We start from the raw sequence: 72,089 nt of genomic DNA on the forward strand, positions 1-72,089 counted from the left end.
ATTATTACCCAGCTGTCCTCTGCTATTTTAAATGTATCAAGATTAAATTTATAAGAATCTGAACTCCCTTGCTGTGGGGTTCAGGGTGAACCCCCATCCTCCCTCTGAACAGCCTCTGTGGATTATTATTCAGACTGATGGGCTTTGAGCTGAAATTTGGGCCAGTGCTGTCACAAGCTCTCAGATCAGAACCTTAGATTAATGCCCAGGGCTCAGCGTTCTGCCAAAGTTCCCCCAATGTACCCCCAAAGCTCCTGCCTGTTCAGTCACACTGACTATAGTGACTATAGTGGACACGGTCCCTGTTGTGTAGTTGCCGAGATGGCTTCTACAGTTTACATATATACACAATACTGTGATTGTACATGTTTCCTTGGTCTTTAAAACTACACTATATAACTTTTAGCCCTCTAGTGATTAAAAAAATAAAACTGCATGCGTCTTGTGGAAGGACATTGTTTTGGTTGTGGTTCAACTCTGCTCCTCTGCGTGGATGAATGTGGTTCGAGGCACCGGTGTACACATGATTACAGGACATCTTATCAGAGCAAATGGACAAATAAATAATGAAAGAAAGGAAAAGATGAATATCTGAAAATATTTAATCTGAGCAGGTAAGTGCCATATCTTATGCTGTTGTTTTGACTTATTGGAAACATTGACGTTTTGCGCTAAGTTAGGCAACGTTCGTTAACATTAGACACAATGATTGATAGTTGGATAAGGTCAAACATTGTAAAGTTTTTATAACTGCAGGATATTCTGGCCAAATAGACCATGGTAGTAACAAATTTATAGATTGTCATTGTTACCAACCAGTGGTCAACATCAAGACTCACATGTCCTTGGCAAGCCTAGGACTAAAGCATTTATTTATATAAATTATTGCCGTTATAAAGCAAGTGAAAAGTTCTGCACCAATTACAGTATAATTATTGTATTTCACTACACACACACACACAGACATAAACCATATAAATAAAATTCAGTATCTTACTGAGTAAGAAAAAAGCCATCTCTGGGTCGCTTTTAAATCATTTCAGATCTCGGAGTTGTCGCCACCTCTGAAAAGCCAAACCGGAGCTGGTATGCAACCACTCATTCAGATTTTCTCTTCGGAGCCGAGCGGTTGTATTCAGTGCACTGAATTCAATTCCCTCCAAAGATGCACCTCAAAACTGCTGGATTTACAGTGCATTTCAGCGGCTTCTCCCCCTCTGCACCCGTGGAGTGCAGAGAATGCCCCTGGGCGCTTCAGCAGAGCGAAAATAAGAGAGTATATTCTAAAAGAGAATATTTTCATTCACAAAAAGAGCGGCACACACGGAACATCTTTTTAAAGATGTCTTTCCGTTTGTGTGTTATTCATGGTTGTGGTCATTATCTCTCCGCTTCTGACAGCCACGATCGCTGTCTTACGTGTCTGGGCACTGCCCACGCGGAGACATTGTTCGTGGATGAGTCATGTCCTCATTGCGAGAACATGACCATGGCAACGTTGCGATCGCAGCTCCCCCAGCGGCTCTCTGCACCGGTCCTTCTACCTATGGGTTTGAAGCCACGTTGGTTAGCACTGGGGGCAATTTGGGGACATCAATGGGACCACCTCCACCGGGTATCCCCTCACGGACCTTCCATTCCCCAGCACGCTCACTTGCCCCGATCGGGCTCTCGCACGAGACCGCCAGCTCGTCTCAGCACGAGTTTGACTTGTCGTTCGAAGCTCGGGAAGACGATGAGTTATCGAGCACAGCATCGGAGAGCGGGCTCATCCAGTCTGATGCATAGGCTTTGGCTGGGCTTCCTCCTTTGGGAACGGTCGCCCAGTCTCACGCCGACGCGGAAATGAAGGACATGCTTTCCCGAGTGGCCGGGAACCCTCCACTCTCCCCTGGCTTGATGATTGGTTCCTGGGCTCAGGGCTCCACCCACGGCGACACCCCGCCCCCGTTCCTTTCTTCCCAGAAGTGCATGAGGAGCTGACAAGATCATGGGAGGCACCTTTTACTGCCCGGTCCTGGTCTTTCTGCTCCCCCGCTCTCACTACCCTCGATGGTGGAGCGGCCAGGGGGTATTCGGTGATCCCCCAGGTGGATAAGGCGCTCGCAGTGCACTTCTGTCCGCAGAGCGCCACCACCTGGCGCGGGCGCCCAAAGCTCCCGTCCAGGGCCTGTTGGTTTACGTCATCCCTGATGACTGTGGCCTGTGGTGACAATAGACAATCCACCTCCACGCTGCACGCCATGGCTCTCCTGCAAGTACACCAAGCCAAGGCGCTAAAAGAAATGCACGAGGGTAGTTCTGACCCGGGATTGATGCAGGAACTGCGCTCGGTGACCGACCTCGCTCTCTGGGTGATGAAGGTCACGGCGCCGTCTCTCGGGCAGGCGATATCCACCCTAGTGGTCCAGGAGCGCCACCTTTGGCTCAACTTGGTCGAGATAAGAGAGACGGACAAGGCACGGTTCCTTGACGCCCCCATTTCTCAGGTTGGCCTGTTTGGCGACGCTGTCAAGGACTTTGCCCAGCAGTTCTCGGGGGTGAAGAAGTAGACGGAGGCCTTACAATATATCCTGCCCCGGCACGGCTTAAGACCCCGCACCCTGTCTGCTCGTCGCCAAGGGTGTCCTCCTGCAGCAACAACACCGGCTCCGCCGCAGCCCACCCCTGTGGCCCGGCTCCGACATGGAGCCCTCTGCAGGAAGCAGACACCACCCGTCTCGCGGCCGGCCGCTAAGAACCCGAGGAAGGCTTCGAAGCACCCCCGAGACAGGTGACCCAGGGGCGAGGAGACCCACTTCTCTGGGGCTGGTCGACAGACCACTCCATCCACCGGTGGAGGGAATGGGAGGAGAATCTTTTGTCGCCGCATGCCCAGGAAGCTGTGGCACCCAAAAGCCTGATAAAAGAACGGTTCCCTCATCTCCTGGGTCACATATCCAGTGTGCACGGCTGTTGTCACGACCACCGTCCCATTTTTGACGGTATGGCGTGCCAGCGGCGGACCCCCCGCCCCTGTGCGCCCAGCTGTGGCACAAACACGCCCACACGGGATTGGTTCCAGTGGACTACGGGGACGAGATTCCTCCTCCCCACTCCTTGGCCAATCTTATGGTGGGCGGCAGGAGCCAGGTAAGTGCTTCGATGTCCCTGGAATCAGCACGGCCATGGGGCTCGAGTCCCTTTGACATGGCACCTCGAGCTCCACCCCGCCGCGAGGCCCCACCCGCCGGTACGTCCAACGTGATCATTCCCTTGGTCCCCCTCGCCCGGAGTTTGGGCGCATGGCTCGCGCTTTCCAACCCGTCGCGATGGCTGACCCAGTCCGTCCGACTCGGCTACGCGATTCAGTTCACCAGGCACCCGACCAGGTTCAGCAGCGTCCACTCCACCTCGGTGAAGGGCGAGAAAGCCGCTACCTTGCGTGCGGAGATCGCTACCCTTCTGCGCAAGGGCACGATAAAGCCTGTCCCTCCAGCCGAGATGAAGAAAGAGTTCTACAGCCCTTACTTCACCGTACCGAAGAAAGGCGGTGGGTTGCGACCAATCCTGGACCTGCGAGTACTGAACCGGGCTTTGCACAGACTCCTGTCCAAGATGCTGATGCAAAAACGCATTCTAACGAGCGTCCGGCATCAAGATTGGTTCGTGGCGGAAGACCTGAAGGACGCGTACTGCCACGTCTTGGTCTTACCTTGACACAGACCCTTCCTGCGGTTTGCCTTCGAAGGCCAGGCATACTAGTACAAGGTCCTCCCCTTTGGCCTGTTCTTGTCCTCTTGCGTCTTCACGAAGGTCGCAGAGGCAGCCCTTTCCCCACTAATGGAAGTGGGCATCCGCATCTTCAACTATCTCGACGACCGGCTAATCCTAGCTCACTCTCGAGAGTTGCTGTGCGCACACAGGGACCTCGTGCTCCGGCACCTCAGCCGACTGGGGCTTCGGGTCAACTGGGAAAACAGCAAGCTCTCCCCGGTTCAGAGCATCTCTTTTCTCGGTTTGGAGTTGGACTCAGTCTCGATGACAGCATGCCTCATGAAGGAGAGTGCACAGTCGGTGCTGAACTGTCTGAAGGCGTTCAGATGGAGGACGGCGGTTCCACTGAAACTTTGTCAGAGGCTCCAGGGGCATATGGCATCCTCAGCGGCAGCCACAACGCTCGGATTGATGCATATGAGACCGCTTCAGCACTGGCTTCAGACTCAAGTTCCGAGATGGGCATGGCGCCGCGGGACACATCATGTGACCATCAAGTCGATCTGTCACCGCCTCTTCAGCCCTTGGACCGACCTTGCATTTCTATAGGCAGGGGTTCCCCTAGAGCAGGTCTCCAGGTGTGTCGTGATTACAACAGATGCCTCCAAGACAGGCTGGGGCACCAGATGCAACGAGAACACAGTCGTCGGCTCCTGGACTGGCCCGTGGCTGCGTTGGCACATCAACTGCCTAGAGTTGTTGGCAGTACTGCTAACAGGTTCCGGCCATTGATCCAGGGCAAGCACGTGTTGGTCTGGATGGACAACACAGCGACAGTAGCATACATCAACCATCAAGGTGGTCTAAGCTCCTGTTGCATGTCACAACTCGCCTGCCGTCTCCTCCTCTGGAGTCAGAAGCGCCTCAAGTCGCTACGAGCCACTCACATCCCGGGTGACCTCAACACCGCAGTGGACACACTGTCACTTTTAGGTTACCCTCAGGGTAGAGTGAAGACTCCACCCTCAGGTGGTCCAGCTGATTTGGAGTCGATTCGGTCGAGCACAGGTAGACCTGTTTGCTTCCCAGAATCCTCCCACTGTCTGCTTTGGTACGCCCTGACCGAGGCACCCCTTGGTATAGATGCACTGGCACACAGCTGGCCCCCTGGACTATGCAAATATGTGTTTCCCCCAGGGAGCCTACTTGCACAGACCCTGTGCAAGGTCAGGGAGGACAAGGAGCAGGTCATCCTAGTAGCAACCTACTGGCCCACCCAGACGTGGTTCTCGGATCTCACGCTCCTCGCGACAGCCCCCACCTGATGAATTCCCCTGAGGAAGGACCTTCTTTCTCAGGGACGGGGCACCATCTAGCACCTGCGACCAGACCTCTGGAATCTCCACATCTGGCCCCTGGAAGGGACGCGGAAGACCTAAGTGGCCTACCACCCGCGGTGGTAGACACAATCTCTCGGGCTAGGGCTCCCTCTACGAGGCACCTGTATGCCTTGAAGTGGCGTCTGTTCGCTAAGTGGTGTTCTTCCCAACGTGAAGACCCCCAGAGATGCACAGTTGGATTGGTGCTTTCCTTCCTGCAGGAGAGGTGGGAAGGGTGGCTGTCCCCTTCCACCTTGAAGGTGTATGTAACCGCTATAGCGGCACACCACGACACAGTGGATGGTAAGTCCTTAGGGAAGCATGACCTGATCATCAGGTTCCTGAGAGGCTCCATGAGGCAGAATCCCTCCAGACCGCACCTCGTTCCCTCATGGGACCTCTCTGTAGTTCTTCAGGGTCTACAGAGAGCCCTCTTTGAGCCTTTGCAGTCAGCTGAGCTTAAGGAACTCTCATTGAAGACTTCCCTTCTGACTGCGCTCACTTCCATCAAGAGGGTACGAGAACTGCAAGTGTTCTCTGTCAGCAAAACATGCCTGGAGTTCAGTCCGGGCTACTCTCACGTCATCTTGAGACCCCGACCGGGCTATGTGCCCAAGATTCCCATGACCCCATTTAGTGACCAGGTGGTGGACCTGTAAGCGCTGCCCCAGGAGGAGGTAGACCCAGCCCTGTCATTGCTGTGTCCAATGCGCACTTTACGCATCTATTTGGATCGCACGCAGAGTTTTAGAATCTCTGAGCAGCTCTTTGTCTGCTTTGGTGCACAGCGGAAAGGAAGCGCTGTCTCCAAGCAGAGGATCACCCACTGGCTCATTGACGCCATAGCTATGGCCAGGACGTGCTGCCCCAGGTAGGGCTACGAGCCCATTCTACCAGGGGTGTAGCAGCCTCCTGTGCCCTGGCTATGGGTGCCTCTCTAACAGACATTTGCAGAGCAGCGGGCTGGGTAACACCCAACACCTTTGCGAGGTTCCACAACCTCCGGGTGGAACTGGTTTCGTCCTGTGTAGTGGCACGCAATACAAGCAGATAAGTCTGGGATAACCGGATGGGTGTATCGCTTGCACATGGTGCCTTTCACCTCCCCTGAGCTGAAGACGTGCCCCATTAACTCCCAGTTGTGTTCACAAACTATGTTCCCTGGTTGACTTCCTCCGAGGAAGTCGAGTTTTCGGAGAGACTCGCTGCCGGCCCAGTACACATGCTAACTAAAAGCCCTGTTCTGGGGTAGGTGCTCCGCATGTGGTGGTTCACTGTAGGTAACCCCAAGCGATGTATATCTTCCGCTAATTCATTTCCCTGTTGGCAAACTGTGTCTTCCTTGGGCAGAGACCCCTCTGCCACAGTCTCCATGTTTGTAGTAACTCCTCCTCTGTTGGGTAGAACCTACCATGAGACTTCCCCACATGACATACTTCTGACATAGCTCGACAAGACCATGTGATGTATTCCCACTTAAATATCCCCCCTCTCTCTGGGCGAGGTTTGGTCTCCGCTGTGTCCTCCCCTTGGGAGGGACACCCCCCAACTAGACCTGGTCGGCCCAGTCAGATAATCCCCCTTTTTTTAGGGAGTGGAAAAAAAAGAAGGGGAAAAGAGGCCATGACTTGGCTAGCCTGTCTCTAACTTTTGGGTAGTTGACTTATACCCAAAGGGCCGTTCGACATTCATAACTATGTTGGGGGAGGTTACGTGTCGGCCTGGTGCGCTGCCTACGAGGCACACAGTTGTCTGCCCATTACACACAACACAGTTCAGCCAGTTGCGGCAATTCATATAGGGACCCCTAGTGTCACTACATCGACACAACGTCGAGTGAGTGACAGATAGGGAACATCATGGTAACTTGTGTAACCTCCGTTCCCTGATGGAGGGAATGAGACATTGTGTCCCTCCTGCCACAATGCTGAACTACCCACTGAAATGGCCGGGACCTTGTCTCGGCTCCTCAGCATAAAACCTGAATGAGTGGTTGCATACCAGCTCCTTTTATACCCGTATGTTCGGGGGAGTGGCATGCAAATACCACTCGCCAATTTTCATTGGCCTTTTATCAAAGACCAGAGGTGTCTCAGGCTCCCAAGAGTGACCCTTAGTGTCACTATATCGACACAACATCTTGTTCCCTCCATCAGGGAACGGAGGTTACACAAGTAACCATGACGTCACGAAAGTAACCGTGATGTTTGGAAGATGGATTTTTGTTGCACTCTCTCATTAATAACATTTTGTTATTTTTTAACAAAAAAAGTTGCATAGTGTAGCTTTAACTTGCCGCTGCAATTACAATCTATGTGGATGAGGCTAAATAAATAAGCATGTTTGTCAAAAATATTTAGAACTTCTTACATATAGGTTTAATCTAATTGTAGACCAAATCGTTTTATCAAAGATACAGCCCAACATCTCAGCATGTGCCCTAAAGGTATACCACTCTGTGTAACTATTCTCCTTTACAATGCCCCACTGTGAGAAAATCCTGGTCTTACAATACTATACTTAATACATGTGGCTCATGAAGGATTTGGTAATCTGGGATACATGTTTGAAAAGGCCTTGCAGTAAATACTGTATGATCTAAAGATTTAGGTCTGGTTATTATATCCTGGCACTCCAGGTAAAAACTTGATTTGGACAGCTCAGCATGGGGTCGAGAATACCTGCATCTTACAACACCTCACTACATACTCAAGTAGAACCACTTGGCATGCAATAGCTATAGCATTATGTCATAGCCTTGACGAGAGGGTAATTTGACTTGGTAATCATGGTACTCTTTCACAAAATCTTTGGCCCTAAACACACCTCCAAACACAACAGTTTCTAATCATATATAACAATCATACATTGTGCTTAGATCTGTTATTAAATTTATATGTTTGAAAGTTGTCTGTGGGTGTTTTATTTTTCTGGTGGTGTTGTCTCCCATGTTCATGGCTGGGAATTGGAGAATAATGGTACTAAGATGGTTTTTCTGCTGACATAATTTTAATAGTACTGATAAAGTTTTACCATTGGACTTGTGGATGACCTTTGCTTTACCTTTGCTATTTGTAATTTCAGCTGCACCAAGTAATGATGATTTTGCATGGTCATGTGTTATAAAGAATGGCAACAATGATTTCAAACTCAAAGATGAGTTACAGAGCTACTGCTCAATGATGATGTTCTCTGAAAGAACTGATGACTTCGATTATTATCAAAATGTATACATAATACACAAAAGTTATACCAGATCATACATTTACTTTGAGCCCACATCTCAATATGCTTTGCCCTTGTTGCATCAGACATGACCCCACTATTTGTGCACTACTGCATCCTAACCTGTCATAAACTTTTTGATTCTTGGGATCACCCCCAAATGTCCAGTAATCTCATGTTTTTATTTATTTATTTATTATTAAACATAAAACCATAAAAGAATTATAGATTTTCGTGGCAATAACTTGATGCTGTAAGCAATTTCAGCCATTTTGCTAACTTCTACCATTCAACCATGCACCCTCTTTCCAAAACTATTGTATTCCTTACAGCCTCAATTTAATTTGTGTCAAATGAAATATGGTGGCGACTCTAACTAAGGTCCATCCTCGTTGCCAACAGCACATTTTATACACTATAGTATTTTTATTTATCAACAAACAAACAGGAATATCTGCTGTAGATACACTATATTGCCAAAAGTATTCGCTCACCCATCCAAATAATTGAATTCAGGTGTTCCAATCACTTCCATGGCCACAGGTGTATAAAATGAAGTACCTAGGCATGCAGACTGCTTCTACAAACATTTGTGAAAGAATGGGCCGCTCTCAGGAGCTCAGTGAATTCCAGCGTGGTACTGTGATAGGATGCCACCTGTGCAACAAGTCCAGTCGTGAAATTTTCTCTCTACTAAATATTCCACAGTCAACTGTCAGTGGTATTATAACAAAGTGGAAGCGACTGGGAATGACAGCAACTCAGCCACGAAGTGGTAGGCCACGTAAAATGACAGAGCGGGGTCAGCGGATGCTGAGGCGCATAGTGCCAACTTTCTGTAGTGTCAATCCTACAGACCTCCAAAGTTCATGTGGCCTTCAGATTAGCTCAAGAACAGTGCGTAGGGAGCTTCATGGAATGGGTTTCCATGGCCGAGCAGCTGCATCCAAGCCATACATCACCAAGTGCAATGCAAAGCGTCGGATGCAGTGGTGTAAAGCACGCCGCCACTGGACTCTAGAGCAATGGAGACGCGTTCTCTGGAGTGACAAATCACGCTTCTCCATCTGGCAATCTGATGGATGAGTCTGAGTTTGGCGGTTGCCAGGAGAACGGTACTTGTCTGACTGCATTGTGCCAACTGTGAAGTTTGGTGGAGGGGGGATTATGGTGTGGGGTTGTTTTTCAGGAGCTGGGCCTGGCCCCTTAGTTCCAGTGAAAGGAACTCTGAATGCTTCAGCATACCAAGAGATTTTGGACAATTCCATGCTCCCAACTTTGTGGGAACAGTTTGGGGATGGCCCCTTCCTGTTCCAACATGACTGCGCACCAGTGCACAAAGCAAGGTCCATAAAGACATGGATGAGCGAGTTTGGTGTGGAAGAACTTGACTGGCCTGCACAGAGTCCTGACCTCAACCCGATAGAGCACCTTTGGGATGAATTAGAGCGAAGACTGCAAGCCAGGCCTTCTCGTCCAACATCAGTGTCTAACCTCACAAATGCGCTTCTGGAAGAATGGTCAAAAATTCCCATAAACACACTCCTAAACCTTGTGGAAAGCCTTCCCAGAAGAGTTGAAGCTGTTATAGCTGCAAAGGGTGGGCCGACGTCATATTAAACCCTATGGATTAAGAATGGGATGTCACTTAAGTTCATATGCGTCTAAAGGCAGATGAGCGAATACTTTTGGCAATATAGTGTATTTTATAATGTAGAATACTATGTGGTTGGACAAAGAAAGTTTGAAGATTTATTATTGTAGCTAAGACTGTTTACTGATTGTGTTGATTTAATTTGTTTGAGTAGTGAATGTAAACTGAAAGGGAGACTCAGTGTGTCAACAACTCTTTCTTAGTGCCAAGAAAATTTAGTGTCTAGTACCACATAGGATTATTGTCTGGTGTCTGATGGTAGTCTGCTGGTCTGGAGATGATGCACAAATGTTTGTTGACTGAGTGATGTGTTCAAGTCTGTTCTGTCCACCTTTCATGCTGATAACACTGTGATGCTGGCTCTCCCATGGCTATACTTTATTGTCCCATGGGTTCGGGGAACACACAGTGTTTGTATGTGTGGACTGGTCAGTCCATGTGGTGTGGTTTTTGGTGAGTTTGTATACCAAAATCACTCTTGGGTTTTTTAAGTCACATGATATGGATGTCTTGATACAGAGTAAGCAATATATATATATACATATATATATATATATATATATATATATATATATATATATATATATATATATAGGGAGGAGGGGTGAATCAAAGAGAAAAGGATACACAACCGTACAAGCAGAAGACCTACTCTAGTTCCATCTTTCCCAGGTGTTGTAATACACAATGGTAAGCAGAGTCAGATACTGGTAAACCGTTTACCAGTATCTGACTCTGCTAATCATTTCCTGCATGGTTATACTAGTCAGTGGTCCATTACAACCCAAGTACAACATAATGATTGTTTAATGTGGGACCTCAACCCAACTCTCTTCTCATGTTGATTTATCCTCATCTGATCCCACTTTTGTACAGGCAACTTTCACTATGGTCAGTTTTACTCAGTCCTACCATGTACATATAATACAAAAAAAAAAAATGTAACCAAGGGAAATTTAATTAACTGAGTAGGTTCAACTAAAATAGTGTATTGTAAGCTTTACTTAATCCATTTGTGTTGGGAAAACGTAAATATTTTTTGTTTGGTTAACTGAAAGTAGGCAGAGGATTTCTAGTTCCCAGCATGCTTTAGCCTAAATGGGACTCAACAGGGAGAGTAAATGTTAAAATTAAGTGTTATTTTATGTGTATTTGTGTAATATGAATATAAAGGGGGAGACCTTTTTAAAGTTTAATGATTTGTTTTGTTTTTATGTTGATATTTAGAAGAATTTCTGTTAAGCTGTATTTTTTGGGGTTACCATTGTGGTGGAGAGTGAAACTGGAGCCTGGGTGAAGGACACATTTTCTTCATATTGTATTATCTATTGTGCAATTGCTGTGCTAACAATAAGATAGTGACAAAGTTGAATTTCGTAGTGCTTCTGCTTCTTTCCAGCATGTATTTAGCATCCTAACATTTCCTGTCCCTAGCTAGCATGTCACCTAAAGAGTTTAATTTGAGTAATTTTATATGTTAAATTTTGTTGGGTTAACTTGATTCAGTTAGGTTCCCTCTATTTGAATTATTCAAGTTGAAATTATGTGTTATACAGTATATATATACAGGAGATTATTAGGAAGCCATTAGGAAGCCAATGGGCAAATTTAGCCAGGACACTGGGGTTACATCCCTACTCTTTACAAGAAGTGATTTATAATGACCACAGAGTCAGGACCTCAGTTTAACATCTAATCCAAAAGACGGTGCCTTTTTACAGTATAGTGTCCCCATCAATACTGGGGCGTTAGGACCCACACAGACCACAGGGTGAGCACCCCCTTCTGGCCTCACTAACACCTCTTCCACCAGCAACCATAGTTTTTGTTTAGAGGTCTCCCATTCATGTACTAGCCAGGCTCAACCCTGTTTAGCTTTAGTGGGTAACCACCAGGCGAGAGCTGCAGGGTGATATGATGCTGTATTGTATTTCAATGGAAATTTATTTTATTATTAATGCTGACTGTTACATGAGACAAAAAAGGCTTGCACATCAACCAAAATAATATAACACTGAAATTCATGGCTTTTCAACACACTGTACAAATTTGTAGGCTGGTTATTGATAAAGGTAAATGTTATATTATGCAACTGCACATTGCTTTACAGAGAGCTTAGGACCTAATAGCTAAGTCTTGCTTAGACAACACGATCACACGGAAAGTTGGCATGTTGTTTCTGAGAGTTCCTGTACCATAGGATAAGCAACATTATGCTGACTCACTGACAAGCGCCATCCCCAATGAGATATTTTTGCATCAGCCCAAGCATGTTTACCTTCCCTTACCTTCAACCTACTCTTTACGATTTCACTGTGAGATCGGTCTGGTTAAGAACAGGTGGTGCAACCAAAGTCCTTAGTTTGAACTTTACGTCCCAACCTAAGTGAAACCTTATGCACAGCAGGTGCAACCCTTCCCTGTTGAACAGCAAGGCTATGAGTTAAAGAGCAGTACTGATAAGCATAAACCAGCCTGGATACATGCTGGTATAAGCTGGACTTTTTTAGTGAGATAATGTACTTGTATTTGTTGTATAAAAACATAGAACTGGAAAAAGTTACATCCAAGTGTGCATCAACATTGAATGCCATACACATAGCAATTGCCAAGCAAATATTTCATTGAAGTTTCAAGATACACTTAAACATGCATCATAAAAGAAAGTGCTGCTTCAGCCTTAAGTAAACTAAATCACTGAAGTGTGACACATACACAAACACATCAGTGCAAGATCATCTGAGACAGAGGAGGAGCAATATTTCAAGACACCTCACATAATCAAGTATGATGCTACACGTGTGATCTGGATTGCATCACTGCATGGTAACATTTCTGAATAGACATTTTCTGTCTAAAAAAACAAACAAACATGACATTTGATGATCTTTAGAGCAGAACACTGACAATGCATTTAGAGCACTTTAAAGGATTGTTCTGGATTCAGTACATTTTCAGCTCAATTGAAAGCATTTATAGCATTATGTTGATTACCACAAAAAAAATAAAAAAATAAAATAATAATAATTTTGTCTTGTCCCTCGTTTATTCTAAAAAGCAAACATGTGGTTACACTTATAATGGAAGTATATGGGGTCAGTCCATATACACTGTTTCAAAAATGTAGCCACTAGACGTAAAACTTTTTGGTGTTAACATGATTTCAGTGTGATAAAATCAGGGATTTACTAGTTGTTTACCAGATTGGTTTAATTGTGTTACGTCACCAGGAGAGTGGAGTTGCATTATAGAATATAACTTTACACAGAAAGGGTTAGTAAGTGGTTTTATCACACTAAAATCATGTTTACACGCATATTGTTTTTGTCTTGTGGCTATACTTTTGAAACAGTATATATTTTATTGTTTATTATGGACTGGCCCCATTCACTTCCATTGTAAGTGCCTCACTGTAACTGCAATTCTTTTATTATAATTTTTTTTTTAAACGAGGGACGAGTTGAAATTATTTTTCTGTGGCAATCAACATAATGCCACAAATGCTGTCAGTTCAGCTTAAATTGTTTTGACTCATTTACCTGGAGTATTCTATTTTATAGAATAAAAGTATTCTACTTTATAGGCTCATCTGCTTCAGTTATTAATTTTCAGATAGTCATTGAAAGAATATTGATTCTAAACACATCTCATTATTTAAATATGATTAACTGCCGTGTTTATAATATGTTCTGTACATGTCTATTGTTTGAATGTGTATGTGTGGGTGTGTTATTTTCTTTTTTCTTTTCTTTTTTTCTTCTCTTGTAGACACTGCCATTTGATGCCAATACTCCTTTCTATGGCTGAAGGTATTTGAGTTCCTGGCGCAGTCTTTCTCTTGCATTACATTTACCTTATGAAAAGTAACCTTGGTTACCATCATTCCTTGTCAGTGTTTAATAGTTCTGTCTGGCAGCTAACGTGTGATTATTTTGAGTCTGTACGCGTGTGCACGTGTGTATGTGTGCGTGTGTGAATGTAAGTGACTTTGTGGCAGCTGACGTGATTATGGTGAGTTTGTTTGAGTGTTTTACTTTGTTGCCTTTTGCATCAGAAAAGCGAACCGGCAGCAATCACGGTTGTGTATTTTTGATTGATGGTGCAATCACATGCCATAAAAGACTTCATTACCATCAGACACACAATTACTAACAAGCAATCATGAATACACACAGGTTAGTGACTTGGCTAGAGTCTCATAGGCTGTTTTACACAGGACGCTGGTTATCACAAAGTCACCAGAAATTAGGGAGGTGCTTTATCAGGGAGCCACGGCTATATGAAGGTTATATGGGTCAGCTTTAGTTTATACTGTTCACTTCTAAGAAGCGCAACAATCTGGGAGCCAGATATGTCGGGGGGTTTTTCTCTTCTATTTCTGGCCCTCGCTTCTCCATATGGAAGGGAAAAATACATATAAATTCATAATTAGATGTTCAAAGTTTTCATTTGAGTTTACTATAACTGCGGTATATGGGTCAACTGCTGCCAATTCCATGAACTTCAAAGGCAATATCAGTGCGTCCCAAGACTATTGCTTTTTATTGTTATTTTCCCCTCTGATTTTCCTCCGGTATAGCACAAAAAACAAACAAAAAAAATATATATAAATAAACAACCATTTGAATTTTCTGTTCTTTACCCATTTAGCTCCCGTATGAGGTAACTTCTATGAATAGATGCCTGAAGAGCATGCTGGATTGGTTAGAAACCTGAGACAGATATAGGTTGATGCATGTTCTCATTAGGTTGATGGCTCCATGTTATTTGGAGTGTCACTGTTATCATTATTAATTATAATAATCTGACTTATGAGTCATCATATTATTAGCATCCCTGAGCAGCGCTTCTTGTTATCGCAGAGCAGAGAAATAATTAATGTGCTCCTATTTCTATAGCCTGGGGCTCAGGGCTTTGGGGGAGCTGGGAGGCTGGAACTGTGTGTGTGTGTGTGTGTGTGTGTGTGTGTGTGTGTACATGTTAATGCTACATAGTAAAACCTGAGATCGCCTACCTTGTGGGGCCCAGCCAGCAGTCCCCATGAGGGAAATGGCTTATTAAACATACTAAACGATGTTTTTTTGAAAATGTAAAAATGCAAAAAGGTTTCCGTGAGGGTTAGGTTTAAGGTTAGTGTTAGATCTGTATAAAATCCATAAAATGCATGGAAGTCTATGGTGAGTCCCCACAATGATATAAAAACAAGTTTTGTGTGTGTGTGTGTATGTGTGTGTGTGTGTGTGTGTGTGTGTGTGTGTGTGTGTGTGTGTGTGTGTGTGTGTGTGTGTGTTTAGGTGGCTCAGATAGGAATCTAGATTAGGGGTGGGAGAGGCAGCGTGGATGGCACAAATTCAGGTGCACGTACTTATACAGTACAGTCATTTCATCTGGACAAGGTGTCATTATACAGAACAGTTAACCAGTATTTGACTCTGCCAAACTTTTCCCTGCATGGTGATTGGTCAATGTTCCACTACAACCCAGTTACAACATTGTGGTTGGTTAATGTGGGACATGGGGAACATGGGGATGGTATACTGCTATAATGCAACTCAATATTCAGTATTTTCATCTCATTTCCCAGTAAAACATCTTTAAAAAGATGAATGTACTTAAAAAGCAAAATGTCGTAAGATATTAAGTCTACTTGGCAATAGAGTAAAAAATAAATGTTAACACCACAATAAGGTTGTATTTGTTAACATTAGTTAATATGAATGAACAATGAACACGTTTAAAATTAAATGTTGTATATGTTAACATAATGCATTATAAACTAAAATGAACTAACAATGAAATATTTATTTTCATAAATTAACCTCAATATGAGCTAAGATTAATGAATGCAATAAAAAGAAATTGTACATTGTAAGTTCATGATAACAAAAACTTTTACTGATCTTAACAAATATAACTTTTTTAGTAAAGTGTTACCAAATAAACGTAATTCTTAGGAATTGATGGGATTGTGTGAATAATTGTAAGTGTTCGTGGGTGTGTGTGTGTGTGTGTGTGTGTGTGTGTTGTGTGTGTGTGTGTGTGTGTTTAGGAGTCTCAAAAAGGAATCTAGACTACTAGGGGGTGGGAGAGGCAGCGCGGATGGCACAAAACAGGTGCACGCAACCTTCCTTTTCATGCATTCCAGCCAAGGCAACAAAGAGAATAAGTCTACGTGATGAGAATTGCATAGCATCAGTGTTGAAACCCATGGAAAATACATACACACACTCACACTCAAAGAGAACTACACACACAGCTGCATGCACTCTCTCACACACACACACACACACACACACACACACACACACACACACACACACACACACACACACAAACACACACATACACACACACACACACACCAAGCTACTTGTATATGCACACACACTCTTTACATGGCCCCTCTAAAACCCCTCACGCACACACACACACTCTGCCCGTCAGTGATGGTGTAGGCACTATGGACGTGATAATTGTAAAAAAGGCTGCCAGTAATGGGTTGTGAGGCGCGCGGCTGCACTGGCCAGGCACTCTCTCTCTTTTGTTATGCTAATTTATAGTGATTAGAGGCCTTCTGCAGAGCTGCGCTGCCTAATCTGACTGCTCCCTCAAGGGTGAGGGGGGGGTCGACACACACTGGGTATACTACACACAGGCCATGGGGTCAGCAGCCACCAACGACATATTACCTTCCATTTATATTCCTCTTTAATGAACACTGCACTGCCAGATATGTGAAAACAGACAGATTTTGTATTCATTTGTTTTGAAGATCAGCAATATTTAGTACATATACTGTATGTACTGCATGCATTGAAATCATGTTTAGTGCTGGCATGCAGGTAAAAGCACATTCACTCTTTATTTATTATTTATTTATTTACTGTAGGCTATATGCAGTTTCTAACATGTTCTCATAGAATTGCATTACTATACCTAATTTTTTTTTAAAGGATTTTTGTGTGGCTCATTGTTTGAATTATGGCACTTTCCTGGTGAAACGAACACTAGAGGTGCTAAAACAACAATTACTTTTATTTGATGTCACACAAATCATGAGTAAAATGCACATTATCAGTTCATAATCATATACTTTTCACCCTGTTCCTCACACAGTGTTATCTTATGAAATTTTTACAATTATTTTACTATAGTGCATCACTTGGAAGTCAATACATTTTAATGTTTGCATTACATAACTAACCACATTTACAAGCTTGTTCAAGTGCGATCAAATCAAAAAAAGATATATTTATTTATTTATTTATTTTTATTTTATTTTATTTTATTTTTTTTGCCACAGTCACAAATTTTTAGAGATCAGGTTTGCAGTTTTATTTGATTCCAAATTCTAACAGGATTGTCTCAGCACAATGTAAATGCAGATTAAAAAAAAAAAAAAAATGTATTCTCACATATAAATATATATATATATAGTTTGCTAATATCAATCACACAGCCTCTCTCAAAAAACTTTGCGATGGGAGAAAGGTGCCATACATTGTTCCTGGCAGGCTATTCAGCCTTACAGGCTCCACATGATTATGGTTAGGCAGAGGTGGGTAGTAACGCACTACATTTACTTCGTTACATTTTGTACTTTTTTTTTTACTTCAAAATTTACTTTTAGAGTAGGTTTAAAAGTGGGTACTTTTTACTCTAACTCAAGTAAATTTCTAATACAATTTTTTTTTTAACTTTTACTTCTTTACAATGGGCGGCGTTCCTGTTGTTACATTACTGGGTTTAATTTTAATTAATGTGTAATTTATTGAGAGATTATTGTATTGGACTTGTACGAGAGCGGAAGTTCACAGCTGCACACGTTGAGCCGCTGTCACAGACTGTCAATCAATCACTGCTGCAGCATCAAGCTCTTCAAAGTGAAGCACTCTCTTCGCTCCTCACAGTGAAAAAAAAGAATAGTTTCGTCATGCAATGCCTTCATTTAACACCAAGACAAGCTGATATTTCAAGATTAAAATCACAGCTCCAATTTAAGGCAGCACACTGAGGTAAGTTTTGGCTCTAATGCTAACACGGGCTTTTCTGTGTAATGTGATGGTCATTTTCAAGGTGATAATGTAACTGGGCTCTTATGACATCAGTTTTTAAGTGTACATTTTGAAATCAGTGCAGCAATATATCAGTGCGCTTTGTCCCGCATGTCATGAGCAGTATTTACGCATTTACCCCGTGCCCTTATGGGGGTACTGGAAACTATTGCAGCTACTTCAAGTGGATTAACTGTATAAATCCACGTAAACATCCAAGTTAAGTGTAAATAAATGTCTTTTGCTCTGCCATTCGTGTGATCAACAACTGGAGCGTGAACAGACAGCATTTCTGCGTGTGCACAGCGAGGTGCGCGGGGCATGCGCGTGTGAGATGTGCAGGCGCGAGGCGATCGTATGGCGAAGAGAGTGGCTGTGTCCGAAATCGTTCACTCATTCACTATTTCCTATATATTGAATGGCAGTTAGTGCACTATATATCTCAGCAGTAAGTGAAAGAAATGAGTGAGTGAATTCGGACGCTGATGTATACACCGAGTGTCGGAGCTCTGGGACTGTCGCAGAAACAACATCACATGAAATTTTAAAATACTTCGGCCTTACTTGTTATTCTTATTAAATAATATATTAATAAAATAAATCTTCATTCTGTTTGTCATTTTTAATATATACTGTGTGTTAATATAAAGAATAAACACATTTTATCAAATAAAGAGTACATTTTAAAATTTATCTGTAGGTTTTGCCTCTCTATATGTTGTTATTTTAATCAAGTAATGATTTGTCAAAAAGTAATTTAATACATTCAGCATGAAATAAAACATTGCAGGAGCAAAGGAAGCAGTAAACTCCCAGCTCATACGTCTTCCCCATGGTGGATTGTGGACAATTAACCGTCGTCGAGTGTACATCAAATGTACACTCGAAATGAGTGCATTGTGGGTAATAATGAGTGAACAAATGTAGGGAACGAATGGCTCACTCAGAATTCAGACACTCCTACAAAATGGCAGACACCCGAAATAGTGCACTATATAGTGAATTGGGGGCGGTTTCAGATACAGCGAATGTTCCATGACCAGGGTTGGTGCCCTACCCAATCTGTGTACACTGCATTTAGAGAGTGATGGTAATGCTGTACAGAACTAATAATCTAAATACTTATGACACTGAAAACTGTAACTTCACTGAAATAAGAATTCACACAGTACTTTAAAAGCTATGAAATAGCTAAAGTAGGCATTAATAAAACATGATCTTGCTTTGGTTTATATTTCCAAAACTCTCTTATTGAGAAATTCATCCAGATCTGTCAAGAGCCCATAAAGGGATAGTTCACTCAAAAACGTCCTGGTTACTTTCGTAACCTCCATTCCCTGATGGAGGGAACGAGATGTTGTGTCGATGTAGTGACACTGGGGGTCGCCCTTGGGAGATTCCAGACACCTCTGATCTTTGAGAGAAGGCCAATGGGAATTGGCGAGTGGAATTTGCATGACACTCCCCTGGACATATGGGTATAAAAGGAGCTGGCTCGCAACCACTTATTCATGTTTTGTGCTGAGGAGCCGAGACAGGGTCCCGGCCATTTCACCGGGTAGTTCAGAGTTGTGGCAGGAGGGAATGGAGGTTACGAAAGTAAATAGGACGTTCCCTAGCAGTCACTCACTCGATGTTGTGTCGATGTAGTGACACTAGGGGTCCCTATACGAAATGCCACAACTATCTGAACCGTGTTACGTGGACTGGCGGTGCGAGACGGGCAAACCATTGCGTGCCTCATAGCCAGCGCACCTGGCTGTCACGTAACCTCCCCCAACGCTCCTATGAGCATCGTACGGTCCCCCGCACCTTGGGGACAAGTTGACTGCCCAAAATGGGGACAGGCCACCCCAGCCTTCTCTTTTCTTCTTTTTATCTCCCTAAAAAAGAATGGAAATCATTCAGCATGTCTGTGTCGGGGGTGTGTCCATTCCCAAGGGGAAGACACCGTGGAGACTACATCCTGCCCAAAGGGGAGGCAATTGTGTGGAAATATGTCACATGGTCTTACCGAGTCTTGTCGGCAGTGTCGCATGTGGAGAAGTCCCCGTGGTAGGTCCTACCCAGAGGGGACGGAGCTCTACAAACACGGCGACCGGTGGTGGAGGGAAACTCTGCCCAAGGAAGACGTGGGTTTACCAACAGGGAAACCGTCTCGTGGAAGATACATCACACAGGGTTACAAACAGGCAGCCAGTGCATGTGGAGCACCTACCCCAGTACAGAGCCTAATAGCACACATACTGGGCCGGCATCGAGTTTCTCTGCGAACTTGCCTGCCATAGGGCTAAGGAGGTAGGACATCCAGGGTCCATGACCTCGTGAACACGGCTGGGGGGTAACAAGCACACGTCTCCCTCTCCAGGAGGGGAAAGGTTCTATACGCAAGTGGTACACATGCCCAGTTGTTCCGCCAACTTACCTGTTCATACCTGGGCATGGATGCCAGATGGTGCCCCATCCCTGAGAGAGGAGAACCCTCCTCAGGGGAATTTGCCAGGGAGGGGCTGTCACGAGGAGTGTGAGGGCTGAGACCCAAGTCTAAGTGGGCCAGTAGGGTGCCACTAGGATGACCTGCTCCTCGTCCTCCCTAACCTTGCACAGGGTCTGTGCAAGTAGGCTCACTGGGGGGAACACATACTAGCATGGCCCCCGGGGCCAGCTGTGTGCCAGTGCATCTGTGCCAAGGGAAGCCTCAGTCAGGGCGTACCAGAGCGGGCAGTGGGAGGATTCCCAGGAAACGCACAGGCTTACCTGCGCTTGACCGAATCGACTCCAAACCAGCTGGACCACCTGGGGGTGGAGTCTCCACTCTCCCCTGAGCGTGACCTGTCACCGCGCTGTCGAGGTCGCGTGGGATGTGAGTGGCTCGCAACGACTTGAGTCGCTGCTGACTCCAGAGGAGGAGGTGGCAGGCAAGTTGCGAAATGCGACGCGAGCACAAGCCACCTTGGCAGCTACTGTATGCTACCATCGCCGTGTTGTCCATCTGGACCAACACGTGCATGCCCTGGATCAATGGCCGAAGCCTCCGCAGGGTGAGCAACATTGCGAGCAACTCAAGGCAGTTGATATGCCAACACAGTCGCGGCCCTGTCCCGGAGCCCGCGGCTGTGTGCCCGTTGCACACGGTGCCCCAGCAATGCTCGTAGGCGTCTGTTGTAACCACAATGCACCTGGGGTACTTGCACTAAGGGGACTCCTGCCAGCAGGAATGCAAGGCCCCTCCAAGGGCTGAACAGGTAGCAGCAGATCGGCGTGATGACCACGCGATGTGTGCCAAGGCGCCATGCTGACCTTGTGACTCGAGTCTGATGCCAGTGCTGAAGCAGTCTCATATGCATCGACCCGAGTGGCATGACAGCCGTCGAGGACGCCATATGCCCCAGGAGCCTCTGAAAATGCTTCAGTGGGACCGCTGTGCTCTGCCTGAACAACTTCAGGCAGTTCAGCACTGACTGCGTGCGCTCGCTCGTGAGGCGTGCCATCATAGAGACTGAGTCTAACTCCAACCTGAGAAAAGAGATACTCTGTACCGGGGAGAGCTGCTCTTTCCCCAGCTGACCTGAAGCCCCAACCGGCTGAGGTGCCTGAGCACCAGGTCCCTGTGTGCACACAACAAGTCTCGAGAGTGAGCTAGAGAAAGCCAATCGTCGAGACAGTTGAGGATGCGGATGCCCACTTCCATTAGTGGGGCAAGGGCTGCCTCTGTGACTTCCGTGAAGATGGGAGGCGACAGGAACCAACCGAAGGGGAGGACCTTGTACTGGTGCACCCAGCCCTCGAAGGTAAACTGAAGAAAGGGCCTGTGCCGAGGAGAAACCGAGACGTTGAAGTACGCGTCCTTCAGCTCTACCACTGCGAACCAATCCTGATGCTGGACGCTCGCTAAAATGCATTTCCGCGTCAGCATCTTGAATGGGAGTCTGTGCAAGGCCCGGTTCAGAACTCACAGGTCCGGGATTTTTCCGCAACCCATCGTCTTTCCTTGGTATGATGAAGTAGGGGTTGTAGAACCCCTTCATTCTCAGCTGGAGGGACAGGCTCTACCACATCCTTCCGCAGAAGGGACACAATCCCCGTGGGGGGGAGTGGCGTTCTTGCCCTGCACTTGAGGTAAAACGGATGCCACTGAACCCAGAAGGGTACCTGGCGAACTGAATCGCATAGCCGAGTCGGACGGTCCCAGTCAGCCATCGCGACGGGTTGGGAAGCACAAGCCATGCCCCCAAGCTCTGGGCGAGGGGGACCAAGGAGACAATCACATCGGACGTACCGGTAGGGCCTTGCGGCGGGGAGGAGCCGGAGGCACCACGTTGAGGGGGCTCGGACCCCGAACTCATGGCCGTGCTGCGTCTGGGGACATCGAAGCACTTACCTGGTTCCGGGTACCCACCATAGGACCGGTCAGCGACAGGGGAGGAGGGAACCGTCCTCGTAATCCGTCACAACCACCCTCCTCCGCAGCGTCATGCCTGCCATAAATGTGCGGTGTCCAGCGATCACAATAACAGCGGCCGTAAACACCGGGTGTGTGACCCAGGAAATGAGAAAACCGCTCCTTTTCTGAATGTGTGGGTACCGCAGCCTTTCGGGCATGCGACGAATCAAAGAAAAGGCAACAAAGTATTCTCCTCCCGGCCCTCCACCGGGGGATGGAGTGGTCTGCTTACCATTTCTAGGCCTGCAGCAGGTCTCCATGTGCCTGGGTTGCCCGTCTCAGGGGTGGCTAGAAGCCTTCATCGGGTTCTTGGCGGCGGGCCGTGAGACAGGGGCATCTGCTTCCTGCGGGTGGTTCTACGCCGGGGCTGGGCCGCTGGGGCAAGATATGCTGAATAGCCTCCATCTACTTCTTAACCGCCGAGAACTGCTGGGCAAAGTCCTCGACGGCGTCGCCGAATAGGCCGACCTGGGAGACGGGGCGTCAAGGAACCGTACCTTGTCAGCCTCCCTCATCTCGACCAAGTTGAACCATAGGTGGCGCTCCTGGACCACCAGGGTGGACATCACCTGTCTGAGAGTCTGTGCCATGACCTTTGTCGCCCGGAGGGCGAGATCAGTCAACGAGCGCAGCTCCTGCATCAATCCCAGGTCAGAACTACCCTTGTGCAGTTCTTAGTGCCTTGGCTTGGTGCACCTGCAGGAGAGCCATGGCGTGCAGGGCGGAGGCGGCCTGTCCAGCGGCACTGTAGGCCCTAGTCACCAGAGATGACGTAAACCCACAGGCGCTGGATGGGAGTCTCGGGTGGTTCCGCCAGGTGGCGGCATTTTGTGGGCACAGGTGCATTCTTCTGTGGATGAGAAACAGAGAAACAGATCACTTTCACATTCTTCTTCTTATGTTTTTGGTGATTCACATTCTTCTCTGCATATCGCCCTTGCTGTCTAGCAACAAATGACAAATATTGTTTCTCATCCACACCTACCATATCACTTCTGAAGATATGGATTTAACCACTGGAGTCTTATGGATTACTTTTATGCTGCCTTTATATGCTTTTTGGAGCATCATTTTGGCCTACAGAGCTAAAATATTCTTCTAAAAATCTTAATTTGTGTTCTGCAGAAGAAAGGAAGTCATACACATCTGGGATGGCATGAGGGTGAGTAAATGATGAGATAACTTTCATTTTTGGGTAAACTATCTCTTTAAAGTGTTAGCTCAGCCATAATTTAATATTCTGTCATAATTTTCCTACCTTCATGTTGTTCCAAACCAGTGTGATGCTTTGTATTATGTGGAACACAAAATATGTTAGACAGAATGTTAGGGACTGACAGTATCGGTCAGCATTCACTTTCAAAATATGGAGAGAAAAAAAGCACATTCACTGAAAGGCTAACATTCTGTCTAATATCTCCTTATTGTGTTGCATGGAAGAAAGAAAGTCATACAGGTTTGGAACAACATGATGGTGATGAAGACAGAATTTCCATTAAAATAATAATAATAATAATAATAATAATAATAATATAATAATAATAATAATAAGGGCCACTCCCCTGACTCTTTTTTGCTGTTTACGTAGTCTAGCGTTGTCACAGACAAGTGTGATTTCTCAAGACACCAATTTCACTGATATCTGTATTGTAGTTTGGACACTGAATGTGTGGTATTTAAAAAACGGCATCCCATCTGGATTTAATTTTCAAATAAATTAACCATTAAGTAAGCCTTTCTCCATGATTTACAGTTGGATAAATGAAAGCCCAGCAATGAGGTTGTTGAGTCTGTCTGAGTGTTGAATACCGACACCTGTGCTTGCATCTCTTGCAAAAGTTCAAACTATTGTGACTTATACAGAAATCATACAGAACAGAATGGAACAGTTTTAATGTCAAACTGTGTTAAGTTTATTTAACACTATTAACACATTAACAACATTAAACATATTTAATTAATCTCATAAAACAATGCAGTTACTTTGTCAGCCCTTTATTTATTACTACAGTAAGGCACTCTTTGACTCCAGCATTACTCACAGTCCCGGACTGGTGGAGTTTGTCTCCTGACAACCTCAGTGATTACATTTTCCATCAGTCCCTGAGGCACGGTGTCCCTTAGTTCCTATCAGAACTCTCCCCAACACATGCTGGACAGCTGTGGGGATTTAAGTCCTAGAGCTGGGGGGCTGGAGACCAGTCCAAGCCAAACACACACCGTTATTGTTGGAGCAGCTGGCTCGGTGAGGCTGGCTCACCCTGCCTGGACTCCCTGCATTCTGCCAAGAGCAACCAGCTTCAAGCTGCGCTCTGCCCGGCCATTGAGGTCAGCTCAGGAAGAGCGGACATGAGGGTGTGTGTGTTTGTCCGTGAATTATTTTACATTGTTTATGCAGTTTGTGTGGCTGTGTATTGATGTGCTAATGTAATTGTTTGTGTACTGCAAGTAAGCTTTTGGAAATGGATGTTCTGTCATGTTTTTGTATGCAGAAGCATCATATCCATTCAAACTCGCATGCACCTTTACATTATGTATATACAGTACATAACCAAGAAGATTTCCAAAACACAAACATGCACACAAACGTGTTGAGGCACCGTATATAAATTTGATAGCTAGCCTTTTATGATCATGTAAGACTAACACGTCCCAAATTTTAGAAATATATATATATATATATATATATATATATATATATATATATATTTATTTATTTTTTCATTGTTAGTTTTTTGGTCATGTCTTATCTTCCCAGACAGAGCCTGGATTGCCACTGGTGCCCCCTCAAAAATGTGGGTGCAAGATGCCCCTGTCTATTGAGATTGTGACTTTTGTAGTTTAAGTCTGTCAAGTCAGTTGAGTATTGGATGTGATTGATCTAAAATAGAAATTTGCACTCATTCTCTCTAGAGCATCAAAGACTGACCTCTACAACCTGGTCAGAAAGTCATTCAGACTCATCACAATAATGGAAGTCCTCTTCAGACAGAACACCTATACCTTCAGAGAGCATTTCTGGATCAGCAATAACCCTTTGCCCCTAAATCTGACCCCAGCCATACTCAGCTGTCAAAATCACTCAGACTTTTCAGTAACAATCCTTGTGTATCCCTGGGATACGAGGTAGCACTTTGTCCATCCGCATGGCCTACAGATCTGAGTCCTTTCATAGATTGTGTCTATTCGAATTTTGTCTCCATCTCATACACTCTCAATGGGGGTCGAGAGAAGTGGAGTTAAACAAAAAAAAACAAAAAAAAAAAACACTATTTTGCCAGACGGTCCCTTTGGCAAACATGCATTAAGTTGATTTCAATGGACCAGATGCTCCCTTCCTCTCAAAGCTATTTGGATGCATACAGCTTTCCTGGCCTTGCTGGAGACTAGACTCTCTGCTTTTGATTTGTAAGTGGCTCAAATTGAGGCTCGCATTCAAATTTGTGCACATGGAGTGGCCTTGTATTGCAGCCTGTGAGTTTTGTACTGCAGGCTCCTTATTTTTCCCCAGACAAAACCCCGTGGAGCTTTTTTACAGAGCCAAATTTGCTCTAAAGTGGAGGGGCATTGGCTTAGTTTTTACACGTATCACATGCTTATTTTTTCTTGTTTTTTGTTTGGTTTGTTTTTGTGTGTGTGTGTGTGAGTGTAATATTATTTGTGAAATGTTTTTTTTTTTTTTTTTTTTGTCGGACATGGTTCCTTGCCTTTGTGTTTGCAGCAAAATATCCTAATATTTTCTCTTAAACTATCAAAGTCTATTCAAATAAAACTTTATTGCTAGCTTGATATGCTTGGTTTAGCTTCACAATTGGCTTTAATACCTCAGTATTGGTATTAGGTAATATACTTTAGATTGAAGTCATGTCTCTTTTCTGTTAAACAGAAAGCTAGAATAAGGTGTCAAGAATAAGGTGCGTTAAAGCATAAATGGACTGTTTGGGTGCATACACGTCCCTAATGGTGGATGGTAATTTGCATTCACTACAATACTCTATGCTTTCCTGAAAACGTTGGTTATAAACAGATTTACCAGTGTTTAGCATGCTCAAGGGTGCAGTAAGAAATTTCTACACCATTAGTGGCATGGTTTCGTTTAAGTGTATCTTACTTTTTAAAACACACATTTCAAAAATCAGATGCATTCACACTTCCAGGGTTCCTACTGTAAAGTCATTGCTAAACATTGTAATCAATCACCAGTGATCAGTTTTCTTCTGTGATATTTACCTGTGATTTTACTTGTTTCTGCTGTTTATGTGTTGGTTTGTGTGCAAGGTTGCTGGAACCAGAGTCCAGACTTGGTGTCTGCTGGGAATTCGGTGTGCTGAGAAATGCAGACTCACGGGGATTCAATGGAAAGCCCATTCCCCATTCAACTGGGACAGGGATTCCTATTAATCTGCTACATATTTCCCTCTGGAATATGGCATTTCCTGTCTGTATGTGTTTAAGCCAAGTCACATTTACTTTATATCCCTCTAATTAATTGTCTTTATTTTTGCTAATTTCAGTGGTCTTTCAACTAATGCTATGCAGAACAGGTCTGAATATTGAATTATTAACCTTTATGTTGAGATCAACTTCACTGTCTTTACATTTGGGGTCCTAGAGACCCCAATGATGTACATTTAAAGTTTGCTAGATTTAGCTGCTAAATTAGGGCAGAAATGTGTTATCACAGTCCGTTAAAATGGTCCATTAAAACAGTCAAAACAATACATGTGGTAGACGTATGCATTTTAACAGCATGCATTTAAAGCTTCATTCACACTCTGTTAAACTCTGAGAGGCAGGCGTGTGAAATGCCGACTATCCTTCTGCTCGGGGTAATTATGAAGGGGTAGAACACAACAGGTTTAGAGACGAGGTCAGACCTGTGTGAGAAGATAAATGCAAGGCTCTCACTCTGAGAGACAGAAGAAAGCATCAGCTGACAGCAGCATATGTCAAATGATCAAATTACGGGCTTTCACACAGAGCGGTCGCACATGACCGAGGACAGGAAAAATAAATTCTAAAGAGGTCATTGAAGATGATGGCATGCCAAAATTGTACTTTGCATATGTGTGCAGCAGGTGTTTACAGCTTTTATAGACCTGACATTCACATCAGAGTCCTGTGAAATCAAAGATAATTCCCATCTTTAGTACTCAGTGATGTTCTTAGGCACAATAGATCCATGAATCATTGTTTAGCTAGTATCTTAGGCTACACTTGCGAGCTCTGTTCCAAAAGCTAGTAAGCTACCTTGCTGCCTAATGCCTACATAGACAGTTGCCTTCTAATCATCATGGAACCTTACGAGTGACTGTATTTAGAGTGTTGTACATAGACACAAATAGCACTCCTCAGGTGAAACACACATAAAGAATTGATTCACAATTTATTTCAATAGAGGTTGAAATTAGCCTGTTTCTAAGCTAATCACCAGTAATGGGGAGAAACTAACTGAAAGTATCGACGCTAACTTAACAAAATATTTAGTAGCGTGACAGAAGCTCAGCTATTTTCAAAATACCGTAGCTTTTCTAGTAGCAAGCTTCATTATTCAATGAGTAGCATTGTAGAGTCACAAAGCGCTGTATTTGTCACATTGTATTGTGAACCAATGGAGCCAAGAGAATAATCAAACATGCTCATCTAAACTGTCGTATCTCTCTTATATGTAGTGCTGGGAAAAACAAATCACTTAAGTTAATCTTTTGGACAGTCCGTGTATATGAACTGCTTAAAATAAACTATTCACTTATTAAACTTTGGGATATCCAGTTCATTTCTGAAGCAAAATATTTAGTTAATTGCTACAGTTTATTATTACATTTCAACTCTGTTATATAAAATTGGGTGCTTTTCTAGTTTTATTTGTATATATTTAGTAAAACATTTATGTTCAATTCAATGTTGTCACCCTAATTTTTTAATATCTTCCTAATTAAATAATATAACTATCGGGTGGTACTATTTGATTAAACAAATAATAATAACTGAGAGCTGGTTGTTGTACTATTTTTAAACTACTTTTCTGAAAGTGCAGCTTGACTGTAGTTTAACAACTTAAAGTTATGAGTAGCTTCCAGCTTGTGAACCTACAGTTTTAGTACAAGTATCTTCCCTGACCCTGCTAATGATGTGATATTCCAGTAAACATAAAAATATATAGCAGACTCAAATATTTATTTAAATGACAATAAAATAATTTTAAAAGATATTTTGTATACTGAATGACATATAAATATATTTACAATCGGCATTTTTCTTAATGGATGAACTTTGCTGCCAACCTTTTGGAGCAGCCAGTTGAAACCACGCTATCGTGCCTTAAAATGCTGCCTAGGTTGACAGCTCACTATTTTTTGGAACAGAGCTTATAACTCTTAAACACACCCATTTGAAACACACCCAACCTCGAATGCTCTCTCTCTCTCTCTCTCTTTCTCTGGGATTATGGCATCAGTAAGTTAACGTCTGGCCAACAGCACCAAAGCCTCTTATTTTAAGAGTCCAGCGAGGCTGAGGTGTAACTATGAGTTTCAGGGTGTTTTATACACATGCTTTTAAAAGTGCCTCTGGGTGCAGTCAACAACAGCAAGTAATGAACTTTCTGACAGCATCAAATGTGTTGCCCTAAACACGCTTGTTTAGTAACTAATCCTGAAGCCAATGTAGTTTAATATGGCATGTGTATTGGTTGTTTTGAAATGATGCCTGACTACTAGCTGTCACTGGCTCTTTGATTTACTCATGTAATATGCCTCAGAGACACACAGACTTCTTGCACACATAGCTGAGATGACATTAATGATGAAGGGTATGATGTTGATGAAAGTATACTTCAGCTTGGCACAAGCATGCATTAAAAGAGAAAGAAAGGGGAGCTGAATATTGTCAATACCACTGAGTAAATCACATATACAGTATGAATGTTCAGAGCAGTTCACATAAGAACACATCCATAATTTCCTGGTGTAGGGCATGTAGGGCTTAGTTTTTCCATCCTAATTTTCTATGGACATCAATTTGCAAAATGCAGAGCATATTGAATTGAGAAGATTAAATATTTTAAGACTTAAATATCGAAGACTCACCCTTTGTGGCTGTGTAGACATCAATCATAGTTTTCTCAAACACTTCTGCTGTGACATCATAATTACAAAGTACTAATCAAAGCAAGATTGTACTAAGAGGCAATTAAGTTGGTCTTTGTGTGTGTGTGTGTTTGAAATTTCATGTTTTTCAGCTAGTACTGAATATGCAATGAATAAAAATAAGGGTGTTACTGTGACAACTCTTTATACACTTGAACTTGGTGTACATAAGTCATTCTTCATACTGTTTCCATGTCCAAGTTTCTATATCCAGCAGTTGATGTTACGTTCCACAAAACCATAATTTAAAGATTTTTGTATGTTTAAGTCCACTGGGTCGTCCAAAGTCTAACTGTTTTATTGCTGTTTTACTTTTAATCCTAAATTCATCACCTTGTCTACTTTGGCTCTGTTTATATTGAGGTCTTGGCAAGACTGCCTATGCTCTACATTGCATTTCATATAAAAACTATAATGGGTGACTCTCCATAGTGTAAAATGTATTGGAGTGTTCTTTTCAGTGGCTAGTTTTTGTAAAATCCTTTAGAGGTGCTGTGTTTAGTTTATTCAATGTTAAAATACTTTCTCTTGGCCTAGTTCAATGTCCAGAAACAACTACAAGTTAGCCACTCGAGGGTTGAGTATAAACATTGTGGCTCTGTGGAGCTTCTTAGCATTGCTTTGTTTGTTTGAACTGAGCAATGCATATCCTTTTGTCCAGACAATGGAAGACAGGGGGAGTATTCAGCATGATCACTCTGAAATCGACCCCATTCTACTGAGTTACTGACAAGCGTCATCTACCTTCAGACATCTTTAAATTAATTCAAATGTGTTTACCTTTTCCTGTGTCTCTACAGATAGCACATTGCACAAATAGTCTCAGAGACACAGGTTCTGGTGCCGGTTGCACCAGATATATACGTAAGTTACAACTTAGCCTAGTTGTGTCGTAAATGGGTGCTAAATCACAATTTACGCACTAATAAATATGTGAGTTTTGCACCATTATACTTAGGTAGAATGTAATCCTGAGTATAAACTAAATATTTACGGAAGCCTTTGACCAGGAGTAACAGATGGAATAAAAAAGCAGACTCATTTAATGACATCAGTGACCTCATGTTTTGGTGTCAGGATCCCATCACTTTGCACTTTGTCAGTCGTGTTTTTAGTGGTGACAGGATCCTGACACTCATGTTCCATGTTTGTGTTTTCATGTTTGGAACGTGGTGTCTGGGTCCTGACACCACGTCACCCTGTCCTAGTTCGGTTTCTGTTCTAGTTCGGGATCCGGACACTCATGCACCATGTCTCCTCTTTTGTGAGCACATGGCTTTGGGCCCTCTTGCCATGCGCTCTTCTGTCTGAGTTGTGTGAGTGCACATGGCTGTGTTTGGTCCTTTATCACCATGTGCACTTGTGTCTGTTTTAGTCTTTTGTGTTAGCACATGGCTTTGTGTTTGTCTGCCATGTGCTTCCCTGACTCCGCCTCCTAATTACCCTCATCACTCTCCCTCGTATAGTCCTTGTTATGTTAATTGTCTTCACCTGTTCCTCATGTGCCCTACCTGTATATATTGTGCTCCTTTTTCTCATGTGTTTGTTAGATTGTTTTGTTCTTGTGTTCAGTTGGTGTGTGTGTGTGTGTGTGTGTGTGTGTGTGTGTGTGTGTGTGTGTGTGTGTGTGTGTGTGTGTGTGTGTGTGTGTGTGTGTGTGTGTGTGTGTGTGTGTGTGTGTGTGTGTGTGTGTGTGTGTGTGTGTGTGTGTGTGTGTGTGTGTGTGTGTGTGTCCCAGTTCAGTGTGTAATTTGTTTTTTCCTCTTTAGGTGTTTTCTCCCTTGAGTGTTTTGTTTTCCCTGTTTGTATTTAATTTTTGCCTCATTCCTGATGCAATTTGTGACATTTGGTTGACAGGCTTCAGTCCTTTCGACATATGATGTTGGCATTTACACTAGTTACATTTATGGGAGAAAACATTATGTAAGAAGCTTACTACTTCAGCATGAAACCGATCTGATGGTGCACTTTACTGTGTACGCTGCCCGGAGTCAAGTTTCAAAATATACAAAATATATAAGATATTAAAACTTACTGTCTATTTTTCCAGCCTGTTGTATTTGTATTTATTGCCCCTTATTAATTTTAGATACAGTTATTGAATATTGGTATTTACGTAGGCTAAATATACCATTAATAAAATCCTGTTTTTATTATGTATTGTATTTTAGTGGGGATATCATTTATTACAGCTGACAGTTACATTACATGAGCAAACAAGAACTGTAACAAGATCAAACTGAAATTCACAGCTTTAATACTTCTGTGTACAAATTTGAACGCTGTTTATTGGATCAGTACAAGTGAACGTTATATTTTGCTACTTCGCGTTAATTTACGGAGAGCTTTTGACCTACTAGTTAAGTCTTGCCTTAAGAACAGGTGGTGTAACCAAATTAAGCACTGACTTAGGGACCGTTTACACGACAATGTTTTCAACTAAAAACGGAAAACTTTTTATATGTTTAGGCTGTTTGTTTACACGACAATGGCGTTTTGGGGCCTGAAAATGCAAACTTTTCAAAACGGGTTTCAAAGTGCAAGTTTTTGAAAACGATGCCGTAATACAAAAACGCGAATTTGTGAAAACGATGACATCATACGCACGCATATTACGTGTTCAGTCTATAGGCATGCGTGAGTACTTCAAAACAACGCGCGAGACATTCAAAACTACAATTACGGACTACAGGACTGTGTTTGTGCTGCTCAAGATTTTGAGTTTATTGTCGCTTCTCCAGCAAAGTAATTGTAGTAAATAGGAACCTCATTGTCCATCCAGACAAAATTGCTCGATGCTTCTCCATCGTCATTGTTTGTATTCACCGCTCTGTGGAAGAATGCTTTTTGTGCGCAGATGCATAGTGTTTCTTTACAAAGCGACATTGACAATTACTGGCCTTGCATGCATAATACAGCATTTTTATGCATTTTCGCGGATCCGTGTGAACGGGGATTGTTTTGACAACGGTGTTGTTTGTATGCGAAACTTTTCCTTTTGTAGTACATCATTGTTGTGTAAACGTACCCTTAGTTACAAACTAACTAGAAGTTACTAAGCCCTTAGTTTGAACTTTACGTCTCAATTTAAGTGAGACCTTACACCAGGAAATAATAGTGTTCACAATCACTGTTGAGTGTGATACTGAGGTTGTGTTTTCCCTCTGAGATTAAATTTTTATTCCATTAGCGGTTAGGTTTAAGGTTAGGGTTTGTGTTAAGGGGTTAAAGTTAATCAAATATGCATTCCTGTTGAATGTATGACATAATTTACAACTAAAAACAACTCACTTTTGGTGCTACTCTGTGGAAATTTAACCTGGAAACTGGAGCTCACAAATGCCCAGATGTTTAAAAACACTTTCAGTTTCAGCCACTGGGGGCAGTGGTTCATATTTTGGTAAGCACAGACTGATTTTAGCTGAAGAACTTTCGACCTCCTGTCACTGAATTAACAGTGATTTCAGTCTGGGAAACTGTCATTATTATTATTATTTTATTATAATTCCCAGCTGGAGAAACCAAATTGCTGGTCACCAGCATATTTTGTGGTTTGAATGTTTGGTGCACTGGTGTCATCAGAATTTTTGACTAGCTTTACCAGCAAGACTTTCTTGGTCAATCAACTTCATAAGCAAGACCATGCTGGTTGAACAGCTTCACCTGTTAAAGTGATGTTAGTCCATCAGCTAGACCAGCACTAAACCAGGATGATAATTTATTCTGGTCTAAGCTGGTCTTTTCAGCAGGGTCCTGTTTTGTGCTCTTATTGTTGCACAAATCACACCTTTAACTGTCAGCTTGGCAAAGTTTGGCAGAGAGCTCCAGGAAAACCATGAGATATTTCCAAATTTGTGCAATACACTGCTTTTTTGGCAGCCCTTTTCATAGTTCTGATTGGCCTTGTGTTTGTAGCCCAGGGGCATAAAGCATACCTTCTTAGTACTTCTCGAATCTCGAACTCATCCAAGCTAATTTGACAGATCTTCCCTTTCCTCTCTAAAGCACCTCAAGGCATAGCAAGAGAAACGAGGCATCCTTTGATAAGGGTGATCAAGACTGGCGTTCCCATGCCGACAGGTTTCACCAACATGAGAGGTGTGGGGGGTGGCAGGGGAATTTGCGCACCCATTACCCAAAAGTCCGCTCAGCTCATGGTACCCAATTTGTAGAGGCAGAGAGCTTGGCTGGGCTAGCTAGAGATGGGGGATGGGATGCAGGTATGGTGGAGGAGCCTGGGGGAATCGTAAGGATGAAAGGTATCAAGCATAAAAGAGGAGAAGAGGGGAGTTGGGAAGATGAGTAAAAAGCAGCATAAAAAGAGAGGTGATAGAGAGGAGATGGAGAGCACGCGACTCAATAAAAGCTGTCATTAGTGCAGATGTGTAGAAAAGACATCTCTCATGCACCCCACTATGAGCAGTACAGTAGACAAGAATAAATCAGTCTTAGGAAACATCACAAAGAGTAAGCGCTGTAGTCGGGTGCACCTAACACATATAGACACTGATATTCGCTAAATCAGGCCACGCTGCATGTAATTGCAGCCTTGAAATATCTGCTTCATAAAATGGACAGTCAGACAATCCTGTCATTGACCGCTCTAACATTTGTTCTTCTAAAAGTGCAAAACTTTTAAATGCAATAAAACAGCAAATTTATTTTCTGTCGCTCTGTAGTGATGGAAGCCATGTGGTTCAGGATTAGGGCTGGTAACACAAAGTTATAGGTTTGATCTCTACCCTGTTGCGAAGACTAACATGGCTGGTTACCCGCTTATGTTATATCTTGGATGCTAGTGGGCTGGGGTGACCATGATTTCCCCAAGAAGCATATGCTCCTGGATCGACATCCTTGTTGGTCCTGGAACTGCATTGCTGTCAACCAATCAGATTTTTGGACGTTTAAGGTTAATATTAGGGTTAGGCTTAGGGTGGGCTAGGGTTAGGGGCTTGTGTACTATTCTTATCAAGCTATCATGTTCTTCTAATTTTAGGGGTAGGTTAGGGTTGGGGATAGGGTTAGGATTCATGTTATTCCAGAAACAACAAAAGATATCCCGCTTGACAAAATCATAATGACCAGTGGGCTGGTGTCAACACTAGATTACTCTAGCTTAACCAGCAAGATAAACTTGGTCAGCCAGCTTCTTTAGAAAGACCATGCTGGTTGATCAGTTATACCAGCTGAGTTTAGCTGACTAGCTCCAGACTAGAAATAACCAGCATGGAAATTCATCATGAACTACAGAGCATTGGAGATTCCCTATTACCATTGCGTCTTTGAGTATGGCACTTAGTCTGTGGTTACTCTACAGGGAATGTCCCTGCAATTAGTGTACCTTAAGATGGTCTGAATAAAAAGCATCTTCTTAGTAACCAAGGCAACTTCACTCTCTTAACTACATATTGTCCTCTTTACAAAGACTGTTTATAAACATTCATTACATTCTCATTGGTGGCTCTCAAAAGTTTACAACATAATGACCAGAAAAAGCCTGAAATAGAAAAGTGACCAGAAAAAGCAGTGTTTTACACAACTCATTAAACTCTTTCTTGGAGTTGTCTTGTTTTTCATTATTCCCCAATTTACACTTCACCCTTATGCCTCCTGAATATGAGGCAATATTTTAGTTCAAATGATTTTCACACAGAGGCACATCAAGCAAGTAATTCCTGGCGATTCAGAAGCAATCTGTCTCCCTTGATTGTACCATCATTCCAATGTAAGTTCATGTCTTTTTCTTTGACATGTTTTGCTATCCTCTGGCTGAAAAGCCAGCAATACTCTTGTGTTACTGTGCTCTATGATCCCAAGGGTAATGTTTAGCCAATGTTCTGTCACACTTGTCTGCAATTTTATCTGAAACACCATGAACACTGTCCAATTTCCATTCTCTGCAAGATTTGTGTGCCATTTAGTGACATGTTCACGAAGGTAAGATATTTCCCAATTTACTGCTAATGTGCCACACATATAAGGCATCTTGTCATGTACAATATAAAGTTAAAAGTTTTTCTTTCTATAGGTCCAATAATGGGATATTTGAAAAAATAAAAATAAAATATTGGGCCTGTTATGGTAGAATATATAACACCAAGACCGGTTATTTCTTTGTACCCTCCCAAAAACCAAATAATTTCATCCTGTTCAAATATCATAGGTATATCTGTTGGGTTTGCACATAAGGACAAATACATAATTTTATGTAATGTGGCAGATCGCTTTTCCAGATCCAATCAGACAAAGAAAAACATAAAACATGAGATTATCTCATTTAAGTGACACAAAAACATAATAAATAAACACATAAATATATAGCTACAATGTTGTTGCTAGGGTATTCATGCCTGTATATATATGTTTGTTGCTCAAACAGTGCAGATTGAGTTATGTGTTCAAAATTAATACATAATACCTGTTCAAATTCCTAACCTAAATATGAGCATGCTTTATTATTTGCACCACTAATGAATTAAAGAAATGTTCTGGGTTCAATACAAGTTAAGCTCAACCATCAGCATTTGTGGCATAATACTAATTACCACAACAACAACAAAATCGTACAGTATTCAAAATTTCGTCCCTTCTTTAAAAATAGGCATAAATCTGGGTTACAATAAGCAGTAACAATGAAAGTGAATGGGGCTAATCTGTTTTAAAAGTATAGCCTCATGATGTAAATAATATTCGTGTTAACATGATTTTAGTCTGATAAAATTGCTTTCTAACCTATTTTGTGTAAAGTTATATCCAACTGCCATGACGACACAGCTGTAAACCCTAAAATAATTGTAAAAGCGATGATTTAAACAACTTTATATCTTAAATAATACATATAATACAAAGTTTTAACAGAAGAATTTATGTGCTCATGAAATTGACTGCATTCACTTTCATTGTAAGTGCCTCACAACCTTGATGTTTGCTCTTTTCAAAGAAAAGGAGAGATGAGTCTAAATAAATTTTTGTGGTAATCAACCACAAATGCTGTTGATTGAGTTTAACTTTATTGAACTTATTGAACCTGGAATATTCCTTTAATAAATAATATATATCAAACAGTGCAACACTTTTAACAGGTCATATGGGAGGCCTTCTTTCTATAGCGTGGCCAGTCTTTGTTGTTTAACATTAGAAGCAATAAAGAGAGCGCTAGCATGGTGTCTGTTTGGATTAATGTTCTTTTGAAACCAAGGCAGCTCTACTGTGCTAATTTATTTCCACTTACCAAAATTCTAAATAAATTATCTGACCTCATTATGCTAAACTCCCAAAAGTCCAACCATTAGCTGCAATAGATCTTTATTTTTTTTTTCAATGGATAAGGCTTATGCATACCTGCTCAGAGGAAAAGTCATATTGTTCAGAGGTTGCTTTTTCATATCTGGAAATTTCATGGAATTCTCAGTTAAGGGTTAACTTTGTCACTTTAAATAGATTCCTAAGTAGAAATAGAAACAAATTAGACAATTGTTGATGTACAGTATAGAGGTACAGTATATAATCAAAGTAGATTGCATAGTTCAAAACATTTCTTTATTTTAAGAATTTGATGAGTTCATATTGAAATCTCTGACTTTGGCAGACTGGTAATTTGGCAAATTTGAAGAGAGTCTGTGACATTGTTGAGGTCTCTGCTGAGAATCTAGTGGTAAAATTTGTGAGATTTCTAGGATCGTTTTTGCAGGAGAAAATCTTAGCAGCAGTAGACTTTTGCAAAAGCCTTAATTTGCTTTCCTTCTAATCTCATTGGTATCTAAGATATAACATCTGAGCACTTAAAGAGACCTTATTAGACAGGTATCTTTCCTATGAGTGCCGCTTAGTCACCCTTTACTCTGTGGAACAGTTCTCTCAGATGCAAGGTAGAAAAACAACATTTCTACAATTATACTGTAGGTTTTAATGATTTGTTTGCTACAATATGCTCTCTTATGCCTAACAAAGCTATGATTACATGGAACCTCTATATGTTCTTTCTAGGAAGCTCTTTAAGGAAGATCATAGGTTGCTACTTGTCATAAGGCATGTAAGAAACTCCTTTTTTGAAAGACTGAGTGATCCAAACAGTTCAGAGAGCTTGATGAACGCACATCCTTTAGGCTCTGTCTCAACAGGCCTTTTGATTATTGATTCCTACTTTTTCTTATGGGGGTAAAATAACAAGGAGATGAACCCCAGATGCTATTAAATTTGAAAGGAGGAATTGAGAACTTTAGATTACTGCTGACAAACCATCACGTGTTATGTTGAGGGTGTAACTGCTGTGCCATATCAAAGAATTTGTAGTCAATTTCAAGAAGAGAAACTTTTACAAATGTGATGGTAATACTTTGGTAGTTTACATCTCATTATATCAATAGCCTTAGTTGTGGGTGGAAGATGGAGAAGGTAAAAACAAACATGAGGAACTAATTGGAAAGGTTGAAAGATGAGAGACACCAAATGGCTGTGTCCCAATGCGCTGCGGTCTATTCATAATGGATCAATATGAGAGAGGAGAGATTGGGCTGGGCTTCTGTAGTATAATAGGGTCTTTGGCAGCTTTCATTCTAAGGAAGCATGTTTATGTAATTTCTATCAGTTTATGAAAAATGGCAGAAAGTGCTTTTTTTAATTGATGAAGGATGTTGCAACACTTGAGCAACCCCTGCTGTTGCTAGGGATTAGGCAGATATGATCTGAAAGGGGTGGCCTGTTATAACAGAAAAAATTACACATCACATACTGAAAAACAGATTTAGTTTCCCTCTGGCCTTATACAATCAAACATGGCCGGTGTCCAAGTCATGTTAGAAGAGATGTAATTCTCCTTAACTAAAGCAAATGTATGCCGCAAACCTTCTTCCTTAAATGAGTAGTTCACACATAAATGAAAACTCTATCATTATTTACTCACCCTTATGTCATTTGAAACACATATGATGTTATTGTTTTCATGGAAAAGGAGAATCTTCACTCAGCACAACAACAGTTGATTTTGACCATGTCTGTAAAACTGGGAACAAAATAAAAATAATAAATAAATTATATATATATTCTGAAAATGTTTCACTCAACTACAGCTCTCAAATTTCACTCTCCATGCTCCTGATATATATATATATATATATATATATATATATATATATATATATATATATATATATATATAATAATAATAATAATAAAACCGTGATGAATTTCAGTTGAAAGTGTTTCATTTTGGCCATTTTAAACCCAATATTTGAATTGCAGGTGTAAAAAAACATTCTGAAATGTTTCCCTCAACTACAGCTCTCAAATTTCACTCTCCATGCTCCTGATGTAAATAATAATAAAAAAAAATAAACAAAAACAAAAAATACAAAAAATTGGCCATTTTAAACCCAATATTTGAATTGCAGGTGAAAAGTGAATTGTGAGAAATGCAAGTGTGCAGAATACCCCAGTAACAAAAAACTAAAACAAAAACAAAAAAAAGACAATGTGTGATTTCCACATTTCATTAAGTAGCACAACCAAAACAGTTGAGTACAAAATTTGCACATTAGAATGATTTCTTAAGGATTAGATTATTGTTTAGAACCGTACTATGACTTTATTGTTATGCAATGTGGAGCCCTTGAAAGTATATAATTTACACAGTATTAGAAACAAGACATAGATTAAGTTGAAAATTTTTAATAACAGTAATGTCTTAAAAGGTTACATCAGATGGTTACAATTTAGAAATAACAGTTACAAACTGGATGTATGAAATATGTACTGTATATGAAAACAGTATGCATACTACCTGAGTGAGAGAGAATGGAGTGTAGAAAGAGAAAGAAAGGGTAGAGAGAGAGACGCTGTTCTGGCCTTAAGGCCTGAAACTCAGTTGCCCAAGAGCAGAGAGAAGAGCCTGAGACAAGAGAATAAAGCCCTGAGCATACGCTAAACTCCACTTTTATCCTTTCCTTGACCATGTGACCAAAACTAGACCTGCTACATTTAAATTGACCAATCAGCTGACCACCTTTAACCCAACTGTATTCTTGTAACGTAGCCTACGTATTTCCGGTCAAACCTCAGGGAGCTAACAATCTTCTGGTATCGTATCCAGCTAACGCAAGAGTGTCAAGAGTTGTAGCTAACTACTATTCTTTGTAAAATAAATTTATTTACCACAACAAATGTGATTTTATTTTGTAAAAGTATAAACATTATCTCGGCAATGAGCTCCAAAAGAGTAAATACATACGTTTTGAAGCTTACAGAATGGCCGAGCACTGCAATACTGTTGTGTAAGGCTTCCTCTGTGTGCAGAATATTTACATCCAGTGATTGTACAGTGATTTACAAGTGAGAAATACAGCAGCACAAGCGATTTGAGAGCACAAACTATCAACTGAAGTCAACGATGTGGGACAGTTGCTCCGTTGCTCAGCTGAGGTTTTAGCGGCATCAGCAGGGCGGCGAAACATCACTGAGAACACTACACACAGTACAGATTTTTTTGTAAATTATTATATTTTCCCCCTAGTCAAAGCATGAGATTACACATGAGTAAAGCACTACTGAGAAAAAATAAATAAAATTAACTTACTGTTGAGAATTTATTTGTTTTTATTAATATAATCTGTAATATCACACCACAATATTCATAAATAAAATACGTCACATGGTCTTTCCAACCATGTGGAGTGTCTTCAAGGTAGATCCTACCCAACGGGGGAGGAGTTACTACAAACATGGAGACTGGGGCAGAAGGGCTCTGCCCAAGGAAGACGCAGTTTGCCAACAGGGAAACGAACTAGCGGAAGATATATATTGCATGGGGTTAGCCTTACAGGGAACCGCCACATGCGGAGCACCTACCCCAGAACAGGACTCTTAGCACGTGTACTGGGCCGGCAGCGAGTCTTTCTGAAAACTCGACTGCCACAGTGCTCAGAAGAAGTCAACCAGGGAACAAAGTTTGTGAACACTACTGGGAATTAATGGCACACATCTTCATCTCTAAAGGACGTGGAAGGCACTATGTGCAAGCGATACACCCGGCCGGCTATCCCGGGCTTATCCGCTTAAGAACCCTGCAAAGGTGTTGGGTGTTGCCCAGCCTGCTGCTCTGCAGATGTCTGTGGAGAGGCACCCCTGGCCAGGGCCCAGGAGGCCGCTACACCCCTGGTAGAATGGGCTCGTAGCCCTACCTGGGGCGGCATGTCCTGGGCGAGATATGCCATAGTTATGGTATCAATGAGCCAGTGGGCGATCCTCTGCTTGGAGACAAAGCAGACAAAGGGCTGCTCAGAGATCCTAAAACTCTGCGTGCGATCCAAATAGATAGCGTAAAATACACACTGGACACAGCAACGACAGGGCTGGGTCTGCCTCCTCCTGGGGCAGCGCTTGCAGGTTCACCACATGGTCCCTAAAAGGGGTGGTGGGAACCATGGGCACATAGCCCGGTCGGGGTCTCAGGATCACATGAAAGTAACCGGACCGAATTCCAGGCACATTTCGCTGACAGAGAAGGTTTCGCTGACGTTTTGCTGACAGGGTTTGTGCAAGCTAGCTCACTGGGGGAAAACGCATATTTGCGTAGGCTAGGGGGCCAGCTGTGTTCCAGTGCATCTATGCCGAGGGGAGCCTCGGTGAGGGCGTACCAGAGCGGGCAGGGGGAGGATTCTTGGGAGGTGAAAATGTCCACTTGTGCCTGTCCGAATCGACTCCAAATCAGCTGGACCACCTGAGGGTGGAGTCTCCACTCTCTCCTGAGGGTAACCTGCCATGACAGCGTGTCCGCTGTAGTGTTGAGGTTGCCCGGGATGTGAGTGGCTCGCAGCGACTTGAAGTGCTGCTGACTCCAGAGGAGGAGACGGCGGGCGAGTTGTGACATACAACGAGAGCGCAGACCGCCTTGGCAGTTGACATATGTTACCATTGCCGTGTTGTCTGTCCGAACTAACACGTGCTTGCCCTGGATCAATAGCCGGAACCTCCGCAGGGCGAGCAGAATTGCCAACAACTCGAGGCAGTTGATGTGCCAATGCAGTCGCGGACCAGTCCAGAGGCTGGCGGCTGCGTGCCCATTGCAAACAGTGCCCCAGCCCATTTTGGAGGCATCTGTCGTGACCACAACATGCCTGGAAACCAGTTCTAGAGGAACACCTGCCCGTAGAAATGAGAGGTCGGTCCAAGGGCTGAAAAGATGGTGACAGACCGGCGTGATGACCACGCGATGTGTCCCGTGGCGCCATGCCCATATCGGGACTCGAGTCTGGAGCCAGTGCTGAAGCGGCCTCATATGCATCAACCCGAGAGGGGTGGCCACCACCGAGGATGTCATATGCCCCAGGAGCCTCTGAAAAAGTTTCAGTGAAACCGCTGTTTTCTGTTTGAACGCCTTCAAACAGGCCAGCACCGACTGGGCGCGCTTGTTCGTAAGGCAACTCCAAACTGAGAAAAGAGATGCTCTGAACCGGGAGGAGCTTGCTCTTTTCCCTGTTGACCCGAAGCCTTAGTCGGCTGAGGTGTGAGAGCACCAGGTCCCTGTGTGCGCACAACATGTCTTGAGAGTGAGCTAGGATTAGCCAGTCGTCGAGATAGTTGAGAATGCGAATGCCCACCTCCCTTAATGGGGCAAGGGCAGCCTCTGCAACCTTCATGAAGACGTGAGGAGACAGGGACAGGCTGAGCCATGCATCCAAGTTCCACGCAAGGGGGACCAAGGGAATAACGTCGTCGGACGTACCAGCAGGTGGGGCCTCGCGGCGGGGCTCAAGGTGCCACACCACGTCATGGCCGTGCTGAGTCTAGGGACATCGAAGCACTTACCTGGCTCCTTGTGACCACCCCCAGAACAGCCTGGGATGGGGAGGAAGAGGCCTGTCCTTGTAACCCATGGAGACTGCCACATCGGGGGCAGCTGTGTGCCACAGCTGGGCGCTCAGTGGCGGGAGACCACCGCTGTAGCACCAAACCTGCCAAATAGAGTGGTGGACGGTGGTCGTGATGACGGCCATGCACACCGGATACGTGACCCAGGGAACAAGGAAACCGCTTTTGCTGAACTCTTGAGTACTGCAGCCACTTGGGCATGCAGCGCAATTAAATGCAAAGGTAACAAAAAGATGGAGAGGTCTGCTTACCAGATCCAGAGCAGCGGGTTTCGTCGTCCCTGGGTTGCCCGTCTCAAGGGCACTTTGAAGCCTTTCACGGGTTCTGGGCAGCTGTGAGACGGGTGGCATCTGCTTCCTGCTGTGGGCTCCACGCCGGGGCTGAGCCGAAGGGGCGGGCTGCGGCAGAGCCGTTGCAGTCACCACAGGGGGACGCCCTTGGCGACGAGTAGACGGGGTGTGGGATCTTGAGCCGTGCCGGGACAGGATATGCCGGATAGCCTCCGTCTACTGCTCCACCGTCGAGAACTGCTGGGCAAAGTCCTTGACGTGTCACCGAATAGGCTGGCCTGGGAGATGGGGGCAGCAAGGAATCGTGTCCTGTCGGCCTCAACCATCTCGACCAGGTTGAGCAAAAGGTGGCGCTCCTGGACCACTAATGTTGACATCGTCCGCCCGAGAGTCCGTGCCGTGACCTCCGTCGCTTGGAGAGCGAGGTCGGTCACCGAGCGCAGTTTCTGCATCAATCCCGGGGCGGAGCTACCCTCGTGTAGTTCCTTTAGCGCCCTGTCGGACTTTCAGGAGAGCCATGGTGTGCAGGGCAGAGGCGGCTTGTCCAGCGGCACCGTAGGCCTTAGCCGTCAGAGACGACATAAACCTACAGGCCTTGGATGGGGGCTTTGGAAACCCGCGCCAGGTGGTGGCGCTCTTTGGGCATAGGTGGACTGCAAGCGCCTTTATCCACCAGAGGATTGCCAAATAGCCCTTGGCCGCTCCAGAATTGAGGGTAGTGAGGGCGGGGAAGCTGAAAAGATTGGGACCGGGCAGTAAAAGGTGCCTCCCACGACCTTGTCAGCTCTTCATGCACTTCCGAGAAGAAAGGAACAGAGGCGGGGCGTGGCTTTGAGTGGCGCCGCGAGCCCAGGAACCAATCATCAAGCTGCGAGGGTTCAGGGAAGAGCGGAGGGTTCCACTTTAGCTGACGCTCGCGGCTGCCCGGGAAAGCATGTCATCATCTCCGTGTCAGCCTGTGACTGGGCAATCGTCCCCGAAGGGAGGAGCCCAGCTGAGGCTTCCGCGTCCGACTGGACGAGCCCGCTCTCTGATGCTGCGCTCGAGAGCTCATCACTTTTGTGGGCTCCGAATAAGAGGTCGAACTCGCCGTGAGACGAGCCGACGGACTCATTCGGAAGCCCGATCGGGGCAGACGAGCGTGCTGGGGAATGGGAGGTCCACGGGGGGGATACCCGGTGGAGGCGGTCCCATTGGGGTCCCCAAATCGCCCCCAGTGCCAGCTGCACTGGCCTCATACCCGTGGGTAAAAGGACCGAGGCGGGGAGCCTCTGGGGTGGCTTGCTTTCTTACGAAGGCGAGCCGCGACCTCATAGTTGCCACGGACATGTCCTCACAATGAAAACATGACCATCCACGAACGCTGTCTCTGCGTGAGCAGTGCCCAGACACAAAAGACATGTGACGCATCTTTAAAAAGACGTTCCGTGTGTGCCGCTCTTTTAGAGAAATATACTTTCTTTTAGAGAAATATACTCTTATTTCTGCCGAAGCGCCCAGGGGCATTCTCTGCATTGTGCCAGTGCAGAGGGGGGAGAAGCCCCTGAAATGCGCCATTAGATCCAGCAGAGGTGAATGAACAGTCGTGGGAATTCAGCTCCGTGAGCATGACCGTTCGGCTCCGAAGAGAAAATCTGAATGAGTGGTTGCATACCAGCACCTTTTATACCCGTATGTCCAGGGGAGTGGCATGCAAATACCACTCGCCAATTTTCATTGCGTACATAAATCGCCAGGGCAGACTCCAATCACAACAATTAATAACCATGACACAATGCCTCCTCCAATGGAGCAGGCGTCATCTCCTCTCATTGCGTGCGACACGTACCGGGCCATCTGAATTTTGGAGCGGATCTGTTGTCACGCCAGGGAGTATTACCAGGGGAATGGAGACTTCATCCTCAGACAGTGATGAGGATTTGGGAAATATTCAGCAAAGCGGAAGTTGACCAATTCGCCTCCGCTGAGAATGGCCACTTTTCCCTCTGGTACTCCATGTCCCAGGCCCCACTGGGCGTGGATGCGCTGCCTCACAAATGGCCAGCGAAACACAAATATGCATTTCCCCCGGTGCGCCTCCTTCATTCTGTCATCAGCAAAGTCTGAGAGGACATGGAAACAGTTCTGTTAATTATGCCAAAGTGGCCCAATCAGTCCTGGTTTCCTAGGGATGATAGAAATACTAGACGGCCCTCCATGGGAAATACCACTGGGGAGAGACCTTCTCTCTCAAGCACAAGGCATGATTTGGCCTCAACAGCAAGAGCTGTGGAACCTACATGTGTGGCCCCTGAACGGAGTCCATCAGACGAGTCAGAATTGGCTCAGTCAGTAATGAATACCATTTTACAGGATAGAGCACCGTCCACGAGACGCCTCTATGCACTTACTGTAAATGCCGTGTGTTTGCATATTGGTGCTCTTCACGTGGTAAAGACCCAGTGAATTGCTCCATAGCTGAGATTTTGACATTTCTTCAAGAGCACTGGACGTTGGTCTTACCCTGTCAATGCTCAAGGTTTATGTAGCGACTATCTCTGCATACCATGCCCTGGAGGCTGGATCTTTGATAGGCAAAAATAATCTAGTCATAAAGTTCCTTAGGGGAGCAAGGCGTTTGAACCCCCTTGCCCTGCTATGGTTCCGACATGGGACTAGAATCTGGTGCTGAAAGCACTCACAAACTCCCCATTCGAGCCACTGGAATCTGTTGCGCTGCTGGTGCTTTCCTTAAAGACCACACTCCTATTGGCTTTGGCCTCATTTAAATGGGTTGGTGACATGCAGGTGCTGTCGACTGACAGCTCATGCCTGGTGTTTGGTCCAGATCTGTCAAAAGCCACCATTAAACCTAGAAAAGGCTACGTGTCTAAGGTTTTATCAATGCCCTTCGGGGCTCAGGTGGTTCATTTGCAAGCCTTCTTTCCCCCACCATTTAATTCAGATGAAGAGCAATCTATGCATATGTTATGCCCGATGAGGGCTTCTTACTTTCAAGCGGATGAGCCCAAGCCCTTATTACGGGTGGGCTACCGACTATAATCAACACAGCCACCTAATTATATGCTATTGAACTGCTTCTTTTTATGTCATAAGCATTCCCATAAGAAATAAAACCTACTTTCCCAGCCTTGTTGTGAGAGGGTTAATAATCCATACTATGTATATCTATATGGCTTATATAGATCCCAGACTACATTAGTTTCCATCTGGCATCTTATAAGTCATCGGCCTGTGGCCTGTGACTCCAAATATATTTATTTAGTGTTATAACTCTGGGAGTGTAATGTCACGTAGTGCAGCGTGATGGGATATTGTTCCCCATAGTGCTTACAGCAATGTCGAGTGAACTGAATTGAAAGGGAACGTGTCCGGTTACACATGTAACCTCGGTTCCTTGAGATGAAGGGAACTAGACATTGTGAAAGCTGGTCGCACTACTACTTCAGAGTTTTATAATACGAGTGACTCACTCTTGTCCCTCAGTCAAAAAATTCTGAAGAAATGGTGACTGAGCGGCCGTTAATATAGGCCAACTGTGCACCTAAAAGGGCGGGGCTCAGACACGATTGCCAATCAGAAGATTGGCATGACTGTATAAGGGTTTCAACAAGGTCATGTAAGGACACTTCCCCATAGTACTTACAGCAAAGTCTCGTTCCCTTCATCTCAGGGAACCAAGGTTACATGTGTAACCGGAGACGTTTTTAAGTCAGTGACCTTTTGTCATGGATTTTGATATGATCAGTGAACCAATCCTGAAGAAAGATTTAGGTCTCATTCACACAGTTTACTCTTTTGTTTTCTGATTTGCCGTTGTGTTTTCTGATTTGTTGATGTGTTTCTGAATTGTTATTTTGTCTTTGTATTTGCTGTTGTGATTTTAGATTTGTTTTGTTTTGCATTTCACGGCCATCGTACAATACACATACACTTCAGCCAACAGGCTGATGGATCACTATCAGCATCCTTTGTATGTCTTGGAATGCAAAAGGTGGTCTGTTTTCACAAAGGAATAAGAGTTGTAATATAGGAATGAATATCTTTTTTAATTTTCAATCCTACACTTGGTTCATAGAAACACATTTCTTTCAAAAACAAAAATGAAAGGTGTGTATAACTTCAGAGGATTAAATAAAGACTTAATGCTCATTTTTGGGTAAACCAAACAAGCACCAACAAAAATGTTTTAAGCCCAACCTCACTGCAAAGCAATTTCACTGCCCCTCCCTGATGCTTTAAACTTTGCCTCCTATGTCTATTTTTTCCGACAACATATCTGTACTTGTCCTTGACAGTTGATGGTCCTATTTACAAAGTGCAGGGAGGAAGAAATTATTTGCTTTTCTTTGAGTGTCTTTTTCCTCTCTCTACTTATCAATTAATTGGTCTTACGTCTAAGAGCTGCTGATGGGTAAAACCTTATGAGTGAACGAATGCTGGGGGTTGCTGTGGAGTTGAAACAGTAAGACATCGTTACAGATCTGTTGACATCACAGGAAAAAGATGCATCTTCATCCTCTTCCTCCTCCCCTACACAAGGCCAGTGCAGATATCTATTTGTGCACCTAAGCCCAGCATCTTCCTACCTCGTTACTCTGCACTGATGCAATAGGATGCAATCTGGCCCTGCTCCACGGCTCACTCGCCTGCTCCATCACTCACTGCCTCCCTCCCCTCTGTCTCTCTCCTCTCCTCTCTACTGACCTTCTCTTTCTCCTCTCGACTCACTCATCCTCCTGTCTTTTGCTTTTTCTGTCGTAGGCCATCACTTCAGCTCTCTTTTCTCCTCTGCATCTTTCCATCTGCTTTATTGTCCAAAGTTCTCTCTCTCTCTCTCTCTCTCTCTCTCTCTCTCTCTCTCTCTCTCTCTCTCTGTCTCTCGTTCTCTAAGCAGATCACATTCCATGTCTACGCATGGCTGAAGATGCTGTGTTCAGGTGGACCTTTGCAGCTGAACCAGATAAGGTCCATACGGTGTTAGAGAGGGATGCTGAGCACCTACAGTGAATAATCCTGTTAATGGTGGCCTTTAATTAAAGAGCACACCAGGGAGCACTACTGGCTTCTCTCACCCCATCCCACCACAGACACCCCTCCACAAGGTCAAACAGCTCAAGAACTGTTGATGATGTAAAAGGAGACCATGTGACCTTGAAGTTAAAAGCAACTTCATAATGGACTAGAACATGACTAGTTCTGTCTCAATGTTTGTGTGCTTTTAAAATTAGAGGTAATTGCTGAGGCAAGAATTTGCTATGTTCCATCAATCCACGCATCTTACCATTTGGCTTGTTGAGCGCATTACCACGGAGACATAGCATGTGTGGAGGCTTCACGCTATTCTCTGTGGCATCCATGCACAACTCACAACATGCCCCACTGAGAGCAAACCACATTATAGCGACCACAAGGAGGTTACCCCATGTGACTCTACCCTCCCTAGCAACCATCCAATTTGGTTGCTTAGGAGACCTGGCTGGAACCGATTATGCTTTATAAGCCAACAACATGTGTGGCCATGTTAAAACATTAAACAGCATTTTTTGATCAGTCTAGGGTCATAAACATAGACTTTTGCCTATTATGCTGATTTCCCCTTGCATGTAAACACCTTAGGGATAGTTCACCCAAAAATGAAAATTCTCTCATAATTTCCTCACTCTCATGCCATCCCAGATGTGTATGACTTTCTTTCTTCTACAGAAAACAAATTAAGATTTTTAGAAGAATATTTTAGCTCTGTAGGTCCATACAATGCAAGTGAATGGTGGCCAGGCCTTTGAAGCTCCAAAAAGGAGAGAAAGTCAGTATAAAGGTAATCCATAAAACTGGTTTAACCCATGTCTTCAGAAGTGACACAGCTTGTTTTGGCTGAGAACAGACCAAAATATAACTTTTTGATGTTTTTGTTGTTTTTGTTTTACTGTACATCTTGCCATTGCAGTCGCTAGGCATGATCATGATTTGAAGCTCGATTACACGCCCTAGTGCTTGATGCATGCGCAGAGCGCTAGATGGCACTATAGGAAGAGTAACCTAGCTTGAAATTATGAATGCCATTGAGACTGCTGACAAGATGTACAGTGTAAAAGGAGTTACATTTAGGTCTTTTCCCACCCAAAACCAACTGGATCACTTCAGATGACATTGATTTAACCACTGGAGTTTGTTGGATTACCTTTATGCTGACTTTATCTCCTTTTTGGAGATTTAAAGGCCTTAAAGTCATTTTACACATAATGACTATGCTGCGAGATGCCTACATGTTTCCCTATCATCTGTTTAAGTGCTCAATGTTTATATATTTGAAAATCAGTGACTGACTTGCACACAAATGCACCACAGTCATTGACCTTTATCAGTGTTCAGGGCAAAGGCAAAGTCTAATCGGCACATTACTATTCCAGGCATCTCCTTTCTGGCATTTGATCAAATGGATGTCCATTTAGACAAGCAGCCCTGGGATCCTGTGTCAGAATGTCAGGTTATTATATGTTTGTAGACCACTGAGAAGCTCAAAATTCTAGCTATATTCATTGCCCACCTTGAAAAGGACATTGCATTTTTCTCACTAGCCCTTTGTATTTGTTGCAACTGTTGTTTTGCTCCCTCACTCCGTGGCTATTTAAACTTAAACAACAACCTGCTACAAACCAATGACTCCAAAGTTCACCGTTGTTGCTTTTCTTCTTGTGAAGCAGTTAAAACCAATGACTCAAGAGTTTGATGTTATCGTTTTCTTTCTTGTGAAATGGTTGAAATTGTTGGGCATCTTTGGTGTGCTACCATGTGTGTGGAAATCCAGTTCGTTAGTACAAAAAGCATAGAGGCAATAACACTACACACCAGTGTCTCTCTCCATTAGGTGGATAAATTAATCTATCTCTTCATGTCTACATTCATTCTCTGTTGTGTAGGAGAGAGGAAATGCTCATTTCTGTTTATGGAACCAAGCTAAATGAGAGTGGATGGGGCTGAATTGGCTTCTCTGAATGCAACATTGTGGCCAAATGAAAGGGGAGATGCCATGCATTATGTGTGTCTGTGTTTGAGTGTGTGATGTTGCCCGGGGTCAGCAAGGCCCAATGGCTTTAGCAAAGCATTAGAATAGCGAATGCTAGATGAAATGTGACTGTGATGTCTCCATCTTTCTTATGTATATTAACCAGGGCCATCCTCCCTGCAGAGATGGTGAGTTGATAAAGTCATACACTAGAGCAGAAATTCAGTCCACCCGTGCTCTGACTAATATTTTCTGCTTGGGCAAGATAAAGTATCTTAGATACATAATATATCTTAGCATAAGTTTAGCAAATATCTTAGCAACTCATGCACTTGCTTGCATATTTGCCTGAATGTTAAAAAGATAGTGAACAAATGGCTCTTGTGAGCGGGTTCTTTTGAATCTAAAGTGCAAAACATACAGCGCGACCAGTGTTGCCGGTTCTTTTGAGTCTAGAGTGTGAAACATCCAGCATGACCAGTGTGATCCGATTTCCAAACAAATAACTCTCATGAGTCATTTCTATTAAATCTACTTATGCTGTTAAACTTTGTGTCACTGCACCCGTGCTAGTTTTTGATGCTTTTTGCAGATGCTGGACAAGTTGTCCCATAATTGTATGAAATCTAATTTTACTTCCTGCCTTTTACTGCTATAAGTGGTGCCTTTTTTCCCTCGTGATATCAAATCATCTAAATGTATATTTCTTAATAGGAAAACTATTTCACTACACACAGAAAAGCACGTTATAGTACACAAATTAAACAAATAACCATTGATTCTTATGTATATTGTAATATAAAATAAAAATGTGAACATTACTACACAACTTAGCTATTAGTTTATTTATAAGAGTATGTATGAAGTGTTAACCATTTTACTAATTAAAAGAACAGTTAATCAAACCTATTAATTTCATTAGATATTTAACATCAAGTTTTAGTAGTGTACTGTACATCATGCCATCATTACATTACATACTGTGTATGCAGCCAAGTGGAGAAATTTCATGTAATTTAAATCCAGTCAAAAATTGGACGTGACAACTTTAAGAGTTTTGCGACACCCGCTTTCTGGCACTCTCTCGTATTAGAAACGTGAGAACACACATTGTGCAAGAGAGCTCCCGGTTTTGTTCATTGGTTGAGAATTCTTTGGGTAAATATCACATTTTACACAAAATGCTCATAAATTGCATTGAGTGTGTATTCAGAGGAGTCGTATGTTGAAGCTGAGTGTTTGTTATAGATCATTTTTTATGCATGTGTGGAGTTTGACCACATTTTCTGCACATGTGAGAACTGGGTATGTACATTTAGAATTTATCAAATCTTATTTAATGATTTATAGCCCAGAGTGGGAGCATGTGTTGAATGCATAGAATGCTTTGAGTGATTTAAGCAAGTACTTGAATGTATAAAATGCTGTGAATGATATAAGTATGTGTTAAGGTGATGTATGTTGAAGCATATGGGTAGGCTAATGCCTTGTTTGTATTTTCTTTTGACATTTGCCTCTACCTTATTTCATTTAACCATATTTCATTTTTGTATTTCATTTCATTCATTTCAATTTTCATAAATTCACAGTATGCCCACCTCTTCAGTGACTACTACACCACTGGTGTACATAGGACTTAAGTCAGAGTATTTACTGGATGGTTGTTGATATGACAATAGTTAAGAATACACATTAAGAGTTTTGTTGTAATTACTGGTATTAAAAAAAAATAAAAGAAAAAAGAAAGAAATATATTCATCGTATAAAATCTCCTTATTAAAAACAACTTTTGCAAGAATAAATTACAATTGTTTGGTAACAGGGTGCTGAGGGCAGTAAATCCAGCATTTCTTATTTCCAAATATTTATTTCTCAAAAGTAGGGTAAGATGGGGAAGACACCCCCCTGGGGATGACACGTCCCCCACCACCCCCCATGACAAACAGATGCCACTAAATCTCATTTAAACACCTTTATTGTATGTCTGTGGTCCTCTTAATCTTGATATTTCATCTGAATATCAACATTTGTGAGATTTATTCCATCCAAACAGTTTTGTTGATTTGTTAAATGATAAAAAATTTTGTCATAGAAAAATAGTGATTTGTGACATTCTATTATGTTGGATATTAAAAGTAGTTATGTCTATTTGTTTATCTTACGATTCCCATCCCTAGTTTTCCAGCTCTAACAAAGGATAAATAGCACCATAAATGTAATATATAAATAATATATGTAAGAAACACACGATTACATGAGACTTATAATTATCTGCTTTTGACTTCGAAATGTAAACAGCTTTGAGAACAACACTTGTGCACGTTATAAGCCGGTAAAAATGCCAGTAAAGTTTACATGCAAAGTGAAACGGCGAAGAGGGCAAAAAAAAAACAACAACAAAAAAAAAAACAGCTAAATAACAATGAAAGGAGTTTTTTCCTTGCTACAGTCACTTCAGCTTGTTCACAGGGGGCTTTCAGACAACAAGGCATGATTTTCTATAAAGCTGCTTTGAAACTATGAGTATTGTGAAAAGTGCTATACAAAAGTGTTATAATAGTTCACATTAGTTTTTCTCAACAATCAAAAAAATACTTAGAGCTCTGCTTTTTGTTGCTAATGTCAGATACTTTTGTGGCATTTATGATTTAAAAGACATTTATGTCAAATCCTTGAATAAGTTTGAGTGAAACATTTGTAGGTGCTTGTATCATATTGTATCATATCGTGAGGTTATGAATCGTATCGAATCGTATCATGAAATTTGTGTATCATTACATGCCTAATATATACACATACATATATATATATATATATATATATATAGTATATATACAATTTTATAGCAGGGCATTCTGCTATAAACATATACTTTTTTGTTTTATAGAAGAAAGGAAGGATTCAAAAGACATGAGGGTGAGTAAATGACAGTATATACTGTATCCTGGACAGTGATTAGAAAAGACTGGGCGACATGAAACTGCATCTTGGCCTGATCTCATGCGCTGTAACCTGTTCATGAAGAATTTCCATCACTTTTGCCTTTCTTGTGCTTTAAACCTATCTCTAGCTTTTTCATTCCATTATTTCTGTCCACCTCTATTATTTCTCATCTTGCTAGACCATGCTTCAAAACAGTGTCTCCATGTCCGAGGGGTAATTTTTCCACCATTACTGTGCCTTGCTGTCCCCATGGTGCTGTGCTGTATGGCAGCCTGACAGTTATACAGTTAATTTACCTCCATATATGATGACTACCTACAGTATATACTTTAGACCCCCCTCCCTCTTTCTTTACCATAGTTCAGCATGTGTATGTTTCCCTGAGAAGCAACCTCTCATTGTGTTGACATGTATGGGCTCACATGTGGTGTAATGAATTGTGGAAAATTGTTACTCCTGTCTGTCAGAGTGACAGTATAAGATTAATGTCAGTTCACCTATATCATTAAATGCTCAATGCTATGTGTTTACATAGTCATTTATTCAAAATTCAGGAAAAATTAGTGGCTTGTGAACACAGATATTTGTGTACATTTCCATAGACACTAACATAATGTCAATGTATTGACAGGATCTGAAACATAAATGTTTTTTGTACAGTATGTATAACTGTCATAACGAATATTGTGATGAATAGTCAGAATATATATATATATATATATATATATATATATATATATATATATATATATATATATATATATATATATATATATATATATACTGATCAGCCACAACATTAAAACCACTGACGGGTGAAGTGAATAACATCAATTATCTCGTTACAATGGCACCTGTCAAGGGGTGGGATATATTAGCGACAGGAGAAATGGGCAAGTGTAAGGATCTGAGCGACTTTGACAAGGGCCAAATTATAATGGCTAGACGACTGGGTCAGAGCACCTCCAAAACGGCAGGTCCTGTGGGGTGTTCCCATTATGCAGTGGTTAGTACTTACCAAAAGTGGTCCAAGGTAGGACAATCGGTGAACCGGTGACAGGGTCATGTGCGTCCAAGGCTCACTGATGCACATGGGGAGCAAAGGCTTGCCCGTCTGGTCCAATCCCACAGAAGAGCTACTGTAGCACAAACTGCTGAAAAACTTAATGCTGGCCATGATAGAAAGGTGTCAGAACACACAGTGCATTGCAGCTTGCTGCATATTGGGTTGCTTAGCCACAGACCGGTCAGAGTGCCCATGCTGACCCTTGTCCACCACCGAAAGTGCCTACAATGGGCACGTGAGCATCAGATCTGGACCATGGAGCAATGGAAGAAGATGGCCTGGTCTGATGAATCACTTTCTTTTAGATCATGTGGACGGCCGGGTGCGTGTGCGTCATTTATCTGGGGAAGAGATGGCAGCAGGATGCACTATGGGAAGAAGGCAGGCTGATGGAGGCAGTGTGATGCTCTGGGCAATGTTCTGCTGGGAAGTTCCTGGCATTCATGTGGATGTTACTTTGACACGTACCACCTACCTAAAGATTGTTGCAGACCACATACACCCCTTCATGGCAACAGTATTCCCTAATGGCAGTGGCCTCTTTCAGCAGGATAATGCACATGAGGGTGACCTACATGGTATTAGGCAGGTGGTTTTAATGTTGTGGCTGATTGGTGTATATAAATATATACAGTCAGAGATTATTTAGCAGAGACGGGCCACTTCTATTAAAATGAATTGGAGAAATTGGAATGCTCAACCAAGCAGCTCTGAGTGCCCAACAGTCAACAGATGTAGAAAGGCAGTCCTGCCTTACAGTTAAAAGAGCCAATCACCTTTTAGATACTGACATCATCTGTCAATCAACTCTAGAACGCACATGTGCATTAGCTATACAAGCCGGGAAAATTGCGTTTTTTAGCGTAATATGAGGTAAAGAATCGCAATTTATGATACCAGTATTGACAGATTTTATTGCTGATTTGATATATTTTCTTTGATCGTAATCGTGAGATTTTGGTCTTTTTCCATTCAAGTAGATAGGAGCTGCACTGGCATGACTGGAAATAGTCTCCCGAGAGCGTTCCAAAGATGGCAGACAGTGGAATGACTTGCTAGAAAGGTTTTGATACAGTATACTGTACTGTATGTAGTGTACACTGTATACTTTATATATAAAACAGTGTATTAAATCCATGTGAATTATATATAATTACATATAATTTATATGGATTTAATCCTAGAACAGGATATGAAATTATTCAGAATTTTCAATAGTGCTGTTGATAATTGCGTCATGTGTAGCACAGAAGCGTTATCCCCTCTAGCAGCTTGGGTTTGGCAGGCAGACAGTGAGGGAAAGACGAGCTGTTTTTGTTTAAATTTGTGTTGAAGTTTCCCCCATTATGCTCTACATATGCTGACCCAGGAGATAATAAACCATATGGCTGTAAATTATGCTAATTGTTTCAGAGTATGCTGTTAGTGTAACTGCAAATGGAGTATTATTTCATCAAGAAAAGCTTGCTTGATTATTTTTAACTTACTTTGCTATACTGATTGTTAGCAAGCAATTTTCTCTTTTGTTTTGTCCTGTAATATTGTTTTAATTCATTTCTAATCCTGAAGTATTATTCAGTGGTAGATTGAGTGTTATGTGTAGTTTGAGACATCTCTTGAGGCAGTTCAGTTGTTAGGAATATACAGTAGCTATAAGTTGATTGTGAATTTACAAATCAGATGATAGTTTTGACAGAGTATATGCATTCAAAATCAGATAAATTCTTTAAAAAAAGTATCTAATCTGATGCTAGAACATGTCAAAGTCAGATCTATGTTATTATGTAGTACTTTTTCTGTAATGTATTGAAACCATCTGCACATTATATTCTGTATTTCATTGTACACTGTCTTTCTGTGCACTATATTGCATATTTTCTATATATTGACATTTTACTAGGCTACATTTGACATTGTTTTTCTGCTGCAACAAAGGTTTTTGTTTTGTTATTGTTTTTTTTTTTTTTTTTTTTTTTTTTTTTGAGCCAACACAAAACCATCTTTTATCAGATTCAACTTTCACCTTCCACTGCTTATACTTCTGGAGCCCACTTTCACACAAACAAAGAATATACTTTGGACTACAAAAAGTGGGAACAATTGCAATTGTTACCTTATTGATTCTCCTCAGGCAATTGTACTAATGCACTAATCAGGTCTTTATGCTAACATTAGCATTAACATTGGCCTGCTACCACAAGAGGTAAAAGGTATCTTTGCTGTAAATTGTGTCTGTTTCACAGGCTGACAAAGAAACAACGATGCCCGTCCCTTGTGTTTTTGTAGCTGTATGTATGGGGTAGGCGTGGTGCCAGCAGGTGTGATTGGTTGTCCCCTCACATCAGTGTGAACAGGCGTCCTCATCATGTGTGCGTGTGCCAGGGGAGCCATATGCCATCTGCCGCCCTGTCCTGCAGTTATATACACAAACTTCACCGCTTAAGCTAAATATGCTTCACTAGTTAGAAGACTTAGTTTAAATGTTTTTTTTTTTTCATTCACAAAATTGAAGCAGTATCACATCAGCTAGAGTACTGTTGTAATCACAGCCATGCTGATATTCATTACCACGATTGCGAGTGTGATATTGCTTTTATATAACAGTTCTGTAAACAAGAAGTTAATGTAGAAAAACATTTTAGATATGATATGGCTAAGTATTTTGATAAATGTTGCTATGCCAACAAATACCATTCTGAAAGCAGCCAAGGCTAAATCAACTGTTTTGTTTTGTTTTGTTTTGTTTTGTTTTGTTTTGTTTTGTTTTGTTTCTTGGTTTGTTTTCCCAGTTTACTTTCATGCAAAGAAAAAAACATACTGAACACTAAAGTGACATTTTGCTCTGCAAACAAATATAATCCTGAAAGAAGCCATATGGCAAGATCAACTGTGGCGTGTTCAGAGCAATGCAAATACTGACAGCCAAACATCAGCAACCTTGAAACACTACTTGCCCAATCAAATCAGGGGACCGGAACTAACTATTGTATAATGAATAATCACATTTCACTTGAATGAAAATTTTGACAGATGTGAATGATTAATTGTGAATTGTTAGATAAAAAACGGCACAACTCAGAATATAGCTCATTTATGGGCTGATACTCGATAGCATGGGTCGGCAACCAATGCCGGCACGCAGAGGGTTAATCACTGGCATGCCAGCAATGGCAAGAGAGAAGTAGACTATTTTATTTATAAAGATTCCCACCTGCATTCCAATCTGCATCTGGATGTAATTCTACTCATGATCAAGCAGTGTGTTTTCATGAGCTGAATGTGGGAGGCTAAACAAAAAGTTAAAATGTGATGAGACTGCAGTATATACAACAGATTTGTGCAGCGCGTGCAAGCCATTCACGCATTACGAGCCAGCAGCGCTTCACTTTCAGTTAATCGTGTGAGTAAACGCGCCCGCTTTGCTTTGGTCGGGCTGCGCAGATGATAGCCTACATTCCGTGTTTTATTTGTTTCTTTTTGCTTTCAGAACAACACATCATGTAATAAGGAAAACACCACTATTAATCCTTGAGATTTCCAACCCAAGTTACATTTAACGATTGAAAGAGAAAACATAAACCCACATTGTGGGGTTAAAAATCTGAGTCTGTTCAAAATATAAATTAAACCTGGAAATAAAGTTTTAGGATTTTGCAGATGCGATTCACCGAAAAGGGCTAAATAGTTGATCGGCTTGTGATAAGCGAATGGCTTGCATGTGCAGCGCGAGTCTCATCACACTTTAATAGTGTTTAGCCTCCCATTCAGCTCATGAAAACACGCTGCGTGATCACGAGGAAGGATTACATCAAGATGTAGAATGGAATGCAGGTGCGAAAAACCTCATATAAATAAAATAGCCTGCTCCTCTCTCACTGTTGCTTACTAGTGATTACCCTTCTGCGTGATTTAGAAAAATGTATGACAGTATATAAGAAATATTTAAGGTTCCACACAATTTTGTGATCAGTAATAAGCACAAATAAGCAGATTTGTGACATTAACTGTGTTAACTCATTTTGTACAAAAGAACAGGTTTTCTTTCATTATAGCACTTTCACAAGATGCTCTGTGAAAATTCACATGCAGGATCATGATTATATCATAATCATTGGGTTTTGCAAAAAAAATGTTTTTACTTAAAATGTTATGCTGATAATATCATTTGTAATTAAAAATAAAAGATTAAATTAGAAAAATGCAAAATAGAAACATTTTCACAAGTGTACTCAAACTTCGGGAAATCGCATAACTGCGCATGTTTTTTTTTTGTTATTTTTTATAGCTCAGCACAGCCATTGACCAGGAAAAGTTGTGCAGTTATACCATTTTTTTTTTCTATACATTTTTCATAACTTGCCATAACTTGCATCTCTGAATCGAAGGTGTGTATTTACTTAATTATAATTTCTAAAGTAATTGTGCATTGTTGCCATAACTGTTTGCCAGTAGTGGCAGATATTATCAGAAGGTTTGCTGCAGGTTCACTACTACTGGTGAGGAGCTGCAAACAACAAGTTTGCCACAAATAAACAGTATTTTGCGAGGGAGGTTCTTCTCAGCGGGATCATCTTCAAAATAACCTCTCTTATCGTCCATTATTAAGTCTCTTGTGGAACCTGAGCTTTGCATGTATGGATGACCATGGCTGTGTTTATTTGGGTTTGTTTGGATGCTCTGCATGAGGCCTGCACATGTGTCTGTGCTTGTCTGCTTGAGTCAGGTAGCAAATGTGTCTGGCAGCATTATGCTAAAGCCGGGCATGGCAAAGGCAGAATTAGGTTGCTGAACTATACAGCAGCTTTGACCTTTTCAAGTGCTATTACACATAAAGCAGGATCCCACTCAAATCTATGAGAAGCATGGCAGAGCAATTCAAACAAATGGGTGTCCTTATTTGCGTGAGTAATGTATAAGTGTGTGTGCGTGCAAATTCAAGAGTTCTTTTAGGTGGCTCATCCAATATTTAGCCTAGTATTGATTTCTAGTATGTTTGAGCAAGGAAGATTTTGTGTGCTTAAGTCTCCATGCGTATACATGCATGTCTGGTTTCTTTGCATGTGTGTCTGGATTCTTCCATGCTGTGGATGAAGCTTGCATCCAGCTAGGTGGTATGATTAGACTAAGGGCTTATAATGAACATCAAAGGGGGGTGTGATAGAGCTGGTTTGATCTGTATCTGTGTTCAGGAAATAGAGATAAGCTTGTGTGCTCCATGCGTGTCTGTGGGGCTTTACTCACTTATTCCAGACACACACATGCACCCTTTAATCTCAGACTGCATGGGAGATCTTCACTGTCTTTAACAACCTCGTCCCCGCTGATGAACAGAAATTAATCAAAGATAATGTTGTCTACGGGAGGGCCTTTGAAACAAACCTGGCAGTGGTAAGAGGTGAACTTTAATGGCTCTTTGGTTGAATCCTAATTACAATACTGATTGGACTTACTGTTGAAACATAGTCCTTATAAATGCACTCGGTCACTCAAATGTGTTATTATGAAGTGGATAGTTTCCATTCTGGTTACTAATTGGTCTATACGGCATTCCAGCCACGCTATACAATATAGTAACAGCTATGATGCTGTTAACTCCTGTTCTACTAGATACTGTGTACAGTATATCACTAAAGCAGAAAAAGAATTTCTTTTTATTTAAAAAGAATTTTTTTTTTTTTTAAATTGGTGCATTTTGGTATCATACTGACATAATAACTGAAGTTAAACAAGAGAATATATGGACAAAAGGTTGATATTAATGTGTATGTACATTCCTACTGGGGGAACCATTTACATAACCCTATCCAATTACCAAACCCTACCAATTAATTAAGTAGCAAACCATATAACATTTTTCTTTGTAGACTCTCACAATTCTTATCATCATAGCAAAAACATCAGAAATGTCAGGCTGCTAATAAGAAGGAGACACATGACATCAAATACATGGCATAGTTTGCAGCCAGCTTTATTACCTAATTACATCTCCTCACTGGGCCATTACCACGGCAACAGGTTTCAGGTGGACTCTCGAGCTTGGCTTCATCTGGAGTGTTAGGGACAGGCGTCATGGGGAATCACAGGCAGAGAGTCTTGCACCTCCAGGGACACGTTTCCTCCCCCTCTGGTGTCTGAGGCAGTTAGGACTAATTGGAGCGGTTTGTTTTTGGCTGTATGTGGAAGGCGTTGCTTTACTCACTCTAAAACATGTCGCTGTTTTCCTACACACTGACTTTTCCCTGTCACACAGCTGCTAGTGAGATGCCTCATTGATATTATGTGGGTGATAATGTGCTGCATAGGTTGAACAAGAGATACAGTATGTAATATGGGTAGCAGAAGTGATGAATAATGGTAAATATGGTATTAGAATATGTGTGGGTAATTTTAAGCAGTAAGGTACGAGAGGCTGTGCTACATTGTGAATATAGTAGCTGCAATCACTTCAGTCATGACTATATTCACAATAAAGCATGACCAGTTACTACATAATACAAATATTAAAGACACAAATGTTCATGAAAGCATTACTTAGTGTAACGTCTGGAAGGACGTCACGAGAGCTGGATCTAGGTGCGGTGAAACAGTATTTAAGAAAATAAACAAAGTACAGAATAACGGGGTAAACACAGGAACAAAAGAAACATCCACGATGGGAAAACACAGGAACAGAGAAAACATACGTGATGGGCACTGGTCATACACAGGAGGTCAAAACACATAACAACTGACAAGGAATGAGCAAACAACAGGGCATTAAATACACAATGGATAATGAGTTAATGAAAGACAGGTGAAAACAATCGAGGACAGCTGGCAGTGATGAGGGCAGGGAATTATGGGAAGTGTAGTCCGGGAGGAACAGACGACAGGGGAGAAACACAAGGCAAACAACAGTGTATCATGACAGAACCCCCCCTCTAATGGGTGGCTCCTGAAGCCAAAGGAAGGCTGGTCAGGGAGGCAGGGTCAAGATGGAGCCAGAGACCAAGGATACCAGAGCAGAACAGGCAGAAGCCCGGGAGACCAGGGAGACCAGAGCAGATCGGGTGGACGGCCAAGAGACCAAGGAGACCAGTGCAGATCAGGCGGATGGCCAGGAGACCAAGGAGACCAGAGCAGATCAGACAGATGGTCAGGAGACCCAGAAGACCAGAGCAGATCAGGCGGACAGCCAGGAGACTCAGAAGACCATCTCAGGGTAGAGACTGGATCAGGAGGCCTGGTTGGCAGCCACAGGGCTGAAACAGGGTCAGAAGGCCTGGGTGGCGACCACAGGGTCAAGATAGGGTAGGAGGACTGGGAGGCAGCCACAGACTAGAGACTGGAGCTGTGGAAGTCTCTGAGGGCGGAGCCGTGGAAGGCAGAGCTGTAGTAGTCTCGGAGGGTGAAGCCGTGTCAGGCTCAAGGCTAAGAATCCAGGATGACTGGGAAATGACCTCAGTGGTCGTGAACATGAGCAGAGTCTCGGGAGCAACCTCTGTGGTTGTGGGCATGGACAGAGACTCAGGAAAAACCTCTGTGGTCGTGGGCATAGACAGAGACTCGGAGATGACCTCTGTGGTCGTGAACATGGGAAGAGACTCGGAAACGACCTCTGTGGTCATGTACATGGGAAGAGACTCAGAAACGACCTCTGTGGTCATGTACATGTGTTGAGACTTTGAAACGACCTCCGTGGTCGTATACATGGGCAGAGACTTGGAGATGACTTCCGTGGTCGAGTACATGGGTAAAGACTCGGAGATGACCTCCGTGGTCGTGAACATGTGTTGAGACTTGGAAACGACCTCCGTGGTCGTGTACATGGGCAGAGACTCTGAAGCGACCTCTGTGGTCATGAACATGGATTGAGACTTGGAAACGGAAGCCTTTCTCCTCCTCATCTGGGAGGTTGATGTAGGCAATGTGGGCTCTGGGATGAACGAGGCTGGCAGTGCTGGCTCTGGGACGGACGAGGCTGGTAACGCAGGCACTGGGTCGGACGAGGCTGGCAACGTATGCACTGGGTCAGACGAGGCTGGCAACGCAGTCTCTGGGACAGACGAGGCTGGCAACGCAGGCTCTGGGACGGACGAGGCTGGCAACGCAGGCTCTGGGACGGACGAGGCTTCCAGCTTGTTGGCCGTGGCAGGCGTGGCCATTGGCTAGTTGGCTGTGGCAGGCGTGGCCATTGGCTAGTTGGCCGTGGCAGGCAGGAGTACTGACAAGCTGTGAGGAAGGGTCTTTGTGACCCTACACACTGACATCAGTGGTGACAACTTGGAGACAAGGGCCGAGCAGGGCTTCAAGCAGGGAGTCACAGAAGGCATGGTTATGACACGGCGTGGAACCAACTCAGACTTGACTGGGACATGATGTGGAACAGTCTCAGACTTGACTGGAACATAGCGTGGAACAGACTCAAATTTGACTGGGACATGGAGTGGACCAGACTGAGGCATTGCTGTGACATGGCATGGAGCAGGCTGAGGCATGGCTGTGACGTGACATGGAGCACACTCAGGCGTGGCTGTGACGTGGCATGGAGCAGACTCAGGCGTGGCTGTGACGTGGCATGGAGCAGACTCAGGCGTGGCTGTGACGTGGCATGGAGCAGACTCAGGCGTGGCTCTGACGTGGCATGGAGCAGACTCAGGCGTGGCTCTGACGTGGCATGGAGCAGACTCAGGCGTGGCATGGAGCAGACTCAGGCGTGGCTCTGACGTGGCATGGAGCAGACTCAGGCGTGGCTCTGACGTGGCATGGAGCAGACTCAGGCGTGGCTCTGACGTGGCATGGAGCAGACTCAGGCGTGGCTCTGACGTGGCATGGAGCAGACTCAGGCGTGGCTATGACATAGCATGGAGCAGTCTCAGGCGTGGCTGACTCAGAATCCAGAAACGGGATTGATTGAGGAGGATCAGCTGAAGCGAATGTCTCTAATACCAGCGTAACATATTCCTCCCATGTGTAATCTCTGGTCGCCGGCAACTCCTTCCACTGGTGAGCAATGAGACCGATTTATACATGGACTTCAGGGTTGAATCAGAAAAGTCAGTGTATTTAGCAAGGACACTAAACAAATGGGAATATTCCAGGACGGGTAAGTTCGCTCGGGTCAGCTGAATGAAAGGAGCCGCTAGATCCATTTTGTGGTCAGTTGTTCTGTAACATCTGGAAGGAAGTCATGAGAGCTGGATCTAGGAAAACACAGGAACAAAAGGAACATCCATGAAGGGAAACCACAGGAACAGAGAAAACATACACGATGGGCACTGGTCATACACAGGAGGTCAAAACACATAACAACTGACAAGGAATGAGCAAACAACAGGGCATTAAATACACAATGGATAATGAGTTAATGAAAGACAGGTGAAAACAATCGAGGACAGCTGGCAGTGATGAGGGCAGGGAATTATGGGAAGTGTAGTCCGGAAAGAACAGATGACAGGGGAGAAACACAAGGCAAACAACAATGAATCATGACAACTTAGCAAATTGGATTATTTTTTCAGAAATGAAATATCTGTCATCATTTAGTCATGTTTTATTTGTATGACTTCATATGAATTTTGAATAATTGTACTGGTCACCCTTTTTGCATGAAATGACAATAAAAGGGGTTTAGAAAAACTTTAAAAAAAATAATGTGAAGGCATGCATAAAGGTATCAAAAATGTGTCCATATAACTCATGCACTATATTCCTAGCCTAATTCTGTATGTCAATGGGGTCCAAACCATTCAAGCTCAAGTGCATAAATGCAACATTAAAGCAATCCAAATGACTCAAGTGGTTTAATCCACATATTCTGAAGCGATACAATCACTTTGGGTGAGAAACAGACCAAAATTGAAGTGCTTGTTCACTTTAAATCTTGACATCTTGCCCAACTGGAACACAGTTCAGGCTTTAAGACAGTGATTCTTTGAAGCTGCACACAGTTGCCAGGTACTCAATGCCGGTGTCATTATACATCAATAATACATTAGAAATGTACAGTGGTTGCCAAAAGGTTCATGATAAACTCTAGAAAGTGACATTGCAAAGTAGGCTATCCCAAAAAACTCAGCCCGTGACTCTACAATTTTAACTCATGTCTGCATTTTCAAAATAGCCCAAATGTGTATAAATACTGTGAAAACCTGGCAACACTGTTTCTGGTTTTTGTACAGCACTCAGCACGTCAAGTGCAGGGAAGTGTGTGAACAGGCTTCTTTCCTGAATGCCCCAAAGGAGACTCCGGATTTCAAAATTTATAGTGAATAAGTACTTACATTTTGGCATGTTTCTCACCCGAAGCAATCATATTGCTTCAGAAGACATAGATTAAACCCCTCGAGTCATGTGGATTACTTTTATGCTGCATTTATGTTCTTTTTGGTGCTTAAAATGTTGGACCCCATAAACTTACAATGAAAAAATTATGAGAAAATGATCATTTTTGGGGTGAACTATCCTTTTAAGGTTTATATATATATATATATATATATATATATATATATATATATATAGTATTTACTTGAGTATAGATATTTCTATTGACTTTAAATTTTATGTCATGATGGTGTCATATAGCCTCTATGATGTCATAATCAGGCTTTTAAGGTGTTTTTACATTACATCTTGAATCAAAATTCCAGATGTTCAGCTGAAGAGCACATACCATAAATTAATACCCTATATTAGATTTTGTACAAGACCTGCTGTAGCAAGAATTGGTCATCATTATATATATATATATATATATATATATATATATATATATATATATATATATATATATATACACCGATCAGCCACAAAATTAATACCCCCTGCCTAATATTGTGTAGGTCCCCCTCATGCCGCCAAAACAGTACCAACCCACATCTCAATATAGCATTCTGATATGCTATTCTTCTCACCAAAATTATACAGAGCGGTTATCTGAGTTATCGTAGACTTTGCCAGATCGAACCAGTCTGGCCATTCTCTGTTGACCTCTCTCATCAACAAGGCATTTCCATCCACAGAACTGACACTCACTGGATGTTTTTTTGTTTTTGGCACCATTCAAAGTAAATCCTAGAGACTGTTTTGCGTGATCCCAGGAGATCAGCAGTTACAGAAACACTCAAACCAGCCCGTCTGGCAGCAACAATCATCCATGCGATTATCTAATCAGCCAATTGTGTTGTAGCAGTACAGTGCATAAAATCATGCAGAGACAGGTCAAGAGCTTCAGTTAATGTTCACATCAACCATCAGAATGGGGAAAAAATGTGATCTCAGTGATTTGGAGCGTGGCATGATTGTTGGTGCCAGGCGGGCTGGTTTGATTATTTCTGTAACTGCTGATCAACACCAGCTATACGTAAGTTACAACTTAGCCTAGTTGTGGCATAAATGGCACTAAGTCACAATTTATGCATTACTAAATATTTGAGCGTTGTACCATTAAACTTAGGTAGGACGTAACCCTATGTATAAACTAAATATTTATGGAAGACTCCGACCAGGAGTAATGGATGGAATAAAAAAGCAAACTGATATTTTATGACATCAGTGAGCTCATGTTTTGTGTGACAGACTATAAGCCTTTAGACATATGATGATGTTGATATTTACACTTGTTTACATTTACGAGAGAGAATAGTATGTAAAAAAAAATAAAAAATAAATAAAAAATAAAAAAAAACTTTCTTCTTATTGGCTCTTCAGCATGAAACCGATCTAACGGTGCAGTTTTCAGGGTGCGCCGCCCAGTGTCAAGTTTCATAACATACAAAATATATATGGTATTAAAATAAATAAATGTCAGTTTTTACAGTCTATTGTATTATTATTTATTTATTGCCCTTATTAATTTTAGACACAGTTCCTGAATAATGTTATTTACATAGGCTAAATACACTATATATTAAATCTACTTTTATTATGTGTCATATTTCAATGGGAATATAATTTATTACAGCTGACATTTAGGTGAGCAAACAAGGTTTGAACATCAACCATAACAAAATAAAACTAAAATTCACAGCTTTTTTAACACTTCTGTGTACAAATTTGAAGGCTTTTTTACTGGATCAATACAGGTAAACGTCATATTATGCAACTATGCATTACTTTACGGAGAGCTTACGACCTACTAGTTAAGTCTTTTCCCATCTGGAAAAAAAGAACACTTATGTGAGAATGCTGTTTGTACACTACAGCTCAGCATTCAACACCATAGTGCCCTCCAAGCTTGATGAGAAACTCCGAGCTCTGGGCTTAAACAGCTCACTGTGCAGCTGGATCCTGGACTTCCTGTCAAGCAGACGCCAGGTGGTTAGAATAGGCAGCAACATCCCCTCATCACTGACCCTCAACACTGGAGCCCCGCAGGGCTGTATTCTCAGCCCACTCCTGTATTCCCTGTAGACACATGACTGTGTGGCAACACACAGCTCCAATGCCATCATTAAGTTTGCTGATGATACGACGGTGGTAGGTCTGATCACTGACAATGATGAAACAGCCTACAGAGAGGAGATGCACACTCTGACACACTGGTGTCAGGAGCAATGTCAGTAAGACAAAGGAGCTTGTGGTGGACTTCAGGAGAAGAGATAGAGAACACAGTCCCATCACCATCAATGGAGCACCAGTGGAGAGAGTCAGCAGCTTCAAGTTCCTGGGTTTCCACATCACTGAGGAACTAACATGGTCCATCCACACTGAAGCCATTGTGAAGAAGGCTCATCAGCGCCTCTTCTTCCTGAGACGGCTGAGGAAGTTTGGGATGAACCGCCACATCCTCACACGGTTCTACACCTGCACTGTAGAGAGCATCCTGACTGGCTGCATCTCCGCCTGGTACGGCAATAGCACCACCCACAACTGCAAAGCACTGCAAAGGGTGGTGCGAACTGCCAGACACATCATCAGAGGTGAGCTTCCCTCCCTCCAGGACATATATACCAGGCGGTGTGTGAAAAAAGCTCGGAGGATCATCAGAGACTCCAGCCACCCGAGCCATGGTCTGTTCTCACTGCTACCATCAGGCAGGCGGTATCGCAGCATCAGGACCCGCACCAGCTGACTTCATGACAGCTTCTTCCCCCAAGCAATCAGACTTTTGAACTCATGATCTCCCACGATCAAATACATCAGCACTGCACTTTATTACTCTTATATCTCACACCGGACTGTCATAAATTATATTATTATTATATTATATTCTCTCTTAACAACTTACTATCAACCGACAGCCTGAATGTCAGTACAGTACAATACGAACTACTGTACATTCTATATATATTATATGTACTTTTTTTATTGTATAATGTGTATTCTATATTGTGTGTATTGTATACTGTACATTGTATGTTATTATTTGTATATTGTGTTGTGTGTAATTATGTGTATATTAGATTTTAAACTGTGTTGTAAATCTGATGTTTATTATAAATTGTCTTATCACTGTCATGACTACTATGTTGCTCGGAACTGCACCCAAGAATTTCACACACTATTGCACTTGTGTATATGGTTGTGTGACAATAAAAGTGATTTGATTTGATTGACTTTGACTAAAGTCCATATTTAATGTTGATTTTCAGAGAGGTAATGCACACATTCACCTCAAAACACCACCAACACTCGCCTACCATGATGAGGACCCCTCGCTCTACCTTATCCCTAACCTAAACATGTGTACCAAGACAAAGGACATTCAATGGGTTTGTCCAAACACAACCCTTTGTTAGAGAGGTGACTAACTACCTCTGCAGCCTAAGTACCAAATCCCCTGAACAAAAGTGTCAAGGTAGCATGTCTGTCAAAGATGAAGGAACAGAGACAAGGGTAGAGCGAGCAGGCAATCGCTGGCTCGTTAACACACCAGCCACTGAAGTCCCAATGTCATACACCCACCATGATACAGCCACTAAACTAAGGCTACCAAACCAAACAGTGTTCTTAATGGTTCCCCAAGGAGCCACTGTGCACATTGACAATATTGTCCTCCATCATCTCAACGTTGACAAACATGACGCAGAAATTGAGATCATTGATGCAGTTAGTGGTCACAACCTCACCATTGATGACACCCTTCAACAGCAGCTTCAAGCTGAAGGGATGAAATTAGTGAAGTTCAGTCTCAAACCAACTGGCTTGACCACTATATTTCCTAGTCACATAAGCAGATCATCATCTTACCAAGAACACCTTATCAGTTTGGTTGCCCTCTGGCTCCTCCTTAGTGGTTAGATCATCACAGCAATTATTGCACACGCCATGTTCAGGTACATTCAACATCTACAGGCCAGACTGGACTCCCTCCTTCTCGTACAGCCGTGTTTTATACACCAGTCTGAGCCCATCCCACAGGTTAACCCTAACCATTTCCAAGGGTAAGCCTTTTAACCTTTAATCCTCCTTTCCTTTACTCTAACATTTTGGTCCTAGTAACCACTGTCAGGTCCTACTTTGATTTTGTGTTATGACCAAAGAATAACAAAGGATTGTTAAAGTTAATGCTGTGCTAATCAATAACTTGAAATGTTTATGTGTGATGAATGTAGTTTTAGATTAGCTAGAAGTTCTATGCCCAGATGTGCCTCAATCTCTGTCCAGACGATAAAGCCTCTGTGAACTCTAATGAACTGTATGGACTGTGCAACCATTTTCTTTCCTCTCAGGAATACATGGATGGTGTAACCCACAGGTTACTGTGAACCGACAAGAACTATTCGGCCCTTCAGTTGCTCTAAAGATGCTGGACAACAACCAACTCTTCAGACAAAGGGGGAATGTTGGGCCTCATGTATTCAGATAGAAGACAAAGGCAGGCCTAACACAGTCGTAAAACCTGACTGAGGCCCACACACACAGTCATAAATCTTACTGATAAAAACCGGGCCAAAATCAAACAAAGGGAGTCCAAAACAGACTACAAATCCCATGAAGCCTTGCTCACTAAAGGATCGAATTCTCAACTCCTATTGGATGAGGCACACAACAGAACGCCCCTCAACCATGACGTCATCGGGAGTAGAAATACCTCTGAGATCCTTCCGGGAATTGCTTTCAGCAACTTTGCTCACCGTGTGTAGACGCAGCTCATCACTGCTCTCAGGTGTAGCCTCGTGGCACAAGGAAGTAACATCTGACTTGAAACTGTGGCCATACAATCTCCATCTCGCTGGATGAGTTGAGATTACTCTGTGTTCCACCGAACACTCTAACAGATCTGAAGGAGACCGCCGAGCAATCCGCATCTTCATCCGTTTGCCTGCAGAAGTGAATAGAAAAGATTTCTTTTCCCTCTTCAATCAAGTCGACATCGCTGATTTCTCCGCCAGCCTGCCGAGAATTAGCAGCCATACCACCCGCCAACAGAGCGAGGAAACGGCCTCCCGTCATCACCTGAGCCTCGAGGAAATGAGTCAGAGTCAAACGACGGATGAACACACATTCTACCTGCATCCTCATATGATTCAAGTAAGAGGTTTACGTCTGGGCAGAGACAGAATATTATAGTGTGTTATTCTTGTGTATCAAGGTTATTGCTTGTACAGTTACGGACCGCCGAGTCCGCTCATTGCTGCTAATAATACTCAAGGTATTACTGTAATGTACTGTTATCATGAATGAGATCTGCTGTGTTGTAGTCCAACCACATTGGACTGTTGTGTATTTCCGCCATCGTGGGGGAGACCGGCAAACTGAGTTTATCCATTAAAGAACCAAAGACTGCGGGACGGTTTACGAGCCGTCCACCGCGTCTCTGAGTGATAAACTAACAGCTGCTTTCTCTCCCACGATCGCGATACCGGCTTTGGTGCCGCCACTTTACTCTCTCTCTCTCTCGTACTAACCATACACACACATGCGACCCCTCACAAACATTCTCGCACACACTTTGGCTAGTAGATAACTTGGTGATAAAGCTCAGCTTTGTCCCTAAGTTATCGTACAAGCAGAGACATGTGGTAAACGGGCAGACGCCATTGACTGGCTTCTCTCCACCCACATTCGTGGCCATATTCTCTGGCCGGAAATCTCGCGTGACGTACTCACCACGAGAGTCACGTCCGCCATTTTGTGGGCATCACTCCTTACACACACACACACACACACACACACATTCACACACACACACCTTCCTCTCGTGTGTTACAGGCTTATTTTGGTTACCATATCTAATCATGTCACTGTTTAGTTTGAAGTTGTAAGTCGGAAGTTTATTGACTGCATTGTATTGATTATTAATTTATATTACTGCATAAATAAACTTAGTTATATTTCAAAGAGAAGTGTTTTGGTATGTTTTGCATACACGTGTCAAATGCTGACAGGGGATGTCAGTGCTCAGATTCAAGCCTTCATTGTTTCTTTTCAGAGGTCGATATTCTTCAGATGCTGATTTTCCTAAGAGAACAATCTAATATTGAGACTGTTATACTATCTGGTTATTAGTCCCTGATTCCAGGGTGGTGCCCCGGTGATATTAATCTTTATTAATATTCTATTGATTTTTGATAATTATCTTTGATGATTGTTGAATTTGAAGGATCAATAAGCCAGCGTTAATTTTAATCAATGTTTCATCGATGTTAATAATTAATGATTATCTTTGATAATTGTTGATTTAAAGGATTAAAAAAGCTAAAATTGATTCTCATCAATGTTCTTTTGATTTTAATAATTGATAATTATCTTTGATAATTATTAATTATTGCTAATAACCAAACCCGCTCCTGAACGTGGCGCACTACATTTAATGGTGTGCCGTGTGAGGTTTTAATGAGTTAGATTCTATTATTTAATTTAAATATCAATTAATAACTAACTAAATAATTATTAATTATTTCTGATAGTAACACTGATCTAAACAACCAGTAGAATTTTACAATAGTAAAATTATAACAACCATGGTTTTACTGCAGTAATACTGCAGTGTCCATATAGTAACCATAGTCATATTTACTATAGTAAAATTGTAGTTACCATGACTGAATAACCATGGTTAATTTTGTGGTAACTATGGTTTTACTAGAAATACCATGGTTAAACAATGTGTACTATAGTAAAACCATGGGTAATTTTTGTAAATATCTGACAGTGTTTGTTTTTGTTTTTTTTTTCTTTACTTTGATATCTAAAGACTCTCTCAGTTTTGAATCCTGACTCCATCTCAAAGCTTGAAAAGAACTGGTGTGCCTGCGTTCAAAGACAAGGTCCTGCACTTTGCCAACAGAGAGAAGTGGCTCTTCATCTGCTTCATCACAGCAGGTATTGGGGACAAAGAACATTATACATATTTAAGAGAACAGCAAGACAGTGCTGTCATTTAGGTTTAACTATTTAAATTATATTAAGGAAATAGTTCACCCCAAAATTTTAATTCTGTCATTACTTACACTCATGCCACGACAACAAAAGGACAATTTTTGAATATTTAAAAAAAGGACTCCCTGTTGTCCTCCCCATAGCTTAATGACCAGTCTGTCAAACTTGGTTATAAAAGCACCAATAAAGTCTTTATGTTATGTGCACTATATTCCAAGTCTTCTGAAGCCACATGATAGCTTTGTGTGAGGAACAGACCAAAATTATGCAGTTCTAATTATGCAAATAACCATTATGCTGTTCTCAAATAAATAATGCTGCAGGTTAGATGTCAATACTAACAAAGGTCATTTTTTCTTGCGTGTCTCATGATCAACCATCATGACATCACATCTGTTGATTAGAGAGCTGCATGCTAAGTTGCAGGAATGATTTGATTAAAAAAAATTATTAAAGTCGTCCTGTTCCTCATATTGTACAAATGTATTGTTCAGCACCAGAAGACTTGAAATATAGTGCACAGTAGGGTTGCGTGTAGGGTAGTGCTGACAGATGATGATCTCGAGGATCGATGATGATCAGAGTGATCGCCAATAGCTGATGTCAAGACGATATTTGGCTCGTTTTCCCATTAATGTATTAAATTATTATTAGGCTATTATTATTATCAAATTAATATTACAAATTATTTGCCCCGCAGCACACAGACACACGCTTGAAGAAACACACTATTGTATTATTAAGAACAGATGACAGAAAAGCCGTCTATGCACATGTATGACACGCTGTTTGTACAGAGGCATGCAGTCTCGTGGAAAACGTGCATGTAAAAGGTTCTCACTCTTTCTTTGTTTCTGTCTTCTGATTTTATTTATTTTTTTGCAAGAACAGTATTGTCTATGAGTGCTGCAAATGACCTCAGACATCTGAGCTAAGGAGGTGCTTTGAGTTCAGTTCGCTTTATTTCCAAACAGCAGTTTATTGTGACAAAACTCTGCAGCCTGTACATCTGTGAT

This window comes from Myxocyprinus asiaticus, chromosome 30, assembly GCF_019703515.2.
Source record: "Myxocyprinus asiaticus isolate MX2 ecotype Aquarium Trade chromosome 30, UBuf_Myxa_2, whole genome shotgun sequence".
Classification (NCBI taxonomy): Eukaryota; Metazoa; Chordata; class Actinopteri; order Cypriniformes; family Catostomidae; genus Myxocyprinus; species Myxocyprinus asiaticus.